This window comes from Copadichromis virginalis, linkage group LG9 (genome assembly GCF_057382275.1).
Source record: "Copadichromis virginalis isolate Kocher_CV1m ecotype Utaka linkage group LG9, C_Virginalis_male_GT1.1, whole genome shotgun sequence".
NCBI lineage: Eukaryota > Metazoa > Chordata > Actinopteri > Cichliformes > Cichlidae > Copadichromis > Copadichromis virginalis.
This window is the reverse complement of record NC_140626.1, coordinates 12,588,420-12,660,359: the sequence shown is the minus strand read 5'-3', so window position 1 is coordinate 12,660,359 and position 71,940 is coordinate 12,588,420. Positions and strand designations below refer to the sequence as shown.

General features: G+C 40.7%; 4 protein-coding genes and 2 pseudogenes across 5 annotated transcripts in view; 2 read left to right on the top strand and 4 right to left on the bottom strand.

Annotated features, from left to right (window-relative positions):
- Positions 1-19,933: 19,933 nt before the first annotated feature.
- LOC146701464 (myelin-associated glycoprotein-like) lies at positions 19,934-25,056 on the top strand. Its single transcript, XM_085467806.1, has 8 exons — positions 19,934-20,049; positions 20,485-20,868; positions 21,203-21,508; positions 21,619-21,879; positions 21,980-22,067; positions 22,220-22,259; positions 22,417-22,644; positions 23,247-25,056. The coding sequence occupies exons 1-8, from the start codon at positions 19,968-19,970 to the stop codon at positions 23,298-23,300; spliced, it is 1,443 nt and encodes a 480-aa protein (XP_085323932.1). The 5' UTR covers positions 19,934-19,967; the 3' UTR covers positions 23,301-25,056.
- A 24,399-nt stretch (positions 25,057-49,455) lies between these two features.
- LOC146701463 (myelin-associated glycoprotein-like) lies at positions 49,456-53,074 on the top strand. The gene is made up of 5 exons (XM_085467803.1): positions 49,456-49,528; positions 49,686-50,069; positions 51,861-52,166; positions 52,249-52,509; positions 52,598-53,074. The coding sequence occupies exons 1-5, from the start codon at positions 49,456-49,458 to the stop codon at positions 52,672-52,674; spliced, it is 1,101 nt and encodes a 366-aa protein (XP_085323929.1). The 3' UTR covers positions 52,675-53,074.
- Positions 53,075-53,773: 699 nt separating this feature from the next.
- LOC146701462 (uncharacterized) lies at positions 53,774-56,432 on the bottom strand (annotated as a pseudogene).
- On the bottom strand, positions 56,432-59,582 carry LOC146701461 (myelin-associated glycoprotein-like; annotated as a pseudogene). Its single transcript, XR_014922408.1, has 4 exons — positions 59,528-59,582; positions 59,087-59,158; positions 58,474-58,857; positions 56,432-56,770 (listed from the first exon to the last, which is right to left on the bottom strand). The product of XR_014922408.1 is annotated as a myelin-associated glycoprotein-like (transcript).
- Positions 59,583-64,167: 4,585 nt separating this feature from the next.
- Positions 64,168-65,313, bottom strand: LOC146701460 (uncharacterized). Its single transcript, XM_085469257.1, has one exon. It carries the CDS (start codon positions 65,296-65,298, stop codon positions 64,168-64,170), a length of 1,131 nt encoding a protein of 376 aa, XP_085325383.1. The 5' UTR covers positions 65,299-65,313.
- Positions 65,314-69,441: 4,128 nt separating this feature from the next.
- The window catches only part of LOC146701459 (myelin-associated glycoprotein-like), a 4,819-nt gene continuing 2,320 nt past the window's right edge, over positions 69,442-71,940 (bottom strand). The window contains exons 3-6 of the mRNA XM_085467802.1: positions 71,538-71,846; positions 71,196-71,456; positions 70,281-70,371; positions 69,442-70,124 (exon numbers count right to left, since the gene is read on the bottom strand). Coding sequence (XP_085323928.1) covers positions 70,055-70,124; positions 70,281-70,371; positions 71,196-71,456; positions 71,538-71,846 — 731 coding nt within the window. The 3' untranslated portion in view covers positions 69,442-70,054. The remainder of the gene's footprint in view (positions 70,125-70,280; positions 70,372-71,195; positions 71,457-71,537; positions 71,847-71,940) is intronic.

Below are 71,940 nucleotides of genomic sequence, written 5' to 3'. Positions count from 1 at the left end.
TACCAGTATTGTGGGTGTTTTTAATTACAGCCTCAACATGACATTTAATCTATCATTAGACTCAATTGACTTCTCTAAAATATTAAAGACCCCACCCACAATTTCAATTACAGTGGTTCTTATGGTATAGAAATTTCAAAGTGTTCCCTAAAATGGTGTTCCCTTAAATTTGTCTTATTGTTTCTTATAAATATTTAAATGAGATGTATTTCAGAAAATTATGTAATTAAATTTAAGGATATAATACTTCCACTATTACTTTTTTCAGTACTATGTGCAAAAACAGTACACACACAAAGATTAGTTATCTCATTAATAGTGTTGCATCCTCACTGTATATGACTCTGGGTACTTGGCTCCCAGGTATAACTGTCAAACACTCTCCTTAAAACAATTACCTTCAACACTGCTGATATTTGGAATCACCCTCTCTGATTGATGCTTCTGAGCTTACTTCAGTAATTACTGCCTCTAAATGATCAGTGTCTATTAGATCATATTCCTTTAAGACTGCTAAAAGAAGTCATACCATTTTTAATGCTTCAATCTTAAATAAGATCAAGCTATCTCTATTATTGGGGTATGTACCACAGTTAAACTGCAGGAATGTCTTAAAGAAATAAAGACCTGGATGACCTCTAAATGCATGCTTCTAAATTCAGATAAAATTGATGTTATTGTACTTGCCCCTAAAAAAATAGTCACTATCCAGATGTTTACTCTGGATGACATTAACTTGGCCTCCTGTAAAATTGTGAGGACGTTCTTCTGTGGAATCAGCTCCCAGTTTAGACACGGGAGGCAGACACTATCTCTACTTTTAACATTGGGCTTAAAACTTTCCTTTTCACTAAAACATATAGCCTATCTATCTATCTATCTATCTATCTATCTATCTATCTATCTATCTATCTATCTATCTATCTATCTATCTATCTATCTATCTATCTATCTATCTATCTATCTGATTGGCTGTCTGTCTGTCAAAAGTAATAAAACAAGTTTTTAAAATATACTTTTTCATTTGATTCAATTTTATATGATGGATTATGCAGAAAAAGTAGAATTGGGCTAAAAGGTCTACTGATTTATTATGTACTCAGTTGTGTATCATGTTTTTAAAAAGTAACTAAGTAATAAAGTAACTAATTACTTTTGAAAATATTCAGTGACGTAACAGGATTACTTTCTTGGAGAAGTAATTAGTCAATAATTACTATTTTCAAGTAACTAGACCAGCACTGTTCCTCAGTTAAGTTGCAATAGCCTAGGTTGCTAAATGTTTCTTCTCACATTTTTCACTCACTATGTGTTTATACACCACTCTGCCTTTAATTATGAGTCATTAAGTTCTGGCTCTCTTCCACAGTGTCTTTATCCTTTCATCCTTCCATCACCCCAAATGGTCACAGCAGATGGCTGCCTCTCCCTGAGCTGGAGGTTTCTTCCTGTTAAAAGAGAGTTTTTCCTTCCCACTGTCAAAGTTGTTGTTTGGGCTTTCGTTCTATTATTATAAGGTCTTTTCCTCACAGAATAAAGCATCTTGAAGCGAGTGTTATTGTGATTTGGCACTATATAAATTGAACTTAACGGGAATTGAAAAAGGAGTGGACAAGACGTGCTCAGTGGCTCCTGCCAAGTCCATCAGCCACCTAAGTCTCCTACCATTCATCCACCCAGATGCTCTCTGAGGTCTGGGTGGATGAATGTGATGAGGACTAACTCTAAGCTTTATCAAAACAGAGGCCTAATCTTACAACACACTGCTTAGTTAAAGCACATCAGCTCCTTGGTGGCAAATTGCGATATAACAGCAGACTAGTGGATCAGAAGGTTCAAATTAGTTAATAATCTCTAGTGATTTAAGATACATTAGCTAACGCTTTTAACACTATTTGGAGAACAAATAAAAATAAGCAGATTTTAGATATCAACCTGGGTCAACACACCTGAATCAAATGATTAGTTCAGGCCTCTGGAGAACTTCAAGACAGGTTGAGGAGGTCATTGGCCATTTAAATCAGCTGTGTTGGATCAAGGACACATCTTAAACCTGCAGTACACTGGCCCTTGAGGCCTGGAGTTGGACACCCCTGTATTGGGCGCTTGATGACCCCCCTGTGTGAGAGCACTGTAACATCATGATATCAACAACACTGGACGTTCTATCCTGTACTGACGTCAGTAGACAACTTAGGAAAATATAACATTTGATGACAATGTTAGTAAATAATACTAAGATGCTCTGTGATTACTACTATAAATATAATTATTTTTAAGGGTCCTCAAATTAAATTTCCTCTAGCACAACCAAAATGGTTTAAATTCACTTATAGTTGTGATTAAAACTTTCAAGTTTAAGGAAATCATAATTTTCCTCAATTACTTGTGTTTTCATAGCTCCACAAGACCTGTGCAGCTACTTGCCTGCTGTATGATACTCTGAGTTATAAAATCTGTAAAAGTCTACAAGCTTGGAATAACTCAAGTTACAGTTTTTTTAATTGGTTTGGCGCAGTTTTCACAAGCAATTGGTACATTTTCAAAACTTTTAGTACTTATATCACAACAGATCATCAAAAGTGCACGTTTTTCAAACATTTCAGCATATTTTCAATTGTGTCAGTACAATACACATTATGACAAAATATCCTTTTCACTACACAAAATAAGTGTTTCATCTAAATAAATGTTTTGTTCACAGTTACTGCCTTTCATAATGTTATCACTATCAAATTTTTGATTTGCATCTCTTATTATTCAGTTTAATACATTTGTCTATCATTTAATTCAACTGATCTTAATGTTTAATCAATGAATCCTTCATTATGTCCATGGATTTTCAACTTGACTGATTGTTGTCTGGTCATTTGTAAGTTACACATTGCTGCAAGAGCTTTCAATCTAGAAATACTAATTGCTAATTGTTTCCCCCTGATGATCACAATTAGTTACCATATAAGTAGAACTGTGTTTGAGACTTTGCACTGTTCAAATATGGAGCAGGATAGACTCGTAGGGAGAGGAAACCTTCATCGAAGAGGTGGTGGTGCTCCTCGACAGAGAGGTGGGCACAGACAAAGAGAAAGAGGTGGTGGTGCTCCTCAACAGAGAGGTGGTCTTCAGAGAAATGTAGGCAGAAGACAACGCACCATCATCTCTAATGAAGTCTGGGCCATCATTGTTGACCATGTGGTTAACAGAGGCTTTACCATGGCTGAGGCTGCCAGGTTGGTACAGCCTAATTTACAAAGGTCAACTGTCAGCTCTATCATCAGAACTTTTCGCCAAGAAAACCGGTATGTCTGCTATAGCAACTTCACTTCTAAAATATAGTACTCTATTGTATAGATGAACAACATGTAATTGTCAGTTTACAGTAATGTAATTTGTAATACTTCAATATTGACAGTATATGATTGTCCTCAGAATTAACAGGAGACAACCTGGTGGTGGTCTCCCACGTGTTTTGACTGACCAGCAGGTGTTGGCTGTGGTGGAAATGGTCAGGGCAAGGAATGATGTAACCACTGACTCATTTTAAATAGTTTAGGACAGCCAAACTACGGACCAGTTGCTAGGTTCGGCAGGGCTACAATAGAAAGCGAGGCGAATGCAGAATGAAATGGCTGGAGACAGGAATTTGAGCAGCAACAGTTATTATTTTGCACAAAAATGAAATAAACAAGACACAAATTCCACATTGACAGTAGTAGTGATAATAACCATAACAATAATAAGAAGAAGCCGGCAAAACAAAAATAACTCCAAAAATAGTCGTTTGAGCTCAATATTCAATTGTCTTTTTGTCTTTGGTCATTTGTCAAGTCAAAAATTCTTAGTCTAGTTCTTGTTCTCTTTCGTTTGTGGTTTGTGTGTTACCACTTGGGAGTCTCCATCGAGGAAGAAGAGTAAGTTCCTCTGCAAAGTTCAGTCTGGGCTCAGGCTCGCCATCTCCATCCGGAGAGAATCCATTGGAATCCAAAATCTTAGTTCCTTCCACACGGACAAGGGAAAAAAACCTAGCCTGCACAACAATATTAACATTATTGTACACAGCCAGCGCCGTTTCTTCTCTTGTATCACAGCTATAGCTTTAGTTCTTTATCTCTTTTCACATTTCTTTCACATTACCACAGTAATACATTACATGCATGCTTTGAATATATCTCTCGTTATACATGAAATTATTTTAACCATGTAAACAACAAATGAATTTCTTGTTCTCTTTTTAACCATGAAATTATGATTAATAGGTATAACCAGCAAGATAATACATTTTTCCAATCATCCTTCGAGTATGCTAAACAAATCCTACCACAACAGCATTTCAACCGTTTTTAAACAGCAAATTACCACTCGCGAATCGGTATGAACAGAAGAAACAACTTTTAGCAACAGACTAACACATTATTAACTTTTCAAACCCATGGGCTAAACTCACCAAAATGTTAGAAAATTCCGCACGAGCTATCCGTGACCTGTCTCATCTATTTCCACGTGCGAAAAGATCTAGCTCATGTGAAATGATGGTCTGGTGTTTCAGAAGACGGGGCTAAAACCACCTTCAACCAATGAAAAAGGCATTTATCCCTTGTGATCCAGCAACAGAAAATAAGGTTTGCTAGAGGATCACACTTCCTTTTTTCAAATTAAATGTTTCTTTTCAAAATAAAATAATGAAAATACATTTATACAATCAAAACGAAAACAAGAAAAAAATAACAAAAGGTAGTTTTCTCTACTGGGTTACACTCTCCCCAGCTAAATGTCATGCACGTCTCGTTGCATGTGTAGCCAGTACTGTCCCTCTGTACTGTTTAGGGACTCAGAAAAGGCTATGCTCAAACCCTGGAAAAGTGATTTCACAACAGTAACTAGAGGGTTTCCTAAATCAGGATAATCAAGTCTTTTAGGTGGATGTCTGATTCTTGTTGACTGTCTTACTGGTTGAGTTGTAATGGGATCACAACTGTCCATCTCATCAGGTGAGTTAATAGGCTGGTTTCCTGGTTCTTTAACCAAATCCTCAGGTGATTCATCCAATACGGTTCCCGTTCCATTGTCCACAGGATCGTCAATTCCAATCTCATCTCCATCTGGTAAGTTTTCAACAAGCACATGATTGGTAAGTTCGTCTTTGCTTGCATCTTTATCCATATTCAGCTCTATGTTGCTAGCAATTTCAGAAAGGTCACAATCAGGTAAGTTTGTAATGTCTGGTTCATGAGAAGGTTTTGGATATTCATGTACAGTAGTAAATCTGGTTATTTCTTCACATGGGGAATCATCAACCCATTGAATGAAAAGTTCATTGTCAAGTTCCATTGATTCTTCATCCTCATTGCTTTCTGTGACAACAGTTTGACGCGTTTTAGGACGGTGAACCTGCTGTGGCTCAGATGTGTCTGCGGTGGCAACCGGGAGGAAACTGCAGGGAAGCAACAGGTCTCTGTGTAAAGTTCGGGAGGGACCTTGCTTGGACTCGGGTTTAACAGTATAAACGGGTAGGTCGCCTGCACGTTTGACTACCACATGGATGTCTGCCTCCCATTTATCAGCAAGTTTATGCTTGCCACGCAGCCGCACGTTTCTAACTAAAACCCGGTCCCCAGGTTCAAGTTCTGAAACAGTTATTTTGCGATCAAATCTGGCCTTATTCTTGTCTGCCACTTTTTGTGCGGTTTGAGAAGCTAACCTATAGCTTTCCTCTAGCTGTTTCTTGAGACTTTCAGCATATTGCGAATGTGTCACTTTTTGATCTTTGCTGAGAGGAAGTCCATATGCAAGATCAACAGCTAATCTGGGTTTTCTGCCAAACATCAACTCGTAGGGTGTAAACCCTGTTGCATCACTACGGGTGCAATTGTACGCATGTACTAATGGCATAACATAGTCTTTCCAGTGAGACTTTTGTTTGGATTCCAGTGTTCCTAACATACTAAGTAGTGTTCTATTAAATCGTTCAGTAGGGTTACCACGTGGGTGGTACGGGGTAGTTCTTATTTTCTTTATCCCAGAGATCTCACACAGATCTTTTATCAGTTTTGCCTCGAAATCAGGACCCTGATCGCTGTGCAGGCGCTCAGGTATGCTGTAGTGGACAATGAACTGGTCCCACAGGCACCTGGCGACCGTTCGTGACTTTTGATTAGAGGTGGGCAACGCGAGGGCAAACTTAGTGAAATGATCGGTTATCACAAGGATATCCCATGTGTTGCTACTGTCTGGTTCTAGACTGAGAAAATCCATACAGACGAGTTCTAAAGGTCTGGTTGTTGTTATGTTGACCAGTCTAGCTGCTTTTTCAGGGGGACTCTTTCTCCGTATACAACGATCACATGTTTTCACTTTCTGCTCAACCTGTGTCGCCATGCGTGGCCAATAGAATCGGGTTCTGACCAGATCAAGGGTTCTGTCGATACCTAAGTGGCCCATGTCATCATGCAAACTTTGGAGCACTGAAGCTCTGAGCTCCTCAGGAAGAACAAGCTGGTGGGTCACCTGGTCTCCATCTTGTCTTTTTCTGTATAACACCTCATTGTGCATTTCCAACCGATTGAGTTCCCTAAGCAAAAGAGGGAGATCTGGGAGTTCTTTTCTAACAGTCGGTGGAGGTGTCTGACCATGTTCGATTTGTTTGATAACTTGGCTGATTGTCGAGTCTGCTCTCTGCTTATCCTTAATTTCTGATTGGGACAAGGCAGGGATGGTTGGTAAGCCATGATGTTCTTCTGAAACATAGATGTCTGGAATCGCGTCAGCTGAGAGGGTAAGCGATTCTACAAGTGTAACACCACTATCCTGACAATCATCACTGACTTTTACAAGGTGATTTTGACAGATTGCTTGGACAACATCACTATCTACAAGCTTTATGGTGTCAGTGGTGTCAGTGTCAGCTAGGTGACGCTCTACAAATTGGCTTACACGCTCCTGCTCTTTCCTGGACTGGACATCATTTACGAGTTCTCCATGAGGACGTCTAGACAACCCATCTGCGTCTAGGTTGTGCTTGCCCGCTCTATACTGTAACTTAAAGTTGTAGTTAGATAAAGCGGCAAGCCACCTATAGCCAGTGGCATCTAACTTAGCAGAGGTCAATATGTATGTGAGTGGGTTACTATCTGTAACCACAGTGAACTGACCACCATACAAATAATCGTGAAACTTTTCAGTCACTGCCCATTTGAGTGCTAAAAATTCCAACTTGTGGGCTGGATATCGTGCTTCACTTCTTGATAACCCACGACTGGCAAAAGCTATGGCTCTGAGCTGACCCTCCTGCTCCTGGTAGAGTGCTGCACCTAAGCCAGTAGTACTGGCATCGGTATGGAGCACATAAGGCAGCTTCGAGTCTGCAAAGCCTAAGACGGGGGCTGACGTTAGCTTTTCAATGATGGAGTCAAAAGCTTTTTGACACTCTGCGGTCCATCGGTCCTCAAATGGCAGTTTGGGATCAAAGTAGGTCTGGTTGGGTTCTTTGGACTTTGATTTCTTACGTAGTGGTGGGTAACCACGAGTGAGGTCATTGAGTGGGCGTACTATGGACGAGTACCCTTTTACAAAACGTCTGTAGTACCCCGAGAACCCCAGGAAAGATCTTAGTTCTTTGAGATTCTTGGGCTGTGGCCAGGTCTTTAGGGCCTGAATCTTTTCGGGATCCGTCTCAACTCCGCTTTCAGAGATTACATGCCCAAGATACCGAACTGTGGTTTGGAAAAATTTACATTTTTCCAGCGATAACTTCAGGCCATACTCTTTAAGGCGATGGAGTACCCGCATAAGTCGGCGTTCGTGTTCTTCCAAACTATCTGAGAAGATGATGAGATCATCTAAAAAGACGAGCACTTCATGTAAGTTCATATCACCAACACAGTGCTCCATCGGCCGCTGGAAGGTGCTTGGGGCGTTGGTTATGCCCTGCGGCATGCGGTTAAACTCCCAGAACCCAAGCGGTGTCACAAACGCGGTCTTTTCTTTGTCTGCCTCCTCAACTTCTATCTGGTAATACCCAGATTTCAGATCGAGGACCGTGAACCACCTGGATCCTGAAAGGGCAGAGAATGTCTCTTCCAGATTTGGAAGTGCGTAAGAGTCTTTTATTGTTTGCAAGTTCAGCTTGCAAAAGTCTATACATAGACGCACATCATTGTTCCGCTTTCTCACCACAACAATGGGAGACGAGAAAGGTGATTGAGACTCTCTTATCACACCTGCAGCAAGCAGCTCCTGCAGGTGTTTCCGGACAGCCTCAAGATCTTGAGGGTGTATAGGGCGTGCACGGTGCTTGAAGGGAGTCGGATCATTAAGCTTGATGGAATGTTTCACCTTGTTCGTACACCCAAAGTCAAGATCATGAAAAGCGAATACTTCCGGAATGTCATTGAGTTGCTTGGTTATCCTCTCTTTCCATTCATGTGGAATCGGAGAGTCACCAAAATTGAAATTCAGCGGTGTCTTACTTGTGGCTGACTCATTAACACTGGTGACATTATGCTGGGACATGATACAATGGAAAGCTCCCAGCTCTGCAATGACACAAGTAGACGGGATAGTAACATCTTGTTCTGTTTCATTTGTAATCATAACAGGCACTTTGTGTGGAGCTCGGGAAGGAAGTGTTATCAAGCAAGTTTTAACACAAAGGCCACCAGGCAAGGAAGACTGAGAGGGGTGTTCAACTATGGCACACGTGTCTGCTGCAGTACAATGAACGTTAGCAGATCCCTCTAAAACTACTGTTTGGCCTGCTGGAACTACAACTGTAGCCTTGCCTGACAGGGTAACTAACCCAATGCTCCCATCTTTGTTCTGTGTATGTCTTAGTTCTAGAGTTTTCAACAGGGCTCTAAACCCGCAAGGACTAGGTAAGTAGTCAGAAGTCTTAAGGTCCAAAAATTTTTCATAAAGGACATCAAGCGTGTTTGTTCCCACCAACACTGGGGTCTGACTGTTTGGATGAGTGTCTGGAACAACAAGAGCTAAGGTTGGTATGTCCATCTCTGCATCTAAGAAGTCTTTTGGAAAAGTAATGCATGTCTTTATATAACCCAAATAGGGGACGGGCTGACCTGCAGCACCCTCCACTTCCAAAAGATCATAGAGTGGGTTAAGATTTTGATCTGGAAAGTTCTGTTTGTAGAACGACTCAGCGACTGTGGTCACTTGTGACCCTGAGTCCAGGAGACAATTTACATTAACGCCAGAAATGCTAACTACTGCTGTGCATTTAGAGCCAACCAACCCTTTTGGCAGACTATACTTCTGTGGCTTAGTGACAGATTGCTTACAGTTAGCATGTTGCATGTACTTAGTGGGACATGATCGCCTGGCTGCAGTCTCCATTTGCCCCGCAACAGAGACTGTTTTCAGTTTAACTGTTCCTTAGTGGCTGGAGGGTTCTCAACCTCCCATTTCCTCTGTTTCTCTTTAAACAGTTTGCGCTTTTCAGCAACTAGGGCTGGGTTTGGTTCATTTTCGCAGTTTGGCTTGATGTGGCCATCTTCTCCACATTGGAAACAGTACCACGGTTTGGGTGGGATACTTTGAGTTTTAACTGTTCGTTCTGAGGGCTCCTTGCTCACTTTGTCTGGCTTTCGGTTTTCTTTAGACTTGGTATGGGAGGCATATCTGGAATTCTGCGCTTTTGATTTCGCGGTCAGCTGCACCAGTTGGGCCTGGAGCTCTGCAACTTGCTTTGAGAGTTCTTTAATTGAGCTTAAGGTGGTTGTGTCTTCATTTTCGTCTAAGCAGCCTTTGACTGTTTGGAGGTGGTATGTCGCTTTTTGTTTCGTGATGTTCAAATGTTGCTTCATTCGCATTGTTTTGGTAGCATTTTGGTCTTCTTCTGTGCGTAATAAGAGAAGCAACTCAGGAAAAGATGGGGGGTTTATCTGTTTTTGTTTTAGTTGAAGTGCGTTTAAAAGGGAATCATCCCAGCAACCACGACAGAACTGCGTGACAAGGAGTCTGTCAACATCATTGCTTAAAGCACCACCCCGTTTTACAGTGTGAGTTAAAGCTACCTGAAGGCGTTGTACGTATGACGACGGTTTCTCACCTGGATTTTGGAAGGTGTCAAGAAATTTGGCGTAAAGCTCTCCACCATCTTGAACTGTCCCATAGGCAGAATCCAACATTTGAAGGTAGTCTGCAGGTGAGCTGTCTGGGTTCAAGTGCTTAACTACGTCAGCTGCCGGGGGTAAGAGAGACTCAAGAATCTTTCGCGATTGTTGCAGTTGCGACATGGAAGTGTCACTCAAGATTAGTTCAGCACTGGAACGCCAAGTATCATAATCTGGCTCATAGGTTGGCCGGGGGTCCTTGCCAGAAAAAGCTCTGAGTTTTTGTGAAAAATGTTGCACTGAATGATCATCTCTTCTCACAATGTGCTCAACTACTACACGCTGCACCTCAGGAGGGTTTAAATCAGGTGCAGGTATGGTGGGTACACTATGAGCTGGGTTTCTTGCAGTGTGATTTGACTGGTTCGATTGCTGTGCACCATCAACACTGGGTTCAACAGCTGAAGGCTGAAACTCAGCCAAGGGAGATTCAGGTAAGTCAATTTGCTCTGATTGATCATGTTCAGGCTCTTTGATTGATTCAGCTATCTGTGACATCATGTCTTTCAGAACATCTGCAAACCCTCGGCCGCTCATTTTGGCTAGGTTTTTTAACTCAGTGAGATATGACTTGGTTGTATCATTCCCCACACATCGCGTGTATACGCTTGCAAGAGACTGTATTCTATACTTAACCCCGCTATCGGATATGTGGTTGTAAGGTAACGGCTCAAGAGCATAAACAGCAGTACCTGAATTGTACTCAACAACAACACTCGAGATAAACTCAGATTTACCATCATCTACCTTTAAGACTCTTGAGATTGACCCATACTGTTTTAGGAATTCAGTCACCTCATCAATTTGCTCATCTCCAGCTATTTCGCTCACGATCACCGAATTTGGGACTTTAACAGATTCACGTTCAACAAGACGGTCCATTTGGGGTGCGTTATATACTTGTAATCACATGAGAAAAAGCCTCCTGGCTGGCTCGCCAAGACTTACTGTAACCACTGACTCATTTTAAATAGTTTAGGACAGCCAAACTACGGACCAGTTGCTAGGTTCGGCAGGGCTACAATAGAAAGCGAGGCGAATGCAGAATGAAATGGCTGGAGACAGGAATTTGAGCAGCAACTGTTATTATTTTGCACAAAAATGAAATAAACAAGACACAAATTCCACATTGACAGTAGTAGTGATAATAACCATAACAATAATAAGAAGAAGCCGGCAAAACAAAAATAACTCCAAAAATAGTCGTTTGAGCTCAATATTCAATTGTCTTTTTGTCTTTGGTCATTTGTCAAGTCAAAAATTCTTAGTCTAGTTCTTGTTCTCTTTCGTTTGTGGTTTGTGTGTTACCACTTGGGAGTCTCCGTCGAGGAAGAAGAGTAAGTTCCTCTGCAAAGTTCAGTCTGGGCTCAGGCTCGCCATCTCCATCCGGAGAGAATCCATTGGAATCCAAAATCTTAGTTCCTTCCACACGGACAAGGGAAAAAAACCTAGCCTGCACAACAATATTAACATTATTGTACACAGCCAGCTCCGTTTCTTCTCTTGTATCACAGCTATAGCTTTAGTTCTTTATCTCTTTTCACATTTCTTTCACATTACCACAGTAATACATTACATGCATGCTTTGAATATATCTCTCGTTATACATGAAATTATTTTAACCATGTAAACAACAAATGAATTTCTTGTTCTCTTTTTAACCATGAAATTATGATTAATAGGTATAACCAGCAAGATAATACATTTTTCCAATCATCCTTCGAGTATGCTAAACAAATCCTACCACAACAGCATTTCAACCGTTTTTAAACAGCAAATTACCACTCGCGAATCGGTATGAACAGAAGAAACAACTTTTAGCAACAGACTAACACATTATTAACTTTTCAAACCCATGGGCTAAACTCACCAAAATGTTAGAAAATTCCGCACGAGCTATCCGTGACCTGTCTCATCTATTTCCACGTGCAAAAAGATCTAGCTCATGTGAAATGATGGTCTGGTGTTTCGGAAGACGGGGCTAAAACCACCTTCAACCAATGAAAAAGGCATTTATCCCTTGTGATCCAGCAACAGAAAATAAGGTTTGCTAGAGGATCACACTTCCTTTTTTCAAAATAAATGTTTCTTTTCAAAATAAAATAATGAAAATACATTTATACAATCAAAACGAAAACAAGAAAAAAATAACAAAAGGTAGTTTTCTCTACTGGGTTACAATGACATACGGCTGTCTGAAATCAAACAGGCTATTGAGAACAGCAATGACACCTTCGCCAATGTGCCATCAATTAGCCTTCCAATGATTGCCCGGCTTTTGAAGAAGCACCAGGTTTCCATGAAACAAATTTACTTGGTTCCTTTTGAGAGGAACAATGTCCGGGTGAAACAACTGCGTTCAGAATATATTCAGGTACAACACTAAACTGGCATGCAATTACTGTAACAGTACTGACAACTATTAGTTGTAAAAAAACAAAAACTAGACGCAGAGGACATAACCTTATTGGACAAAGGGCTACCGTCCAAGTCCCTGGACAACGTGGGGGAAACATCTCAATGTGTGCAGCTATATCTGAAGATGGTGTGGTAGGCTGTAGACCAGTTCTACAACACTGAACACCTGATAGTTTTTTTTTTTTTTTTAATGAACTGGAGCAGGCCTGTCAGGGAGAAGACATCGTCTATGTTGTTGTGTCAGGGAGAAGACATTGTCTATGTTGTTGTGTGGGACAATGTCAGCTTCCACCATGCACAGCTGGTTCAGGAATGGTTTCAAACACATCCTTGCTTCATGACCTTCCATGATCTTCCACCATATTCCCCTTTCCTCAACCCAATTGAGGAATTCTTCTCTACATGGAAGTGGAAGGTGTATGATCGCCATCCCCATGAGCATGTCTCCCTTCTTCAAGCCATGTGTGAAGCTTGTGGTGATATAACTGCTGGGCAATGTCAAGCCTGGATTCGTCATGCCAGGGGATTTCTCCCACGGTGCCTGAACAACAAAGACATCAACTGTGATGTTGATGAAAATTTATGGCCCAATGTTAATGACCGGCTTGATTAATTGTGTAAAAGTGATAAAAATAAAATAAAAATATATTGTGCATATGTAAATGACTTGCTGTTTTTTCTTACTTTTTCGTGTGTGTGTGTGTGTGTGTGTATATATGTATATATGTATATATATATATATATATATATATATATATATATATATATATATATATATATATATATATATATATATATATATATATGTGTATGTATATATATGTGTATGTATATACAGTGGGGCAAAAAAGTATTTAGTCAGCCACCGATTGTGCAAGTTCCCCCACCTAAAATGATGACAGAGGTCAGTAATTTGCACCAGAGGTACACTTCAACTGTGAGAGACAGAATGTGAAAAAAAAATCCATGAATCCACATGGTAGGATTTGTAAAGAATTTATTCGTAAATCAGGGTGGAAAATAAGTATTTGGTCAATAACAAAAATACAACTCAATACTTTGTAACATAACCTTTGTTGGCAATAACAGAGGTCAAACGTTTACTATAGGTCTTTACCAGGTTTGCACACACAGTAGCTGGTATTTTGGCCCATTCCTCCATGCAGATCTTCTCGAGAGCAGTGATGTTTTGGGGCTGTCGCCGAGGAACACGGACTTTCAACTCCCGCCACAGATTTTCTATGGGGTTGAGGTCTGGAGACTGGCTAGGCCACTCCAGGACTTTCAAATGCTTCTTACGGAGCCACTCCTTTGTTGCCCGGGCGGTGTGTTTTGGATAATTGTCATGTTGGAAGACCCAGCCTCGTTTCATCTTCAAAGTTCTCACTGATGGAAGGAGGTTTTGGCTCAAAATCTCACGATACATGGCCCCATTCATTCTGTCCTTAACACGGATCAGTCGTCCTGTCCCCTTGGCAGAAAAACAGCCCCATAGCATGATGTTTCCACCCCCATGCTTCACAGTAGGTATGGTGTTCTTGGGATGCAACTCAGTATTCTTCTTCCTCCAAACACGACGAGTTGAGTTTATACCAAAAGTTCTACTTTGGTTTCATCTGACCACATGACATTCTCCCAATCCTCTGCTGTATCATCCATGTGCTCTCTGGCAAACTTCAGACGGGCCTGGACATGCACTGGCTTCAGCAGCGGAACACGTCTGGCACTGCGGGATTTGATTCCCTGCCGTTGTAGTGTGTTACTGATGGTGACCTTTGTTACTTTGGTCCCAGCTCTCTGCAGGTCATTCACCAGGTCCCCCCATGTGGTTCTGGGATCTTTGCTCACCGTTGTCATGATCATTTTGACCCCACGGGATGAGATCTTGCGTGGAGCCCCAGATCGAGGGAGATTATCAGTGGTCTTGTATGTCTTCCATTTGCTGATGATTGCTCCCACAGTTGATTTTTTCACACCAAGCTGCTTGCCTATTGTAGATTCACTCTTCCCAGTCTGGTGCAGGTCTACAATACTTTTCCTGGTGTCCTTCGAAAGCTCTTTGGTCTTGGCCATGGCGGAGTTTGGAGTCTGACTGTTTGAGGCTGTGGACAGGTGTCTTTTATACAGATGATGAGTTCAAACAGGTGCCATTCATACAGGTAACAAGTGGGGGACAGAAAAGCTTCTTACAGAAGACGTTACAGGTCTGTGAGAGCCAGAGATTTTCCTTGTTTGAGGTGACCAAATACTTATTTTCCACCCTGATTTACGAATAAATTCTTTACAAATCCTAACATGTGAATTCATGGATTTTTTTTCACATTCTGTCTCTCACAGTTGAAGTGTACCTCTGGTACAAATTACTGACCTCTGTCATCATTTTAAGTGGGGGAACTTGCACAATCGGTGGCTGACTAAATACTTTTTTGCCCCACTGTATATATATATGTGTATGTATATATATGTGTATGTATGTATATATATATATATATATATATATATATATATATATATATATATATATATATATATATATATATATATATATATATATATATATTCCAACAGTGTTCCAACATTCGAAAGAAGGGACTGCTATCACAGCTAGAGATTGACGAGGTACAACATAAATGCTACGGCAAGGAGGAGTCCGGACGCCAGGTCAGGGGGGAGATATCATCACCCCTACCCGAGATTGGGTACATAGCCCCAAGTGCGATAGGAGAAGGATCGTTGAGTGCGAGAGGAACTGACCTGAAAAATAGGATCATGGCCAAGCTTGAAACCTGGATCCCCCGTAGCCGGTTACAAAGATTACGTGAAGTACCCTCAGAAGGTCTGCTAGATGATGTTAATGCAGCACTACGGACGATACCTACAACCACGATTACCGACACTAACAAGCTGATGTACAATACGGCAGCAGTGATCAGTGAGCCTTGAACAGCCACAAGGGGCAGTACCCTCCATGGAGAAGGAGGCTAGAGGGCAAGATCAAAGTAGGAGGTTAGCCAACTAACGGAGTTGCAGAAAGGTGCGGCAAAGAAGGTGCATAAGAAATACAGCAAACTGTCCATACCTGAGGCCTTGAAAACTGCCAAGCAAAGACTCACAGCCTTGGCCAGCTGCTTGAGAAGGTACACCAGAGAGATAGAAGGCAGGAGAATAAACCAGCTGTTCTCCACAGAACCAGCAAAGGTGTACTGTCAGTGGCAAGGGAACAATAAGAGAACAGCACCACCAAGGCTGGAGACGGAGCAATACTGGAAGAGCATATGGGAGAAGGATGCAACCCATAACGGCAATGCTCAGTGGCTAGTGGATCTGAGGGCAGACCATAGCGACCTCCCTGAACAGGGTCCAGTAACCATCACAATGGCAGATATCCAATAAAGGGTCTCCAGTATGAAGAGTTGGACAGCACCAGGGCAAGGTTATTATCGTTAACGAAAACTAACGAAATAACGAAAACTAGAAGTGAAAAAACATTTTCGTTAACGGAAATAAAAATAAAAACAAAAAAAGGAAAACTAACTAAAACTGTAATGAGTGTTCACAAAACTAACTAAAATTAACTGAATTTATATCAAAAATGCTTTTAGTTTTCATTGATGTGTGCGTGTCATACAATAGTCAAAGGTGAAAATGAAGTTTAGTTTCCAGATTTTTTTCTTGCTGTCTCATTATGCCAGCAGGTGGCCAGTACGTTAGTCGAGTCGTCTGTGTTGCTGCTCCGTCCAAGCGCAGAATCATGTCAGGAAAAGTCGGGAGAAAGCGCCAGAGTCCAATTTGGGATTACTTTGAATATGACTGTGTTTTGGATAAAGCAAGTGTCTTGTAGTGGAAAGAGACAAATTATGAGGGACATTTCTAAAGGGCAAAAAATCCCACAAACCTTAAAGTGCGCTTGAAAAGCTCGCACAAGAAGGCTAACTTAGCTTACCTTGAGAAGGTAAGGGAGCACACTCAACCCTCATCCCCAAAAACAGACGCTAACCCCAGGCAAGGCAGCGTGATGCATCCCGAGACAACAGGACTGGGATATCTACATAACTGTGTGAGTCAATTGTCTTCAAAAAGTTTATCAATTCACTTGAACCAAAATTATGAACATCCGGTGCTGCAAGAGTTAATAGTCTCATTGGAGCCAAGATATACATTTTATAGTTGCCTGGTATCAATGGTTGTTCATCTGCCTTTATTTATTTATTTATTTAAAGAACCCATAGGTGGGAATGTGAGTTGTCTGTCTCTGCGTGTTAGCCCTGCGACAGACAGGCGACCTGTACAGGGTGCAGGGTATGGTAGCTGGAATAGCAACATACCCAAGGATAAGCAGAAGAGAATGACTGATATGATGAAACTGGGATTTTGTTACAGTTAATTATTGCAAACACAACTAAAACTATAACTGAAACTAATCAAAACTAAACTGAAACTAAGGATTTTCAAAAAAATAAAAACTAAACTAAACTAGCAAACAATTGGTAAAAACTAATTAAAACTGATATAAAATTGAAAATCTGAAGTCAAAACTAAATAAAAATAAAAACTAATGAAAATTGCAAAACTATTAAAACCCTGCACCAGGGCCCGACATGGTTCACGCCTACTGGCTGAAGAAGCTGACTGCACTCCACGAGCGTCTGGCAGCACAAATGAACCAGCTGCTAGTTAACGAGAGACACCCGGAATGGCTAACCGAAGGTCGAACGGTCCTGATCCCCAAGGACCCCAAGAAGGGACCGGTCCCATCCAACTACCGACCAATAACCTGCCTCAGTACTACATGGAAGCTCCTGTCAGGCATCATATCGGCTAAGATGAACAGGCACATGGGTCAATACATGAGCGGGGCACAGAAAGGGATTGGCAAGAATACCAGAGGCGCAAAACACCAGCTACTGGTAGACAGAACAGTCAGCCGAGACTGCAAGACCAGACTGACCAACCTGTGAAGGCCTATGACTCAATGCCCCACAGCTGGATACTGGAATGCTTAGAATTGTACAAGATCAATGGGACCCTAAGAGCCTTCATCAGGAACTCAATGGGGATGTGGCGTACAACACTAGAGGCCAACTCCAAGCCCATAGCACAAGTCACCATTAAGTGCGGGATCTACCAAGGAGATGCTCTGTCCCCACTGCTGTTCTGCATAGGCCTGAACCCTCTCAGTGAGATCATTAACAAGACTGGCTACAGATACCGACTGCGGAACGGAGCAGTTGTCAGCCACCTCCTGTACATGGATGACATCAAGCTGTATGCCAAGAGTGAACGAGACATCGATTCACTGATCCACACTACCAGGCTATACAGCAATGACACTGGAATGTCATTCGGACTGGAGAAGTGTAGTCGAATGCTAACAAAGAGAGGGAAGGTAGTCAGAACTGAGGGGATTGAACTACCAGAAGGCAACATTGCAGACATAGAGGACAGTTACAAGTACCTGGGGATCCTGCAGGCAAATGGGAACCATGAAGAGGCCGATAGAAAGGCTGCAACCACCAAGTACCTGCAGAGGGTCAGGCAAGTCCTGAGGAGTCAGCTGAACGGTAAGAACAAGATCCGGGCCATCAACACGTACGCCCTGCCCGTGATCAGGTACCCTGCTGGGGTAATAGGCTGGCCAAAGGAGGAGATAGAAGCCACTGACATAAAGACAAGAAAGCTCCTTACCATGCATGGAGGGTTTCACCCCAAGTCCAGCACCCTGAGGCTGTACACTAAGCGGAAGGAAGGGGGCCTGGGACTGGTGAGTGTCAGCACCACAGTCCAGGATGAGACAACGAAAATCCAAGAATACATTTGGAAGACGGCCCCAATTGACTGAGTGCTCAGTGAATACCTCAGGCAGCAGAAACCCAAGAAAGAGGAGGGAGACGAGGAACCATCATGGAAGGACAGGCCCCTGCACGGTATGTACCACCGGCAGATAGAGGAGGTGGCTGATATCCAGAAATCCTACCAGTGGCTGGACAAAGCTGGACTGAAAGACAGCACAGAGGCACTAATCATGGCAGCACAAGAACAAGCTCTGAGTACAAGATCCATAGAGGCTGGGGTCTATCACACCAGGCAAGACCCCAGATGCAGGCTGTGTAAAGATGCCCCAGAGACAATCCAGCACATAACAGCAGGGTGCAAGATGCTAGCAGGCAAGGCATACATGGAACGCCATAACCAAGTGGCCGGCATAGTGTACAGGAACATCTGTGCCGAGTATAACCTGGAAGTCCCGAGGTCAAAATGGGAGATGCCCCCAAGGGTGGTGGAGAATGACCGAGCTAAGATCCTGTGGGACTTCCAGACACAGACGGACAAAATGGTGGTGGCTAACCAACCAAACATAGTGGTAGTAGACAAACAGAAGAAGACGGCCGTAGTGATCGATGTAGCGGTTCCGAATGACAGCAATATCAGGAAGAAGGAACACGAGAAGCTGGAGAAATACCAAGGTCTCAGAGAAGAGCTCGAGAGGATGTGGAGGGTGAAGGTAACAGTGGTCCCCGTGGTAATCGGAACACTAGGTGCGGTGACTCCCAAGCTAGGCGAGTGGCTCCAGCAGATCCCGGGAACAACATCGGAGATCTCTGTCCAGAAGAGCGCAGTCCTGGGAACAGCTAAGATACTGCGCAGGACCCTCAAGCTCCCAGGCCTCTGGTAGAGGACCCGAGCTTGAAGGATAAACCGCCCGCAGGGGCGTGCTGGGTGTTTATATATATATATATATATATATATATATTTTTTTTTTTTTTTTTTTTTTTTTTTTGTTATGCCTGAACATAAGTGTAATATTTGCTGTGTAAAGTTTTACAGTTCAGTTACACTCATTCATCACCAAGGACAATTTGAAACGCTTACCTTGTATTATTTGCTCCTGACTGAAATGATTGGTATAAGTACTAAGTTGAAAAAAGATCTCACTGTTTTGTTTGGGTGATTAAAGCAAATGTTCTCAGAATATATCACAATGATCATATGTTCTGCAACAATGATTAAGTGGAATGAAAATATGTGCAAATACAATGAACTCATGACATCAGATTTGAAAGAATGACTAGTGGTGTTACAAATGTGATCAAATGTGAGTTTTGTACTGAGAGATTTGAAAATGCACACTTTAGTTATGAAAATAGTACCAAACCAATTAAAAAAAACTGTAGTGAAAAGTATTTGCGTGTGTGGGTTATTTTGACAGGTAATTTTAAACTTTAAAAATCTATCGCCTGACTTCCTCTATCACAGGATATTAGCAAACTGATTGTACTTCCGCAGAATATTTCTCAACACCTATAGCAAATACGATCAAGCAAACTGACATTGCACTTTCTTAAACAGTATGTCCTCTTCTGTGCTTCCTTATTCTAAAAACAGTTAGGCGATGTGTTCCCCTGTAATTCTGGTTAAGAAATTATGTTCACTGTAAAAACCTCTCCTGAGCTGTGTGTGAACATGGTGATAGTCGGCATGTTACTGATGGTCCTCTTTGTTTCAGGTGAGCTGTTTGTTCACTATAAAGGCATTATTGGATTCATTTAAATCATTATCAGCTTTAAGGAACAAAATTAAAAGGCTGATGGAGATAAAGCTTTGTTTTTTCATACTGTTCATAGTCTGACAGGTAATTGAAATACTTTTTGTTACCAACAGAATCAAAGACATGTTGTTCATGTTACAATAGATTATATTTCAAGCAACAACTATGTAATTTAGCATCATTAATCAAAAAGGGCAAATGGTGAAAATGTGACTGTCACTTCTGGATGATCTATTATAAATTTAATTTTACATAAACAATTATTTAATTTTAGGAGTACTTTGATTAAAGTTTACATCTTAAGTCCTATGGAGGACAAATTAAAATAAGACAAGTTAATGTTTGTAATAAAATTAATTAATTAATAGGTTAGTTGTGACACTGTGTTTACAGGTGCTTTGGCACAATGTCCTGATGAAGCAGCAGTCTTCATAAATGCATCAAAGAAGCTGGAAGCACTGAGTGGATCTTGTTTGCAAATCCCATGTAGCTTCAGACCCAAAGAAGAACAGAAATTTATCAGCACAAGAAAAATTATTGGAGTGTGGATTAAAAATCAATCCCAATTTGGCGGTAATCCAAACAATGTGATCTTCAACAGTAGTGCAGCAGTTAACATCTATCCAATGAGTATTACTGGGAACCTGAGTCAGAGAGACTGCACCACTCTGTTTTGTAATTTAATCACCACATACACAGACACATACTTCTTCAGAGTAGAGAGAGAACCATTCAAAGCAACAGCTTCTTGTGATCCTCTTCAAATAACAGTCAGAGGTGAGTGATTTTGAGTTTTTTATTAGAATTATATTTTTACTTTATTGGGTTTATTTGACTTGCCTTCAGTTAAGTTTCATCAGCATTTGTTGAAGAAATATTACATTTCAGTCATAATGATTGTCCCAGAATACAGTTTAATATTGGTCGAATGTTTTATTATTAAGCTAAAAAAAATACTTTAATAAATAAATACTCAATAAATCATGACTTTATGAAATTAATAAAGTTATATGTAAATTTAAGATAAGATGAGTGGTTTAGAGATTTTAAACACTGGTATAAACTGCAGTGTGCTCTGTAGTGTTAATATGTCTGTGATGTGAAACCACAGATTCTCCTTGGAGGCCCAATATTACAATCCCAGGTGATCTGAAGGAGAAGGAGTCTGTCACTATAACCTGCTCAGCTCTCACTCCCTGTCCACACTCCCCTCCTCAACTCACCTGGAATCTCCAACAAGACTCTCACAACAAAACAGAGGAAAACACAGATGGAAGCTTTACAACTAAAATCCAGCAGAACATCACTCTGTCAGACACACATGATGGAAAGAAGATCAACTGCTCTGCCAGATATCCTGTGAACCAAGGAAACGACACCAAGAGAGCAGAGACAGAAGAGACTCTCAGTGTTTCATGTAAGAAAATCAGAATTTGTAGTTGGATCCTGTCAACATAGCATTTGATTCATTGGGAGGTCCACTGTTTAGAATGAATAATGGTGATTTCTGTCAATCTTTTTCTCCAGATGCTCCTAAAGACACCTCAGCATCCATCAGTCCATCAGGTTTGGTGTCAGCAGGCAGCTGGGTGAACCTGACCTGCTCCAGCAGAGCCAAACCTCCAGTCAGCAACTTCACCTGGTTCAAGAAGAGCAGAGATGGAGCTGTGAAAGTATCTGAAGGAGAGATTTACAGCTTCAATGTAACAGATGGAGGAGTTTATTACTGTGTGGCCACTAATGATCTGGGTAATCAGACATCAGCAGAGATTAAAGTGACTGTTGGAGGTAAAAGCCACTCATGTGTTACATGCTCCTGTTTCTTTTTATCCATTCAAACTCCAAACTTTAAAAATAACTTCAGGTAGTAACCTTTGTTTTTCTTTAGGAGACACACTGTGGCTACTTCCTGGAGTAATCATTGGGATCATTGTACTCTTACTTATAATTCTCCTCTGCTTGATCATCTTTGTTTGGTAAGTATCACACATCAAAGCAGAAAAACACAATTAGCTACTCTCACAGATATTTTAGCTACACATTAAAAATTTCTGTTTCAAGCTTAACTTTGTTCACATATATTTAACATACACAGAGATAATTATTTACTGCCTCTTGTGTCTTCCAGGTCGTTAAAGTCAAAGCAACAAACTCAACAACAGATTCTGGTAAGGAAATTACAAAGAAAAAAAAATTCTGGCTGCAGGGTTACTTGAATGTTTTGGCGATTACAGCAGTAACTTCATCAGAGCAGTCTATTTATTTAATAAAACATGAATAAGAATGAATCTAATTCACCGAGCTTTCTGTTTTTTAACTCTATAGATTCAAATAGATGAAGAGCAGAAGGTTGATGAACCAGCAAGTAAAAAGGAAGAAGAGGAAGAAAACATCCATTATGGAGAGATCAGCTTCTCCACACTGGCATATGATGCATCGTCTAACTCAGTGCGGGACAGTGGACAGCAGCAGCATACGGTGTACGCACAGATCAAAAAGCGAGAAAAAAGCTTAAAACAAAGGGCTCACGGCCAAGAGGAACTCTACGCTGAGGTGAAGAAAAAATGAGAACTGTTGTGAAATAATTTTACATTAACATAGAAATACACACATGGTGCCTGTAAATGTGTCATTTTCACTGCCTACAGTTCAGTGAAGTAAAACAACTAAAATCCCATTCCATGGCTTTTTTATGTCCTATTTTCCATGCTAACTTTACACAGCTGTTTTCAGATGATTAACTGTGTTCATGGCAAATGTGACTAAATGAGTAAGTGAGAAATTGCAGCACTCCAACAAGGAACTAGTTTTACACAACAGCAGATGCTGTTCTGCAAAACTAAAACTTAAAACCTCAACATACTGTCGCTTTTTTTAAAAGTATATTTTAAGTTATTATGTTCCTAAAGTATTTGCATGCTGCTACGCTGTGTGAGCTTTTGTTTGATTTTGTCAGTTGCATTTTTGAAGTTCTGCTTCCAAATTGTTTTTGTGGCACACCCCTTGAACTAACAGGTCAAGATGGCAGCACTGAATCTAAACAGAATTAAAACTGTAAACTTTGAATCTGAACTACCATTGTTCTGTATTTTGTCTCACTAAATAAGCCATACGCAGAGCATTGATCAGGCTCTATCCGTTAACGTGTTTTTTAGAAGTGTTATGCTGCATCACTCCAGATACACATCAGTCCAAGTTCCAACATCTGAGTTCCCAGATGTCTAAAATGCAGCACTGGAACCACAAACCAGTATTCCCATTCATGCTGGTGGGCATTTTCTTTTGGCTTCTCCAGGGTAAGTTTAACACTGCCGATCTGCATCGGGTAATCTAAATGTTCTCCTGGAGAGTTGGAAAGGCAAAGAGGAAATGGAAATGCACGCAATAGGAGTGTCTTTCTCTGGCCTTTCCATGTATAGTTATCAGTTTTCACTGCCAGGGTAGTTACAGCATAATGCAAAAATGTTCAGTGCAAAACCTTTTGTTCCCCACTACCTGAACATGGCATTCAAATTAAAATTCCACTAAGCTGCTGTGAATTAAAGAGGCATTTAGCAGCCTCACCCTCTTAGAGAGCAAAATCAAAAACCTTTTTAAACTCTACAATGAACTGGTTTTGGTAATCATTGGATTTGTGCTCAGGCAATGCTTGGGTCAGTTTCAGTGCAGAAGTGCATTTCTGTCTTTGCGTAGCACTGTTCAGCTGGTCTGGACATCAGTGCTCAACTAACAACCTGTGACTCTGCTAGTACTTCAGAACACTAATGTGTAACAGCTGTGTGTACAGCTAATGTTTGGGCAGATCACTCTGTCATAATCCCAGTAAATATGAACCCAAATGCACGACTCAGACACCAGAAACAATTTAACAGTTTATTTTTGGAAAACTAAGAACTTACAGAGTCTGGGCTTCTGAACTGTCGAGAAAACAGGAAACCAGAAACAGAAAAATTCAATGTGAATCTATGTGAAAAATAGTTAAAGGTTAGACTATTTTTATCTGTTCGCCACCGGTCCATTCATCCATTCCAAAAAGGGTTTTGTTTGGGGGTTTTTGCATATTGCAATGTTTTGGTTTAATCAATAAAAAATGACTATCCATTATGTTCAATTGTTGGTGAATTCATCTTATTTAAGTATTTAACATATTTTATCATATGGTCCAGTGTTGTCTTTGTTACTATAACATAAATATAATGTAATTTACATGGCATGTACAGACTTTGGCTCTGACTGCTGAAAACGGGAAGTGCTCAGTAATGTTATCTTTAATACTTTCTTAAAAATGTATTTTTAGCCATTAAAACTGGATAAGTGAAAAAAAAATGTAAATCCTTTCAGCGTTGGGTTACTAGAAAGGGGGAAAAACTCAAGAAAAGCATTCATTCTTTATTATTGTCTTATCTGTTGTTTCATTTCTTCTTTTGTTTTGTTTTAATGTTGAGTTAAATCAATGTGACAATGTGTTGTTTGTTTTGAAGAGTTAAAAAGCTCTTCATATCCATCTTTGATGTCACTTTTTGGATTTCAGTGCCATCTGCTTCAGTTCTTCATTCAGTGTGTAAAGAGGAAGCATGAAGACACAGAGCTTTCTACATGATGTTGACTGATTTAGGTAGATTTATTTTCTATCAGAGCCAAATGATATAGGTTTGAGTGTTGGGAAAACGGCCATTAAGCTGCACTCTGGGACTGCAGGAAATTTTCCTTCTCAAAAACTGTACTTATGCATCCTAATGAATTACTAAACAGATGTTGTATATTTTTGTATTTGTTTTTGCAGCAAATGTCTTTAAGAAAGCAAAGGATTACACAATATCAGGCACCATGTAACATTTCAACAAATACTGTGATGTAATGCAGTGCGACTGAATTTGAGTGCTCTGAATTTGATTAGAGTGTTCATGTATGTTTATGAAAGGCTGACTAAATCACTCAGAGATCATAGTATGGCTTAAATGGGACCCCCCAAAAAATGCTCATTTAAAAAATGAGCATTACTTTCTTTTTTTCTTCACTTCTTTAGGCAGGATGGTTTCATGAGAGTTGTTCCCTGCCTGAAGGGTTTTGGTGAAAAGTCATTAAACAGCCAGCAGATGGAGCAGTGTGCTTTTCTCTGTGTGGTAGATGTTGCAAAAATACTTGTACAGCAGTTGAAGAGCGATGAGAGCGAACAGGACTTTTCCATCACATGTTATGCTGCTCCACATGACTGACCTGTGTGGCATGTTTGCCAAAGTGAATGATTCTCTATGCTATTCTATGCTATCCTCCTTTCAAAAATAAGATAACTTAATTTGAGCTGTAGCATTCAGGTTAGCTCCTTAAATATTGTTATTGGATTTATTGAGTTAAGTACTGCATTTCATCCATCCCTCTCTTTGTATGTGTGCGCAATGATGTAGTTGTGGTTGTGTGGGACGTTTCTGCACCTCTTTGTGTGACGCATCAAGCTGATTTGTATTTGTGTTCATTTTAATTTTACAGTTAATGATACAGAAGTAATGTTTATGGAGAAGGCACACTACTCCTGTAGTGAAAATAAAATAGGAAACAGGAAAAATTTAGAAGAATGAAATTGTTAAAATTAGGAAAATGTACTTAAAGTATTAAAAGAAAGAATTACAATAATACTGCTGTCGTTGATGAAACAATGAGACTTTTCTCTGTTTAGATCTTTTAATGTTAAAGCAAACAGACCTGTGATGCTTTTGGTTTTCTGTCTTTCTTTATTCAGTCAGTCTGCTTTTTATATTCCCATCATGCACTCTGCTGTCATTTTAGTTGCTGCCACTCCCACCTACCTTTCTCTAGATTCACCTCACCTGTCCCTCCACTTACATAGTAACCTGTTTATTATTGTAGGGTCTACCTTACAATGTAAGGTGCCTTGAGGTGACCATAGTTGTTATTTTTCACTTTATAAATAAAATTGATTTTTTTTCCACTTTCCTCATTCTCTCATTAGGTATATAGTATTTTAAGCAGCTTATGTCATCATTTCCTGTCTTCTGCATTATTGTTGTGCCTCAGCTTTCCAGTATTTTGCTTTATGAGTTAATGTTGCCATGCTCATGAACTTCTTCTTTGTTTGTCTGTATCAAATTTTTGTTTTGTTATATTTTCCCTAATTAAAAACTCTTTGCTTTTTTTATCCCTCTCCTGAGTCGTGCTCTCCTATCACAAACCCGCTATGAGAACACTGAAACGTTGAAAAGTTTTAGCTCAGTCTCATCAGGGTGCAAATTGATTATTTTTAAGTAGTGCTGTCAGCGTTAATCTCGTTAAATTGATGTTAACGCTATAACTGCATTAATGCAAGTTAATCAGTTAATCAGTCATTTAAACCAAATAAACACAACCACAAATGTGACTGCTGCAGCTATTGCAAGAGGTGATAATACACAGAATGGCAGACCACATGACTGGGTAATTTTATTACAGGAATTTGTTTGTCTGAGAAGCTTCCTGTTGACGAGCTTCCTCAATGTGTTTAAATGTTTCCGCTTTTATTTAATGAGTCCCTTATCATAAATCCATTTAAATGTCAGCCAAAATCTGACACTTGGTGTAAATGTACTCCTTTGCGAGCCAAACTAGGGCTTAGAAAGAATCAGTCTTGACATGTTGCACATCTATGTTTTAATTCTTAAGTAGTAATCATCGAGGTGAACTTCACTAGAGCTGGACAAAAAACCCGAAAAAAAAAAAATTGGCACCCCAGGAAATGTTATCTCATATATGAAAACACAGACATGTATGTTAACTTATCATATTATTATTTTTAAATAAACTCAGAGTTCTCTGGTGTGAACCGAAGCAGTAATGATGATAATTCAAGCTCTCTTATGGCTCAGCCCACTGAAAAGAGCTCACTCTTTAGCTTCCCAAACAACGCTTCACATTGATTTTTTCAATTCATTTAAAAAAAATAAGTAGTGACAAAATATATATTATATCAAAGATTTATTATTTACATGGCTTACTATACTGAACATCTAACAAAAAAAAGAACATCCCAACGTTCCAAAGTTTTCCAAAAACTCCAGTGTCTATGAAGAATTTTTTTTTACCACTTAACTCAACTTAAATATTCTCTTTCTTAGCCCTTTATTCTGAAAAGAAATAATCATGGTACAAGGACATATATATACAGTCTCAATACGATGCACAATGCAGAGTACATGAATGAGAAATCACGGTCGGAATTCCTCCTCTCTATACTTACACTCAATGAGCTCCTCCCTAACGAATGCCAAGTTATCTTCTCCATACTGTTTATATCCATCCATCTTCATCCGCTTTATCCTAGGCCAGGTTGCGGGGGCAGCAGCCTAAGCAGAGAGGCCCAGACCACCCCCAGCCACCTCCTCCAGCTTATCCGGGGGAACACCAAGGCGTTCCCAGGCCAGCCGAGAGATATAATCTCTCCAGCGTCTCCTGGGTCTGCCCCGGGGCCTCCTCCCGGTGGGACATGCCCAGAATACCTCACCCAGGAGGCGCCCAGGAGGCATCCTTGTCAGATGCCCGAACCACCTCAGCTGGCTCCTTTCGATGTGGAGCAGCAGCTGCTCTAACTCTGAGCCCCTCCTGGATGGCCGAACTTCTCACCCTATCTCTAAGGGAGAGGCCAGCCACCCTTCGGAGGAAGCTCATTTCTGCCGCTTGTATCCGCGATCTCGTTCTTTCGGTCACTACCCACAGCTCGTGGCCATAGGTGAGGGTAGGGACGTAGATCGACCGGTAAATTGAGAGCTTCGCTTTTACACTCAGCTCCCTCTTCACCACGACGGACCGGTGCAGCGTCTGCATTACTGCAGCCGCAGCCCCAATCCGTCTGTCGATCTCCGGCTCCCTTCTCCCATAACTCGCGAACAAGACCCAGAGATACTTGACCTCCTCCACTTGGGGCAGGAACTCATCCCCAACCCGGAGTGGGCACTCCACCCTTTTCCGGCTGAGAACCATGGCCTCAGATTTGGAGGTGCTGATCCTCATTCCCGCTGCTTCACACTCGGCTGCGAACCGCTCCAGTGCGAGCTGGAGGCCCTCACCCGATGAAGCCAACAGAACCACATCATCCGTAAAAAGCAGAGATGAGATTCTGAGGCCACCAAAGTGAAAGCCCTCCGCCACTTGGCTGCGCCTAGAAATCCTGTCCATAAAAATTATGAACAGAACCGGTGACAAAGGGCAGCCCTGGCAGAGCCCATCACCCACCGGGAACGAGTCCGTTGTTTATATGTGCGTGTAATTTCATTGCAAAAATCCAACATCGGTGTACTCAAGTGCATAAGATGGAACACAATTAATTCTGAAAAAATACAAACCAAGAGTTGTTTGTTGACAGTATAGTATTTTTTTTACCTCTTACCACCCACCGGGTCCCTGGTGACAGGCTAGCCATGTCCGATGCCGGTCATTTAAACAACCAATAATTTTTTGGAATTTAAATTGTGCTGACTCACTTTGTTCAGCACAGCCCAGAGTAAAATGAAACATAAAACATAGTAGAACTTTTTTTTTTTAGACACAAGAACAACTCGAGCATCTTTTTTGGGAGCCGGACTAAGGGTTACAAGTTTTGCCGTACCCCAGGGACCAGCGCGAAGTTGTGTGGCAGATTCTGGCATGGAAGCTGAGGGTCCAGCCAGCCAGAGAAAAGACTATGGGCTCAAATTGTGGTCATAAATATTTTGTACTTGTAAATCAGTTTTTGTACTTTTAAATCAGGATTTGTATGTGTAAAAAAGATTGTATGTGGACTTAGCCAAAAAATACATGTGAAACTCTGCACTCAACTACAAATTTTGAGCCTATTTTTTTCCTTTCATCTGATTGGTCAATGTCATGTCAATCACAAAATTAACTATTCAATCGGAGAACAGATGGGTTTGGCTGTCGGAGGGGCGCTTTATGGAGCTTCAGGTCCTTGAAGGGTGATACAGTTTGAAGCTGGAGGATCTCTATATAAATATCCGATAGAAGCTAGGTCCCCTAACTTTCATTAGCTGTTGAAAGGATAAAGTTGTGGTATATCAGTGATTAGAAATAACATTATTACTTTAGGATTAGTTTAACACAAAGTCAGGGCTGACCCGGGACCATTGCTGTGAGTCACAGTGCGCAGCATAAAGGTCCTTTCACACGGTAAGCATGTCTGTTATAGCCTGCGCTTCATAAATGTCTGTTTGATTATTCAAACCTGGTTTAAAACGTGACTCATTTGTTGTCCAAAAACCTTTCCTCTTGATAAGGAAAGTTACTGGTTTAAAAATACATGTATATTTTCAAGTTTTTAGCTGTATGTCAAACAGATAGATAGACTCTTGAGCATATTTATATAGCAAAATCCATAATGTTATAACCACGCTAAATAAAAGGTGCCCAAGTGCGCACACTAATGCAAGTCTTTGAACTGTATGTTAATCAGTACATGAAGTGTACCTCTACCTCTATAGCTGAAAAGAGTCTGTATCCATAATTTGTGAATCTACTGATTTGTTTTTAACCCTTTAAAGCCGGTCGGAGCGGGCACGCTCTGTTTTGCGTAACTATTTTTAAATCCCGGTAGCACTGCAACCACGTAAGCTAGCGCAATAATTTTTTTTTTCATATGAAACCGGAGGAGTTGTACTTACATCTTATGCCATCAGCTTGTCCTCGGTCACAGTTTCCTTCCACATATAGTTCCACATATATGTTCACATTTTGGACAGAGAGGAGAGATGGTTTGAAAGAGGAGTGAAAGAAGCCATCTATGTCCACTGTGAGCGACCATCTTTGAACAGAGGCGGGGGTTTACGACACCAACTGTCTGCCATCTATAATCCAGTTTTGAGATCCCTTCCCAGACGCCTTAATGCCCACTCACATCCTGGGCCATCTGACCTCAGGAATTCGCATGATAAGGTGGGGCCAGGTTTCACAATGAACACACCCGAAACTCTGGCTGATTGGGACCCACGCCCAGTTTCACACCTTGGCTCAGGCGATTAGAGGATCATCAGGGGGTCCTTTTGTCCCTCTGTTACTCCCACTAGGTTTATATCTGGGACTCTCCACCATTTGACCTTAGAACTGAAGAAGCTTCTCGGATGAGAGGTGAAACGTCTTCAAGCAACTTAAAGAAGTCCAGACACTTTTCTTTGCAAGCTCCTTTGACTACGATGACCTGGATGACTGAGAACCTTCACAGACATATTCCACATAAAGCTTTGCAAAAATTGCATAAAATGCACTTGCAGCAACAAAAACATAATGTTCCAGAAACACGCTTTGCCGATCCGATCAGCTGTTTGTAACACTTCCTACATCCATCAGCGTGAACTATCGCATGTCCGCCATGACCTGCCCGAAACCGGAAGTGACGTCATTTTGTGGAAATGTAGTTTTTTACCATCAGGACCTTATGAGCTTATACTGGTGTTTTTAAAAGTTATGTTTGACTCTATGACTTTCTGTGTCGTTTCTTTCCTGTGTGGCATGTTTGCCAAAGTGAATGATTCTCTATGCTATTCTATGCTATCCTCCTTTCAAAAATAAGATAACTTAATTTGAGCTGTAGCATTCAGGTTAGCTCCTTAAATATTGTTATTGGATTTATTGAGTTAAGTACTGCATTTCATCCATCCCTCTCTTTGTATGTGTGCGCAATGATGTAGTTGTGGTTGTGTGGGACGTTTCTGCACCTCTTTGTGTGACGCATCAAGCTGATTTGTATTTGTGTTCATTTTAATTTTACAGTTAATGATACAGAAGTAATGTTTATGGAGAAGGCACACTACTCCTGTAGTGAAAATAAAATAGGAAACAGGAAAAATTTAGAAGAATGAAATTGTTAAAATTAGGAAAATGTACTTAAAGTATTAAAAGAAAGAATTACAATAATACTGCTGTCGTTGATGAAACAATGAGACTTTTCTCTGTTTAGATCTTTTAATGTTAAAGCAAACAGACCTGTGATGCTTTTGGTTTTCTGTCTTTCTTTATTCAGTCAGTCTGCTTTTTATATTCCCATCATGCACTCTGCTGTCATTTTAGTTGCTGCCACTCCCACCTACCTTTCTCTAGATTCACCTCACCTGTCCCTCCACTTACATAGTAACCTGTTTATTATTGTAGGGTCTACCTTACAATGTAAGGTGCCTTGAGGTGACCATAGTTGTTATTTTTCACTTTATAAATAAAATTGATTTTTTTCCACTTTCCTCATTCTCTCATTAGGTATATAGTATTTTAAGCAGCTTATGTCATCATTTCCTGTCTTCTGCATTATTGTTGTGCCTCAGCTTTCCAGTATTTTGCTTTATGAGTTAATGTTGCCATGCTCATGAACTTCTTCTTTGTTTGTCTGTATCAAATTTTTGTTTTGTTATATTTTCCCTAATTAAAAACTCTTTGCTTTTTTTATCCCTCTCCTGAGTCGTGCTCTCCTATCACAAACCCGCTATGAGAACACTGAAACGTTGAAAAGTTTTAGCTCAGTCTCATCAGGGTGCAAATTGATTATTTTTAAGTAGTGCTGTCAGCGTTAATCTCGTTAAATTGATGTTAACGCTATAACTGCATTAATGCAAGTTAATCAGTTAATCAGTCATTTAAACCAAATAAACACAACCACAAATGTGACTGCTGCAGCTATTGCAAGAGGTGATAATACACAGAATGGCAGACCACATGACTGGGTAATTTTATTACAGGAATTTGTTTGTCTGAGAAGCTTCCTGTTGACGAGCTTCCTCAATGTGTTTAAATGTTTCCGCTTTTATTTAATGAGTCCCTTATCATAAATCCATTTAAATGTCAGCCAAAATCTGACACTTGGTGTAAATGTACTCCTTTGCGAGCCAAACTAGGGCTTAGAAAGAATCAGTCTTGACATGTTGCACATCTATGTTTTAATTCTTAAGTAGTAATCATCGAGGTGAACTTCACTAGAGCTGGACAAAAAACCCGAAAAAAAAAAAATTGGCACCCCAGGAAATGTTATCTCATATATGAAAACACAGACATGTATGTTAACTTATCATATTATTATTTTTAAATAAACTCAGAGTTCTCTGGTGTGAACCGAAGCAGTAATGATGATAATTCAAGCTCTCTTATGGCTCAGCCCACTGAAAAGAGCTCACTCTTTAGCTTCCCAAACAACGCTTCACATTGATTTTTTCAATTCATTTAAAAAAAATAAGTAGTGACAAAATATATATTATATCAAAGATTTATTATTTACATGGCTTACTATACTGAACATCTAACAAAAAAAAAGAACATCCCAACGTTCCAAAGTTTTCCAAAAACTCCAGTGTCTATGAAGAATTTTTTTTTACCACTTAACTCAACTTAAATATTCTCTTTCTTAGCCCTTTATTCTGAAAAGAAATAATCATGGTACAAGGACATATATATACAGTCTCAATACGATGCACAATGCAGAGTACATGAATGAGAAATCACGGTCGGAATTCCTCCTCTCTATACTTACACTCAATGAGCTCCTCCCTAACGAATGCCAAGTTATCTTCTCCATACTGTTTATATCCATCCATCTTCATCCGCTTTATCCTAGGCCAGGTTGCGGGGGCAGCAGCCTAAGCAGAGAGGCCCAGACCACCCCCAGCCACCTCCTCCAGCTTATCCGGGGGAACACCAAGGCGTTCCCAGGCCAGCCGAGAGATATAATCTCTCCAGCGTCTCCTGGGTCTGCCCCGGGGCCTCCTCCCGGTGGGACATGCCCAGAATACCTCACCCAGGAGGCGCCCAGGAGGCATCCTTGTCAGATGCCCGAACCACCTCAGCTGGCTCCTTTCGATGTGGAGCAGCAGCTGCTCTAACTCTGAGCCCCTCCTGGATGGCCGAACTTCTCACCCTATCTCTAAGGGAGAGGCCAGCCACCCTTCGGAGGAAGCTCATTTCTGCCGCTTGTATCCGCGATCTCGTTCTTTCGGTCACTACCCACAGCTCGTGGCCATAGGTGAGGGTAGGGACGTAGATCGACCGGTAAATTGAGAGCTTCGCTTTTACACTCAGCTCCCTCTTCACCACGACGGACCGGTGCAGCGTCTGCATTACTGCAGCCGCAGCCCCAATCCGTCTGTCGATCTCCGGCTCCCTTCTCCCATAACTCGCGAACAAGACCCAGAGATACTTGACCTCCTCCACTTGGGGCAGGAACTCATCCCCAACCCGGAGTGGGCACTCCACCCTTTTCCGGCTGAGAACCATGGCCTCAGATTTGGAGGTGCTGATCCTCATTCCCGCTGCTTCACACTCGGCTGCGAACCGCTCCAGTGCGAGCTGGAGGCCCTCACCCGATGAAGCCAACAGAACCACATCATCCGTAAAAAGCAGAGATGAGATTCTGAGGCCACCAAAGTGAAAGCCCTCCGCCACTTGGCTGCGCCTAGAAATCCTGTCCATAAAAATTATGAACAGAACCGGTGACAAAGGGCAGCCCTGGCAGAGCCCATCACCCACCGGGAACGAGTCCGTTGTTTATATGTGCGTGTAATTTCATTGCAAAAATCCAACATCGGTGTACTCAAGTGCATAAGATGGAACACAATTAATTCTGAAAAAATACAAACCAAGAGTTGTTTGTTGACAGTATAGTATTTTTTTTACCTCTTACCACCCACCGGGTCCCTGGTGACAGGCTAGCCATGTCCGATGCCGGTCATTTAAACAACCAATAATTTTTTGGAATTTAAATTGTGCTGACTCACTTTGTTCAGCACAGCCCAGAGTAAAATGAAACATAAAACATAGTAGAACTTTTTTTTTTTAGACACAAGAACAACTCGAGCATCTTTTTTGGGAGCCGGACTAAGGGTTACAAGTTTTGCCGTACCCCAGGGACCAGCGCGAAGTTGTGTGGCAGATTCTGGCATGGAAGCTGAGGGTCCAGCCAGCCAGAGAAAAGACTATGGGCTCAAATTGTGGTCATAAATATTTTGTACTTGTAAATCAGTTTTTGTACTTTTAAATCAGGATTTGTATGTGTAAAAAAGATTGTATGTGGACTTAGCCAAAAAATACATGTGAAACTCTGCACTCAACTACAAATTTTGAGCCTATTTTTTTCCTTTCATCTGATTGGTCAATGTCATGTCAATCACAAAATTAACTATTCAATCGGAGAACAGATGGGTTTGGCTGTCGGAGGGGCGCTTTATGGAGCTTCAGGTCCTTGAAGGGTGATACAGTTTGAAGCTGGAGGATCTCTATATAAATATCCGATAGAAGCTAGGTCCCCTAACTTTCATTAGCTGTTGAAAGGATAAAGTTGTGGTATATCAGTGATTAGAAATAACATTATTACTTTAGGATTAGTTTAACACAAAGTCAGGGCTGACCCGGGACCATTGCTGTGAGTCACAGTGCGCAGCATAAAGGTCCTTTCACACGGTAAGCATGTCTGTTATAGCCTGCGCTTCATAAATGTCTGTTTGATTATTCAAACCTGGTTTAAAACGTGACTCATTTGTTGTCCAAAAACCTTTCCTCTTGATAAGGAAAGTTACTGGTTTAAAAATACATGTATATTTTCAAGTTTTTAGCTGTATGTCAAACAGATAGATAGACTCTTGAGCATATTTATATAGCAAAATCCATAATGTTATAACCACGCTAAATAAAAGGTGCCCAAGTGCGCACACTAATGCAAGTCTTTGAACTGTATGTTAATCAGTACATGAAGTGTACCTCTACCTCTATAGCTGAAAAGAGTCTGTATCCATAATTTGTGAATCTACTGATTTGTTTTTAACCCTTTAAAGCCGGTCGGAGCGGGCACGCTCTGTTTTGCGTAACTATTTTTAAATCCCGGTAGCACTGCAACCACGTAAGCTAGCGCAATAATTTTTTTTTCATATGAAACCGGAGGAGTTGTACTTACATCTTATGCCATCAGCTTGTCCTCGGTCACAGTTTCCTTCCACATATAGTTCCACATATATGTTCACATTTTGGACAGAGAGGAGAGATGGTTTGAAAGAGGAGTGAAAGAAGCCATCTATGTCCACTGTGAGCGACCATCTTTGAACAGAGGCGGGGGTTTACGACACCAACTGTCTGCCATCTATAATCCAGTTTTGAGATCCCTTCCCAGACGCCTTAATGCCCACTCACATCCTGGGCCATCTGACCTCAGGAATTCGCATGATAAGGTGGGGCCAGGTTTCACAATGAACACACCCGAAACTCTGGCTGATTGGGACCCACGCCCAGTTTCACACCTTGGCTCAGGCGATTAGAGGATCATCAGGGGGTCCTTTTGTCCCTCTGTTACTCCCACTAGGTTTATATCTGGGACTCTCCACCATTTGACCTTAGAACTGAAGAAGCTTCTCGGATGAGAGGTGAAACGTCTTCAAGCAACTTAAAGAAGTCCAGACACTTTTCTTTGCAAGCTCCTTTGACTACGATGACCTGGATGACTGAGAACCTTCACAGACATATTCCACATAAAGCTTTGCAAAAATTGCATAAAATGCACTTGCAGCAACAAAAACATAATGTTCCAGAAACACGCTTTGCCGATCCGATCAGCTGTTTGTAACACTTCCTACATCCATCAGCGTGAACTATCGCATGTCCGCCATGACCTGCCCGAAACCGGAAGTGACGTCATTTTGTGGAAATGTAGTTTTTTACCATCAGGACCTTATGAGCTTATACTGGTGTTTTTAAAAGTTATGTTTGACTCTATGACTTTCTGTGTCGTTTCTTTCCTGTGTGGCATGTTTGCCAAAGTGAATGATTCTCTATGCTATTCTATGCTATCCTCCTTTCAAAAATAAGATAACTTAATTTGAGCTGTAGCATTCAGGTTAGCTCCTTAAATATTGTTATTGGATTTATTGAGTTAAGTACTGCATTTCATCCATCCCTCTCTTTGTATGTGTGCGCAATGATGTAGTTGTGGTTGTGTGGGACGTTTCTGCACCTCTTTGTGTGACGCATCAAGCTGATTTGTATTTGTGTTCATTTTAATTTTACAGTTAATGATACAGAAGTAATGTTTATGGAGAAGGCACACTACTCCTGTAGTGAAAATAAAATAGGAAACAGGAAAAATTTAGAAGAATGAAATTGTTAAAATTAGGAAAATGTACTTAAAGTATTAAAAGAAAGAATTACAATAATACTGCTGTCGTTGATGAAACAATAAGACTTTTCTCTGTTTAGATCTTTTAATGTTAAAGCAAACAGACCTGTGATGCTTTTGGTTTTCTGTCTTTCTTTATTCAGTCAGTCTGCTTTTTATATTCCCATCATGCACTCTGCTGTCATTTTAGTTGCTGCCACTCCCACCTACCTTTCTCTAGATTCACCTCACCTGTCCCTCCACTTACATAGTAACCTGTTTATTATTGTAGGGTCTACCTTACAATGTAAGGTGCCTTGAGGTGACCATAGTTGTTATTTTTCACTTTATAAATAAAATTGATTTTTTTTCCACTTTCCTCATTCTCTCATTAGGTATATAGTATTTTAAGCAGCTTATGTCATCATTTCCTGTCTTCTGCATTATTGTTGTGCCTCAGCTTTCCAGTATTTTGCTTTATGAGTTAATGTTGCCATGCTCATGAACTTCTTCTTTGTTTGTCTGTATCAAATTTTTGTTTTGTTATATTTTCCCTAATTAAAAACTCTTTGCTTTTTTTATCCCTCTCCTGAGTCGTGCTCTCCTATCACAAACCCGCTATGAGAACACTGAAACGTTGAAAAGTTTTAGCTCAGTCTCATCAGGGTGCAAATTGATTATTTTTAAGTAGTGCTGTCAGCGTTAATCTCGTTAAATTGATGTTAACGCTATAACTGCATTAATGCAAGTTAATCAGTTAATCAGTCATTTAAACCAAATAAACACAACCACAAATGTGACTGCTGCAGCTATTGCAAGAGGTGATAATACACAGAATGGCAGACCACATGACTGGGTAATTTTATTACAGGAATTTGTTTGTCTGAGAAGCTTCCTGTTGACGAGCTTCCTCAATGTGTTTAAATGTTTCCGCTTTTATTTAATGAGTCCCTTATCATAAATCCATTTAAATGTCAGCCAAAATCTGACACTTGGTGTAAATGTACTCCTTTGCGAGCCAAACTAGGGCTTAGAAAGAATCAGTCTTGACATGTTGCACATCTATGTTTTAATTCTTAAGTAGTAATCATCGAGGTGAACTTCACTAGAGCTGGACAAAAAACCCGAAAAAAAAAAAATTGGCACCCCAGGAAATGTTATCTCATATATGAAAACACAGACATGTATGTTAACTTATCATATTATTATTTTTAAATAAACTCAGAGTTCTCTGGTGTGAACCGAAGCAGTAATGATGATAATTCAAGCTCTCTTATGGCTCAGCCCACTGAAAAGAGCTCACTCTTTAGCTTCCCAAACAACGCTTCACATTGATTTTTTCAATTCATTTAAAAAAAATAAGTAGTGACAAAATATATATTATATCAAAGATTTATTATTTACATGGCTTACTATACTGAACATCTAACAAAAAAAAGAACATCCCAACGTTCCAAAGTTTTCCAAAAACTCCAGTGTCTATGAAGAATTTTTTTTTACCACTTAACTCAACTTAAATATTCTCTTTCTTAGCCCTTTATTCTGAAAAGAAATAATCATGGTACAAGGACATATATATACAGTCTCAATACGATGCACAATGCAGAGTACATGAATGAGAAATCACGGTCGGAATTCCTCCTCTCTATACTTACACTCAATGAGCTCCTCCCTAACGAATGCCAAGTTATCTTCTCCATACTGTTTATATCCATCCATCTTCATCCGCTTTATCCTAGGCCAGGTTGCGGGGGCAGCAGCCTAAGCAGAGAGGCCCAGACCACCCCCAGCCACCTCCTCCAGCTTATCCGGGGGAACACCAAGGCGTTCCCAGGCCAGCCGAGAGATATAATCTCTCCAGCGTCTCCTGGGTCTGCCCCGGGGCCTCCTCCCGGTGGGACATGCCCAGAATACCTCACCCAGGAGGCGCCCAGGAGGCATCCTTGTCAGATGCCCGAACCACCTCAGCTGGCTCCTTTCGATGTGGAGCAGCAGCTGCTCTAACTCTGAGCCCCTCCTGGATGGCCGAACTTCTCACCCTATCTCTAAGGGAGAGGCCAGCCACCCTTCGGAGGAAGCTCATTTCTGCCGCTTGTATCCGCGATCTCGTTCTTTCGGTCACTACCCACAGCTCGTGGCCATAGGTGAGGGTAGGGACGTAGATCGACCGGTAAATTGAGAGCTTCGCTTTTACACTCAGCTCCCTCTTCACCACGACGGACCGGTGCAGCGTCTGCATTACTGCAGCCGCAGCCCCAATCCGTCTGTCGATCTCCGGCTCCCTTCTCCCATAACTCGCGAACAAGACCCAGAGATACTTGACCTCCTCCACTTGGGGCAGGAACTCATCCCCAACCCGGAGTGGGCACTCCACCCTTTTCCGGCTGAGAACCATGGCCTCAGATTTGGAGGTGCTGATCCTCATTCCCGCTGCTTCACACTCGGCTGCGAACCGCTCCAGTGCGAGCTGGAGGCCCTCACCCGATGAAGCCAACAGAACCACATCATCCGTAAAAAGCAGAGATGAGATTCTGAGGCCACCAAAGTGAAAGCCCTCCGCCACTTGGCTGCGCCTAGAAATCCTGTCCATAAAAATTATGAACAGAACCGGTGACAAAGGGCAGCCCTGGCAGAGCCCATCACCCACCGGGAACGAGTCCGTTGTTTATATGTGCGTGTAATTTCATTGCAAAAATCCAACATCGGTGTACTCAAGTGCATAAGATGGAACACAATTAATTCTGAAAAAATACAAACCAAGAGTTGTTTGTTGACAGTATAGTATTTTTTTTACCTCTTACCACCCACCGGGTCCCTGGTGACAGGCTAGCCATGTCCGATGCCGGTCATTTAAACAACCAATAATTTTTTGGAATTTAAATTGTGCTGACTCACTTTGTTCAGCACAGCCCAGAGTAAAATGAAACATAAAACATAGTAGAACTTTTTTTTTTTAGACACAAAAACAACTCGAGCATCTTTTTTGGGAGCCGGACTAAGGGTTACAAGTTTTGCCGTACCCCAGGGACCAGCGCGAAGTTGTGTGGCAGATTCTGGCATGGAAGCTGAGGGTCCAGCCAGCCAGAGAAAAGACTATGGGCTCAAATTGTGGTCATAAATATTTTGTACTTGTAAATCAGTTTTTGTACTTTTAAATCAGGATTTGTATGTGTAAAAAAGATTGTATGTGGACTTAGCCAAAAAATACATGTGAAACTCTGCACTCAACTACAAATTTTGAGCCTATTTTTTTCCTTTCATCTGATTGGTCAATGTCATGTCAATCACAAAATTAACTATTCAATCGGAGAACAGATGGGTTTGGCTGTCGGAGGGGCGCTTTATGGAGCTTCAGGTCCTTGAAGGGTGATACAGTTTGAAGCTGGAGGATCTCTATATAAATATCCGATAGAAGCTAGGTCCCCTAACTTTCATTAGCTGTTGAAAGGATAAAGTTGTGGTATATCAGTGATTAGAAATAACATTATTACTTTAGGATTAGTTTAACACAAAGTCAGGGCTGACCCGGGACCATTGCTGTGAGTCACAGTGCGCAGCATAAAGGTCCTTTCACACGGTAAGCATGTCTGTTATAGCCTGCGCTTCATAAATGTCTGTTTGATTATTCAAACCTGGTTTAAAACGTGACTCATTTGTTGTCCAAAAACCTTTCCTCTTGATAAGGAAAGTTACTGGTTTAAAAATACATGTATATTTTCAAGTTTTTAGCTGTATGTCAAACAGATAGATAGACTCTTGAGCATATTTATATAGCAAAATCCATAATGTTATAACCACGCTAAATAAAAGGTGCCCAAGTGCGCACACTAATGCAAGTCTTTGAACTGTATGTTAATCAGTACATGAAGTGTACCTCTACCTCTATAGCTGAAAAGAGTCTGTATCCATAATTTGTGAATCTACTGATTTGTTTTTAACCCTTTAAAGCCGGTCGGAGCGGGCACGCTCTGTTTTGCGTAACTATTTTTAAATCCCGGTAGCACTGCAACCACGTAAGCTAGCGCAATAATTTTTTTTTCATATGAAACCGGAGGAGTTGTACTTACATCTTATGCCATCAGCTTGTCCTCGGTCACAGTTTCCTTCCACATATAGTTCCACATATATGTTCACATTTTGGACAGAGAGGAGAGATGGTTTGAAAGAGGAGTGAAAGAAGCCATCTATGTCCACTGTGAGCGACCATCTTTGAACAGAGGCGGGGGTTTACGACACCAACTGTCTGCCATCTATAATCCAGTTTTGAGATCCCTTCCCAGACGCCTTAATGCCCACTCACATCCTGGGCCATCTGACCTCAGGAATTCGCATGATAAGGTGGGGCCAGGTTTCACAATGAACACACCCGAAACTCTGGCTGATTGGGACCCACGCCCAGTTTCACACCTTGGCTCAGGCGATTAGAGGATCATCAGGGGGTCCTTTTGTCCCTCTGTTACTCCCACTAGGTTTATATCTGGGACTCTCCACCATTTGACCTTAGAACTGAAGAAGCTTCTCGGATGAGAGGTGAAACGTCTTCAAGCAACTTAAAGAAGTCCAGACACTTTTCTTTGCAAGCTCCTTTGACTACGATGACCTGGATGACTGAGAACCTTCACAGACATATTCCACATAAAGCTTTGCAAAAACTGCATAAAATGCACTTGCAGCAACAAAAACATAATGTTCCAGAAACACGCTTTGCCGATCCGATCAGCTGTTTGTAACACTTCCTACATCCATCAGCGTGAACTATCGCATGTCCGCCATGACCTGCCCGAAACCGGAAGTGACGTCATTTTGTGGAAATGTAGTTTTTTACCATCCGGACCTTATGAGCTTATACTGGTGTTTTTAAAAGTTATGTTTGACTCTATGACTTTCTGTGTCGTTTCTTTATTATTATTATTTATTATTTATTTATTATTTAATTATTTTCATTTTTCCTGCAGTATATAAAAATTGGTGTATTTCAAAAATAAAACTATGAAGACACTTAAAGTAAATTTCCTGTGGTAGGAAACTATTTTGTGCAACTTTTTTGTATTTAGAATTTTGAGGGATAAGCCTCTTAAATTTCTTTAACTAGAAATATATGTTAAAAAAACAAAAACGATTTTAAATTTCTTTGTAGTTTATTGCACTTTTTTGCAATTTATGTAATTACTATGCACTTAATGCATACATATCATTAAAATTTGGGCTATAATGGTTGTATTGATGTATAGCAACTTGAAATGCTCCCAAAAATGGCTCCACAGCATGTAAAAATATAATATAAGCTGTGGCGGATTTGGTTCTATGGTAGGTCTTAAAGGGTTAATGTGACACCTTTTTTTCCCCCACAAACTGCAGATGATGAATCCTTTTTATTTTAGAAAATGTCCTTAAACTATGGTTGTTTGTACTTACTGAGTTCTTCTTTATAGTGAAGTGTGAATTGTGAACGAATTGTTCAATACTCGAGAATCACTTTACTGACTCGTGAATCATGATTCACAAGCCCAACTGACTCACTGACTCATCCCTGTTGCTGTTAGCAAACTATTTTCATCAGTAGAAATATATCTAGCTTTAAATTAAAATTGTGGGGAAAATAAACAACAGCCAGTTTCTTAAGAAAAACATTTCTGCTCTGAATTGGAAGAAAAAAACCCTGAGTAGAAACTCACATCAAGATAATAGCTCCTCGGTTCACAGTAGCATCGCTCAGCTAACATGCTAACAGCATATTTGAGTTACTCACCCCCTCCCTTGCTGTGCTGAATCGTAGCATAAACGAATCCCTCTCTCACTCACCCCCTCCCTCCTGGCTCATAGCTTCTTCTTCTTCTTGGTTGGCAACCAATGTTAAAGTGCATTACCGCCCCATGGCTCACAGCTCAGTGGACATTTAAATATACATAAAAATATATATTTGACACGTTTGAGGAAAATTAAAATAAAATAAAAATAAATAAAATAAATTTCCCTTTTTAGAAATCTTTTTTTTCTCCTTTTTGCTTTATAGAAACAGCTGTTTTTCTTTTTCAATCACTCATCTTAGTAGTAGGATATACATGAAAAGAGAAACAAATCTGTGTGTGTGTGTGTGTGTGTGTGTGTGTGTGTGTGTGTGTGTGTGTGTGTGTGTGTGTGTGTGTGTGTGTGTTTGTGTGTTTGTGCATGCTTGCAGATGAGAGGTCACGACAGGAGCTTCCTGAGTTGACATTTATAAACTATAAAGTCAGTTTGGACCGAGGACTTCGCGAGCTGTTGGTAAACATAAAAGTACATTCACTCTTAATAAAATTACTTTTTTACTTCATGCACAACGTGCAACAAGAATCTAAATCTCTGTATCATAATAATTTCTATAAAAACATGGTGTTTTATAGGGACAATATGACAAATCTTTATTAATTACCATAGATCATTAATAGGGAACAAAAAAAAAGAGGAAAGGAGGATAAAGTGTCACTTCAGCAAAGCTGCTGGGAGACAGAAGTGTTCACACGTTTTTAACAAAAGGCTTAAAACACAAAACTCTAATATCAGTTACAACTGGTAAGATGATGAGTTTTACTTCTCACTGTTCACATTATGGTATTCTACTTTTGCTCTGTGGGACTGCAAAAATGTCTTTGTATTGATGGTATAAACCAGACTTTCACAGTCTACATCTTTACTGTTTTTTCTTCTTTTGTTCACTCCTAGGCTGATAAAAAATTCAAAGACATCCACTAACCACAAACACAGAACCCACTAGCTAAATAACTATTAGCTGATTTTTTCCCTAGACAGTTGGTCAGCTGACTGAGAGAAACACCTGATGTCATCCACTTGGGTCATCATGAACGCTGAAGGAGATGTGCTCCATAGTCACACTTATATTTGTATTTCCTTAACTTACATCCCATGTTCTTTTTAAATCCAGCTTCCCTTTATGATTTAATGAGAAATTGGTAAAAACCATTGCTCAACTTATGTCTGGATGAAGGCAAATAATTCTGATGAAAAGGAAACTGACCCCGTAACTAATTGTAAGCATTTTGCCACTGAGTCGAGGGCTAATAAAAATAAGACCATGCGGTGTCCAGTGTAACTACGTGTGCAGCTGGTTATTCCATTGTGGACATCTGAAAGACTCATTGTGTAACTCAGGGTGTAAGCAGCAAGTCCTATATAGTAGACTGACTGTAAACATGAGGAATACATCTAAAATCCAAGCAGAAGGTAAGGCTAATAGTTATTTAGTTAGTGGGTTCTGTGTTTGTGGTTAGCGAATGTCTTTGGATTTTTTATCAGCCTAGGAGTGAACAAAAGAAGAAAAAACAGTAAAAAGTACAAAGTCTGGTTTATACCATCAATACAAAGACATTTTTGCAGTCCCACAGAGCAAAAGTAGCATACCATAATGTGGACAGTGAGAAGTAAAACTCATCATCTTACCAGTTGTAACTGATATTAGAGTTTTGTGTTTTAAGCCTTTTGTTAAAAACGTGTGAACACTTCTGTCTCCCAGCAGCTTTGCTGAAGTGACACTTTATCCTCCTTTACTCTTTTTTTTTTTGTTCCCTATAAATGATCTATGGTAAAGATTTTGCCATAACCATTATGGATTTTGCAATATAAATATGCTCAAGAGTTTATCATATGTTTCACATCCAGCTAAAAACTTGAAAATATACATATATTTTTAAATCAGTAACTTTCCATATCAAGAGGAAAGGTTTTTGGACAACAAATGAGTCACGTTTTAAACCAGGTTTGAATAATCAAACAGACATTTATGAAGCGCAGGCTATAACAGACATGCTTACTGTGTGAAAGGTTGCAGGCGTCTTGAAGTAGAGAAACACGCTGTATTGTTGCAATTCTCTTTTGCATAAGCAACACCTGAAACGCTCTGTGCAGGTAGCAAAGTCTGCGCTGTGGGGGTAGTGCGGCTCCAATGCACATCCAGGCATCAACCGGTCTTTTCTCCGGCTGGCTGGACCCTCAGCTTCCATGCCAGGACCTGCCACACAACTTCGCGCTGGTCCCAGGGGTACGGCAAAACTTTTAAGCCTGGGCTTGGCTCCCAAAAAAGATGCTCGAATTGTTCTTGTGTCTAACAAAATAAGTTCTAATATGTTTTATGTTTCATTTTACTCTGGGTTGTGCTGAACAAAGTGAGTCAGCACAATTTAAATTCCAAAAAATTATTGGTCGCTTAAATGACCGGCATCTGACATGGCTAGCCTGTCACCAGGGACCCAGTGGGTGGTAAGAGGTTAAAAAAAATACTATACTGTCAACAAACAACTCTTGGTTTGTATTTTTTCAGAATTAATTGTCTTCCATCTTATGCACTTGAGTACACCGATGTTGGATTTTTGCGATGAAATTACACGCACATATAAACAGTATGGAGAAAATAACTTGGCATTTGTTAGGGAGGAGCTCATTGAGTGTAAGTATAGAGAGGAGGAATTCCTACAGTTTTTACACTACAGTAAAAACTGTAGTGTCTCTAAAGGCCACTTAAGGCTGGTTCTAAAAGCAAGTCAGTACCTAAAGCCTTTTTTTTCTCACAGAAGCTAATTCGGTGACAACCCCAGTCTATGGGAATGTGAAAGGGATGTTTTGGGTTTAGAAAAAACTGACTTTGTTGTTACATTGCAGTAATATTGAGTAAACATTTAACAGTTGGAGGTTGATCATGGAGCAAGAAGAAAGTTTTCCTTTGTTAAATCAAGCCGCTTTCTTATCATGACTGCTGCTGAATACTTTGTATTCAATAAGCTTAGAAAGTTAATAATGTGTCTGATAATGTGCATAATATGTGTAGCAATGTGTACTTCATCAGTCAGTTAAACCTTTGACGTATGTACAATATTACAAGATAACAGAATAGGATAGTATGAGTAGAAGCAACAGGATCACTGCAGTAGGAACTAAGCAGAGCAATGCCAGTCATGTCAGGTCCCAGTTTAAAGTTGCCTCCTCCAAGCTCCAACTAATGGCCAGCTGCCACCTACACTTACTTAACAGAAAACATAGGAAAAATTGACAGAAGCAGGCTAACTACCATGATCAATCTGTGTCTATAAGCAGCCATATGTGCTTTGACCAAAGATTCTGATGCATCCCTGATCTGGTGTATTACCCAGAACAGTGATGCAACAAAACTTCAAGTCAGGTGACAGGTGGGAAAGTCCCAAGGTCAAAGGCATCAATCAAACTCAAAGTGACACATGCTATATACCTATATCTATCCAGCCAAATCTCTCCAGAGTACCTGGGTTCTACCCCACCCAAAAGGTCCACTGCAGGCATGCTAGTCACATGCCTGAACCGCCTCAACTGGCTTCTTTTGATATGGTGAAAAAGTGGCTCTACACTGAGCCCCTCTTGAATGGACCCGCTCTTTGCCCTATCTCTAAAGACGAAGCCAGCTACCAGAGCTATCAGAGACAGCTAATTTATAGGAATCTGTCACTACCCAAAGGGCACAAGTTGTTTTCCCAAGTGGAGATTAAAAACCAGACTTCGGAAAAGTGAGTGTCCTGCAGAAACAGTCAAAATGTGAGATATTGTCTCAAGATGGGAACAAGGAAAAGTCTCCAGTCCCAGATAAAGAAGGAGAAATTCTCTCTGGACTTACAGGTAGTAAAAGCTAAAGCATCAAGCTCAACAGACTTCTCCTTCTCTCTTCAGATCGTTTTTTTTTTACTATAGTACCTGTAATCAGAATCAGAATCAGAATCAGAATACTTTATTGATCCCTGGGGGAAATTATTTTTTGTTACAGTGCTCCATTATAAACCAACATTAAGACAAGACAGACAATATGCTAACTATGAATAGTACAATATATACATATATATACATACATACATACATAAGTCACTTATAAATAAATATTTGGAAAAGAAACATGTGTAGTTGTAGCAGCAAACAGTGTGTTAAGTGGATGCGTTGTACAGGGAGATGGCCACAGGCAGGAATGATTTCCTGTGTCGTTCAGTGGTGCTTTTCGGTAATCTCAGTCTCTCACTGAACGAGCTCCTGTGACTGACCAGCATGTCATGGAGTGGGTGGGAGGTGTTATCCAACATTGTCTTTATCTTGGACAGCATCCGCCTCTCCGACACCACCTTGAGGGAGTCCAGCTCCATCCCCACAACATTGCTGGCCTTACGGATCAGTTTATTAAGTCTGTTGGCATCTGCGACCCTCAGCCTGCTCCCCCAGCATGCAACAGCATAGAGGATCGCACTGGCCACCACAGACTCATAGAAAATCCTCAGCATTTTCTGGCAGATGTTGAAGGACCTCAGTCGCCTCAAAAAATAGAGACGACTCTGGCCCTTCCTGTAAAGTGCTGTGGTGTTTTTAGCCCAGTCCAGTTTATTGTCAATGTGTACTCCAAGGTATTTATAGTCCTCCACAATGTCAACACTGACCCCCTGGATTGAAACAGGGGTCAAGTGTTTCCTGGTCTTCCTGAAGTCCACGATCAGTTCCTTGGTCTTTGCCACGTTGAGCTGCAGATGATTCTGCTCACACCACGTGACAAAGGAGTCGACCACAGCCCGGTACTCTGTCTCATCATCCCTGCTGATGCATCCAACCACCGCAGAGTCATCAGAAAACTTCTGAAGATGGCAGGTCTCTGTGCAGTGGCTGAAGTCTGTGGTGTAGAGGGTGAAGAGGAAGGGGGAGAGGACAGTCCCCTGTGGTGCCCCTGTGTTGCTAATCACCTTGTCAGACACACACTGTGGGAGACGTACATATTGTGGTCTTCCTGTCAGGTAATCAACAATCCAGGACACCAGAGAAGCATCCACCTGCATCGCTGCTAACTTATCACCCAGGAGGGTCGGCCTGATGGTGTTGAAAGCACTGGAAAAGTCAAAAAACATGACCCTCACAGTGCTCGCCGGCTGGTCCAGATGGGTGTAGACACGATTGAGCAGGTAGATGATGGCGTCCTCTGTTCCGAGACGAGGCTGATAAGCGAACTGAAGGGGATCCAGATGTGGTCTTACTATGGGTCGCAGCTGGTCCAGGATGAGCCTTTCCAAGGTCTTCATGATGTGGGAGGTCAGTGCCACGGGCCTGTAATCCTGGGGGCCACTGGGACGAGGCGTCTTTGGTACAGGGACGAGGCATGATGTCTTCCACATCACCGGGACCCTCTGCAGACTCAGACTCAGCATAAACAGTTTATGAAAGACTCCACACAGCTGGGGGGCACAGGCCTTGAGGACAAGGGGACTCACTCCGTCTGGTCCAGCAGACTTGCCTGAGTGAAGTCTCCTCATTTGCATCTCAACCTGGTATTGAGTGAAGGTGATGGGTGGGGGAGGGGTGTCAGGAATCTCACAGGAGGCAACATGTGAAGAGAGAGGCTGGCACAGTGGTGTGGCTCTGGATTCCAGGCTGACTGCAGGTGAGGTTGTGGGGGTGGGAGCAGACACTGTGGTGTTGAATCTATTGAAAAACAGATTCAACTCGTCGGCTCTATTCTCACCTCCCTCAGCTCCCCTGCTGTTGGTTGGCCTGAATCCAGTGATGGTCTTCATGCCCCTCCACACCTCTCTCATGCTGTTCTGCTGGAGTTTCCACTCCAGCTTCCTCCTGTAATTGTCCTTAGCCTCTCTGATCTTGTCCTTTAGTAACACCTGGACCTTCCTCACCTCCTCTTTGTTGCCCCTTCTGAAAGCCCTCTTCTTGTTGTTGAGGAGGGCTTTGATGTCCTTAGTCACCCACGGCTTGTTATTTGGGTAACAATGAACAGTCTGAGCTGGAACAATGGAGTCGGTGCAGAAAGTTATGTAGTCTGTGATACACTCAGTAAGCCCATTGATGTCCTCGGCGTGAGGCTCACAGAGTGTTTCCCAGTCGGTCACCTCGAAACAGCCCTGTAGTTCCGCTATTGCCTCCTCTGACCACCTCCTAACAGTCCTGGTGGTCACCTGAGCAATCTGTTCTTTTACTTTAAAATATCTAACAGGTGGTTACAAAATTAGAAGGTCTATATGATAGATCACATATGATTTATTTTCTTGTATGAAATAAATGAAGAGCAGGTTACTTAAGAACTGTCAATTAAAAAATAAGCAGAGGAAGAAAACTATGAAGAGATCAGCTGCTCTGTGCTGGGATTTGACTGCCACAGGACAGAGGAGGATAGAAGAAGATGGAAATAAATGTCTTAAATAACAAGAAACTTGTCCAAATGACTGCAGGGAGGCTAGCATAAAAAGCACCTCTATAAATATATTAAAAGTGTGATAAAACAGTATGATAAAACAGTTACACAGACATTAACCACTGCCTCACAGCGAGAAGGCCGTGAGTATGAATCCACCATCCAGCCAGGGCCTGTCTGTGAGTTCTTTCTGGGTACTCCAGCTTCATTACACAATACAAAGACATGCAGATAGTGTAGACCAGTAGATTAACTGGTGATTTAGATAGCTGTGAATGTGAGCCTGAATGGTTAACTGCCATGAGATAGACTGGCAGCCTTTGCAGGATGTACTCACATACACATACTGTAATGAACTTGAGTTCGCTCTTTATTATTCACAGAAAAGTGAGACTTTTATTTTATTGTCTTAAGTGATCAGATCTATGGACTAAGAGTACAACTCAGGAGTGGGATATAAAATGAAAAGTCTAAATTTACGTTATTAAACAAGTATGCAAAGGTCAAAGTAGCCAGTGGTCACAGAAAATGAAGCTCAGAATTGGCAGGAAACAAAAAAATTGGAAATCTTTGGACATCTTTGGAAAGCTCAGACAAAGACAAGTAAAAAGACAACTGATGGAAATGAGCAGCTTTATGTATGAGGGACATTTTGAGGGAATGAGGAACACGTTAAAATGTGAGAGGAGGGTCAGGACAGGTGACAGGTGGGAGTGGCAGCATCTGAAGTGTCAGCAGAGTGCATGATGGGAACATAAAAAGACTGACTGAATAAAGAACGACAGAAAGCCCAAAGCATCACAGGCCTGTTTGCTTTGACATTACAACATCTAAACTGAGAAGTGTTTCACTCACTCTGTTTCTGCTAAAATCACACATTGACTTTTACGTTGTCGTCTCTCCTCTGTAGCAGCCTGATCATTTGGTAAGACTTAATTTTTTTTTACATATAGTAATTATATAAAATTGTATAATACTCTAAAAAGTAACTGCCTTAATTTACTCCTTAGGTTTAGAAATTTGTGACATGATTTTCTGTTTTAATCTTTTGTTTGTCTAATTATGTCTTTTTATATTTTTTTTCCAGGTGATGAGTTTTGTGACAGTCCAGTCTGTGAACATCATGACAGACATCATGTTACTGAGTCTCCTTCTTATTCCAAGTGAGCCGTCTCATTACAGTCATTTATAGTCTGAAAGATCAGTGAAGATAGATATACTTTACGAAGTAAATCCATGGCTCTTGGAGTTGATTTTGTCATTATAATTTTTATCTTCATTCAGATTTGCACCTTTTAATTTAGCTCTTACCTTTTCCAGGCACTTTGGCTGCTTGTCCTCAAGATTCACACCTGTTCATCACTGCACCAACAGAGATGGAAGCTCTGAGTGGATCTTGTTTACAAATCCCATGTAACTTTAGTGAAATTGGAACAGAAAAGGTTGACAGCACAAGACCTGTGTTTGGAGTGTGGATTAAAAATCATTCTGATATTTTTGCACATCCAAACAATGAGATCTTCAACAGCAGTGGGACAGTTAACATCTATCCAATGAACATTACAGGAAACCTGAAGGAGAAACACTGCACCACTCTGTTTTCCAATTTAACCACAAATTATACAAACACATACTACTTCAGAATTATGAACTGGCCCTACAGAGCAACAGCTGTTTGTGATCCTCTTAAAATAACAATTAAAGGTGAGAAAGTTTTCTTTCAATTTATTAAGAACATAAATCCTAAACAGCTACAACTTTTGTGTAAACAACACAAAGCAGTTGTGGTCAAATGTGCAAATCAACCTGTTTAATTGATTTGTAATGGAAAATTGTAACTTCATTTCATGAGAAACAAAGACATGGGGGATGAAAAAAAAAACAATTCATAATGTGTTCAAAAGTGCTCTACACCGTAAAAAAAAAAAAATCCTAAAAAAAAGTAATATTCCGGCAGCTGGGGAGCCAAAATAATACCAGAAAATAACAGAAAATAACTTTCTCATAAAAATACGGTTATTTTCAGTAATGACAATACAGTTTGTTGCCTAATTTTACATGGGATTTTGCCTTTTTCAAATGCTTTTAAACATTAAATTAAGAACATTTTAACGTGATTAAACAATGAAATTACCTATAAACAAGGTCAATGAATGCGGCAATATGAATAATAATACTGAAATGTACAAAAATATACAGTTAACAGTTGGTTTAAATAATAATTGATTGCATTCATATAGTGCTTTACAATTCCACTTTATAATTCCCCTCTGGCCATCACCAGTAGGTGGTAGGTGAAGCGTCTTGCCCGAGCACACAACGACCGAGAGTCTCTGAGCTGGGGCTCGAACTGGCAACCTTCTGATTACAAGGCGAACTGCCAACTCTTGAGCCACGATCGCCCTAAGTAACAATAATAATAATTATTATTTGATGTAAAAAAAGTTTATAAGAATCATTTTATATATTTTTCCATAGCATTACATTTGAATTTAACAGTTCAATCTTTCAAATAACGGACAAATATTGGTGAAATGATGATACATTTGTGAATGTATTTTAACAATCTAAGTATGCATATGTACAGACATGCATTTAAAAAACAAGAAAATTATGTTTTATTAGATTTACAGTGATTTTACGTTAATTTACATTTGAAATGTAAAATCACAGTCTATTGATGTAAATTTAATGATGTTCTAGAAGAACAGTGCAAAACTGTAAAATACACAGTAAAATACTTTTATATTACAATTTATTTTACAGTGTATAGTAAACACAGTTTTTAAAACCTAAAATACGAACTATATTTCACACTGTTAACAAACAGATATATTTACCACATATTATCCAAACCTCACAGAGTTCAATAACCATCTTGTTCAGAAGACCTTAAGCTACTTGTGCAAAGCCCTTAAAAATGAACAAGCCTTCAGCAAAACTGCAAGAAAACAGAAAATTAAAAATCGAAAAAAATCATGCAAATGAAGAAAAAACTCTTAGTGGCTCCTTCTAGTAAAACTCAAAGCAACAAATTAAAATATCAGTTAAAGCATGAATGCAATAATGCAAAATACACAATGTGAATGCATATTCATGTTTGTATAACAAGTTGATTTCAAAGGAAAATAACTAATGGTCATCACAAACTAGAATCCTACTGCGATTCTCTCTGTTCTCCACTATTGCCTGTGCTTACAATGAGATACAAAAAGAGCATTGTTCTCTGACAGCGATTGAAAATCATAACATAGTTTGCAATGGTATTTTGTACAATATCTTATTTACTTTTTTACACACATTTTTTTAGTTCTTCAAACATATTTAGAGAACCACGAAAAATTAAAAACATGTTAAAAATGTATGCAAATACTTTTTGTCCACTACATACGGTGTATATTTTTTATTATCCAGTGGTATCACTGATCTGCATCTTTTTCTTGACTCTATTTCCTGCGTTATTGGTGTAACGAAATGTTTCATGTGAAACCACAGATTCTCCTTGGAGGCCCAATATTACAATCCAAGGTGATCTGAAGGAGAAGGAGTCTGTCACTATAACCTGCTCAGCTCTCACTCCCTGTCCACACTCCCCTCCTCAACTCACCTGGAATCTCCAACAAGACTCTCACAACAAAATAGAGAAAAACACAGATGGAAGCTTTACAACTAAAATCCAGCAGAACATCACTCTGTCAGACACACATGATGGAAAGAAGATCAGCTGCTCTGCCAGATACCCTGTGAACCAAGGAAACGACACCAAGACAGCAGAGACAGAAGAGACTCTCAGTGTTTCATGTAAGACACTCGTTGTTTGGTTGTTTTTTTTTTATCCTGTCATTAAAAAAATGTTTAAAGGACTTCATTTTTTTTTCTCCAGATGCTCCTAAAGACACCTCAGCATCCATCAGTCCATCAGGTTTGGTGTCAGCAGGCAGCTGGGTGAACCTGACCTGCTTCAGCAGAGCCAAACCTCCAGTCAGCAACTTCACCTGGTTCAAGAAGAGCAGAGATGGAGCTGTGAAAGCATCTGAAGGAGAGATTTACAGCTTCAATGTAACAGATGGAGGAGTTTATTACTGTGTGGCCACTAATGATCTGGGTAATCAGACATCAGCAGTGATTCGTGTGACTGTTGCAGGTAACAGCTGTAGCCAAGATCTGTTCTCAAATGAGTTTTTCTTTGTGTCCATGCAAAATTAATTGTTGTTACTTGATCTTTTCTTTAGGTCTCATTTCATCTGGAGTCACACTGTGGCCACTTATTGGTGGAATCATTTGGATTGTTGACCTCTTACTTCTGTAATGTTATTCTGCTTAATGGTTTTTGTTTGGTAAGTATCACACTTCAAAGCAGAAAACAGAAAAAAAGTTGCTGACACAAATATGTTACCTGCACATTAAAAATATTTGTTTCAAATCACATTTAATTTTTCTCAAATCTAAATTAAATACTGTACTCAATTTAACTGCTGTTTATTTCTTCCTGGTGATTAAATATAGCTCCTTTGTTTATGATCATGTTTATACAGTTTTTCCATGCTCAGATGCTGTGTGTGCTCTCCTGTGATTTATTTGTATGTTAGATATCTTGGTATAAATGTATCAGAGTTAACAAAAATGTTGTTCAAATGATGTCCAAATGCAACAAAACCATCCTGAAAGCAATTCTGTAAAGATCAAATGCAATACTGTGATACTTCTGATTCATCACACAATAATAAACTAAGTACAATTTTTGACAAAGTGGGATTTTGCCAAAATGTTAGTGAAAATTAAGGGGTTGCCATTAAAGCATGTTTTATTAAAAATATTAAATTAAGAACTCTGCCTTATCAAATAGAATAGAATAACCCTTTATTTTAATTGTATATGTACAATACAATTATGAAATTAAGCAGTTAATAAGTTGTATTTTGTGTTCTTTACATTTGCAAATGTGAAGTGGCAATACATTACAACAACTGGAATTAATGTAATTATTAAATCTTTTATTCAAATTCTTGGATTTTATTTGCTTGATGTTGTGGAAAGCTTTGCTGACTAAAAAATGCCTAAGACACACGTGTTAAATTTATAAGTGTTTAACTGCAAAGTCTGACATTCATCAACATCTTCTTCACTGAACTTTTTTACACTCTGTGAATAAACTCTGTGAAAGAACTTCCTCAGAGTCAAGCTGTCCTAGAAATACAAAGAATTCCAGTAATTCCACATATCATCAGGGTCTTTCAGTCAGAATACAAAATAAAACAGCGACCAATGATTCTGCAGTTGGTTTGGGGTTATTTTATTTATTTATTTTGTTCCAGATTATAAATGGTAGGCATTTTTCCATATTAAAGTAAGACACATATGGACTCACAAGGTGTAACAATATTACATTTTATTTTTCAAATCTCATTCATTCTTATGTACCACAAAGCAAGACATACAAAATAATTATCCTAAACACTCATTCAACACAGTGAGATGCATTTAACATCGAAGGATTAAGGAAAAGTATCAAAAAACTGCAAATGTGTTTTATCCAAACACTTGGATAAAAAGTGTAGCAGAGATGTCAGGTCATCACCACCTGGTGGTGTGAATCTGCAGTATTTATTTTATTAATGCAGCATGCTGACTTTTTTAAAATGCTGAAGAAAAGGGATTAGAATCATTTAATCCTGGAATTCATGGTAATTGTGATGTCTTGCTGTTGTCAGTGTGTATTCCCCACAGGTTGGATGTCAGTAGAAAAAGAAATTCCCATGACCTATTAGGTGAAGTTAAAAAGGGCTATGAAGAGATTTAGGGTAAGTATGGTCTTAAGAAGAGAAGGACAAATAGTGGATTTTATGAACAGGACTGAAATAGCTGTGGTTGACATCTACTTCAGGAAGGAGGAGGAATATAAGATGATGAATAAAAGTGGAGGAAGTTGTACACATGTGGACAGAAGTTGCAATCTGAAAAGAGACAGGAGACAGTGAGGTGGTGTCGGAGGAGAATGTAGGTAGGCAGCATCATTGGGTAGTCTGTAGGAGGACTTTGGAACTCAAGAAGATGGAAGGTGGAGGGGAGGATTAAATGGTGGAAGGTAAAGTAGGGATGGATGTTACCCAGAAATCAGAGTAACAGAGTTTCCTTGCAGTCATTTGGACGAGTTTCTTCTTGTTATTCCACTATAGTTCTCAATTTTTCTTCAGGAAAAAGTTCCTCTTGGCCATGAGCACTCTGTGTTGAGCTGTTTTCTGGCTTGTTGACCTGTGCGTACACCGTATCCTGCTGCTCACCTCTGTCCCGCACTGAGTCAGAGGGCACTTCGTATCCCAGCGTAGAGAAATTGATCTCTCCATAATGGATGTTTTCTTCCTCTCCTTCTGTTTTACTTGCTGGCTCTTCATCAACCTGACGTTCAGTTATTTGAATCTGTTGAAATAAAACAACAGAAGGTTCTATGATTCTGTGAGTTGGGTCTATTCTTATTCATGTTTTTAGACATTTTACATTAACCTTCCTTTTTTCCTTGTTTCAAAAACGGCATTAAAATGTGTTTAACAACAGAAAACCCCTTAGATGTTGGTTTTTCAAATTCAAAGGGTATAACAAAAAATGGCAAGATAACATAATCCACACCATCATATGACAACTAGGGGAGCATGGCACCACTAAATGTCACAGAGATGACTCTACGACCCAAAATATATGCAGTTTCCCCTTTGAGTAAATTGTCCAAACATTTCATCTGGTAATCTCACTAGCTATCAGAAAACAACATGCCATTCTGGAGATGGCAGATATGGATCAGTCCATTTAGGAATAAGGCGTGTGACAAGTGAAGCATTGTAAACACATTCCAGATATACTAATGCCCCGCCGTAAGCGAGGTCTGGGACAACTGAGTGAAGTGGCTGCCATAACTCTACAACCCTAGCACTGAAGTAACACCCAACAGGCAGCTGGTTCCATTCAGACATAAATGTTTGTTATGTGTTGCTGTAGAGAAACACATAATGTGGCAGCTTTCTTAAGATAATAATGAGTGGTTGCAACTGGATGAATGCAGTCATTCTGCACTGTGAAAAAGGAAAACTCTGGTATTCACATACAGGTTTTTTCCATGCAAAATGGTGTTGGCATTTAAAATTAAATGGCTTTATTTTAGATCTTTGGTGATAATGGGACAATTCTGACCCTGAGAGCAACAGCTATGTATAGAATGTGAAGACAACAAAAGTGTTAAATAGTTAGACTGCTCTGATAGAAGTATTACAATAAATACTTTTCTGAAGAGTCAGGTAACACTACAGGTAGTGTTGTATTTCAGTTTTCTTACCTGAGTCTGTTGTTGAGTTTGATGCTTTGACTTCAACCACCTGGAAGACGTCAGAGACAGTTGTATTAACTATATTCTGTTTTAGTTTAAATATATGTTTGAGCAAAGTCAAGTGTGATGGAAAAAACAGTCTTTATTATAAGGTAAAAATAAAATTAACTAACTGACTCATGTGTTTTGCTTAGATAGACGATACTTACCAAACAAAGACAATCAAACAGAGTAAGATTAAGAGTACAATGATTCCAATGATTCCTCCTATACGTGGACACTGGGATGAAACATGACCTACAGAAAACAGCAAGTAAAAAACAAATAAAGCATGATTTAATGTTGACTCATTGATCGAGGCTGTTCTTGTTCACAACCTGAAGTTAGATGAAAGAAAAAGAAAAAAAGGAACATTTTGGAGAATATCTAACACATTTATGACTTTAGCCTTTACCTCCAACAGTCACATGAATCTCTGCTGATGTCTGATTACCCAGATCATTAGTTGCCACACAGTAATAAACTCCTCCATCTGTTACATTGAAGCTGTAAATCTCTCCTTCAGATACTTTCACAGCTCCATCTCTGCTCTTCTTGAACCAGGTGAAGTTGCTGACTGGAGGTTTGGCTCTGCTGGAGCAGGTCAGGTTCACCCAGCTGCCTGCTGACACCAAACCTGATGGACTGATGGATGCTGAGGTGTCTTTAGGAGCATCTGGAGAGAAAAACATAAATCATGTTGTCCGATGGGATTCAGTTCAACAACAAACTCTGATTGTCTTACATGAAACACTGAGAGTCTCTTCTGTCTTTGCTGTCTTGGTGTCGTTTCCTTGGTTCACAGGATATCTGGCAGAGCAGCTGATCTTCTTTCCATCATATGTGTCTGACAGAGTGATGTTCTGCTGGATTTTAGTTGTAAAGCTTCCATCTGTGTTTTCCTCTATTTCGTTAGGAGAGTCTTGTTGGAGATTCCAGGTGAGTTGAGGAGGGGAGTGTGGACAGGGAGTGAGAGCTGAGCAGGTTATAGTGACAGACTCCTTCTCCTTCAGATCACCTGGGATTGTAATATTGGGCCTCCAAGGAGAATCTGTGGTTTCACATTAAACACAGTTTGTACACTGATAATACAGTCAAGAAAAGGATAGAAAAACGTGACAACATTGAATAAAAACAATACAAGATGTGACAATTACTGACTACTCCCAGACTACTCCTCAAACAGCAGCACATTATTCCATGATTTAAAGACCCAGCTGAGAAACAAAGTCATTGACATGTTATAGGCTGTAAGGATTACAAAAGCATTTCTAAGGCTTTGTGATGCCGCATGAACCACAGTGAGAACCATTATCCACAAAATGGAGAAAATCTGGAACAGTGGTGAAGTTTCTTGCCAACCTTCCAAAATTACTCAAGAGTGTATTTATGATTCATCCAGGAGTTCACAAAAGACCCCAGAACATCATCCAAAGAACTGCAGGCCTCCCTTTTCTCAGTTAGGGTCAGAGTTCATGATTCAAAAATAAGAATACGCAACTGGGCAATAAATGGTCTCCATGGGAAAGTTTAAGGAGAAAATAAATAGAGCTAACAGAACACAAAGGCACAACTTACATCTGCCAAAAATACTCTTTCGAGTAACAAGATGAAACTTGAAATTTCCTGTTACAACGGGCATAAAACTAACAAAGCATTTCATCAAGAGAACATTATACCAACAATCAAACATTGTGGTGGTTGTGTGACAGTCTGAGGCTGCTTCAGGATGATTTTCCTTAATTGATGGAACCATGAACTCTGATCTCTACCAGAAAATTCTGAAGAAAAATCTCCAGCCAATTGTTTGTGCCCTGAAGCTCACTTGGGTTATGCAGCAGGACAAAGGTCCAAAACGCACCAGCAAGAAAAAAAAAAAGAACAAACAAACTCAGGCTTACATCCCCCTAAAAATGTAATGCTTTGGTCTTGCTTGGAAAATTTTGGAAAATGTGGTTGTGATGTGTTTTTAAAGAAAGTGCCATTTTTCATACAGGGTCAGATAGGTCTGCCTAAACCCTGGATGTCCCCAAATACATAAAATGACCATTAAAAAGTGAATGTTTAAATTTACTTAGGTTATATTTGTTTAATCGTGAACTTTATTTCATTTCAAACATGCAGAAGTGACAAATATGCAAAAACTGTTTAAGTTTTTAATCACTAACAGAAAGGATTTCTCCTTTTGCGTCCCCTCTAAGTGCAGGGAATGTTGGGAAAGAGATGTAAAGATAGATTTGTGTCAGGAAGTTAGTTTGTGTTGATGCAGCAGTAGCTTGTGAAGGAGTCACTACTTATTCATTTGAATGATTTCTTCTCTTTGATTTTTAATTTTCAGTTTTCTTGCAGTTTTGCTGAAGTTGTGTTCATTTTTAAGGGCTTTGCACAAGCTGATTAAGGTCTTCTGAACAACTGGTATTGACCTCAAGGAGGTTTGAGTAATATGTGGTAAATATATCTGTTGACAGTGTGCAGTACAGATTTTTAAAACCTATATTTACTGCAGAGCACTGTTAAATACTTTTTAAAGGTATTTTTGAATGAATCCTAATTTTACTGTTCACAATAAAGAATACAAAATATAATATTATTATAATATTATTATAATATTCTGCATTCCAGTTCACTTTACAGTTGTGGGCAAATAAACAGAGTGGTATCAGCCTCTTTATTTGACCATAATGCTTTTTGATGTTTAAACTGCTAATGATTGGACTTTATATTCTTAATAAGAATGAAATGAAACTCTCTTACCTTTAATTGTTATTTTAAGAGGATCACAAGAAGCTGTTGCTCGGAACGGCCAGTTCATAATTCTGAAGTAGTATGTGTTTGTATAATTTGTGGTTAAATTGGAAAACAGAGTGGTGCAGCTTTTCTCCTTCAGGTTTCCTGTAATATTCATTGGATAGATGTTAACTGTCCCACTGTTGTTGAAAATCACATTTTCTGGATGTGCAAAAATATCAGAATTATTTTTAATCCACACTCCAAACACAGGTCTTGTGCTGTCAAACTTTACTGGTCCAGCATCACTAAAGTTACATGGGATTTGTAAACAAGATCCACTCAGAGCTTCCATCTCTGTTGGTGCAGTGATGAACAGGTTTGTAGAATCAGGACAAGCAGCCAAAGAGTCTGGGAATCCAGAGAGCAAAATTAAAATGTGCAAATCTAAATGAAGAGAAAATTCATATTTACAAAACTGACTTTAAGTGTCGTGGGTTTGCTTTTTTCTCCTGTTCTGTCCACACCTTCGGTACAAAATGTTTCACTTAACTTACAAATATAAAGTGGGTGACTTTGTAAAGTTTCTCTATCTGCACTGATCTGTCAGACTGTAAATGACTGTAATGAGACGGCTCACTTGGAATAAAGAGGAGACTCAGTAACATGATGCCTGTCATGATGTTCACAGACTGGACACAAAACAAATCACCTGTATAAAGAAAATACATAATTACACAAATAAAATATCAAACTAGAAATTATCTTTCATAAGGTGTTTGGGTTTTTTGTAACATGCACAATTGCTCAAATTTTAAAACAAATGTCTTACCTAATGATCAGACTGCTACAGACGAGAGACGACAAAGTAAAAGTCAATGTGTCATTTCAGCAGAAACAGAGCGAGTGAAACACTTCTCTGTTTAGATGTTGTAATGTCAAAGCAAACTGTTAGTTTTCTGTTTTTCTTTATTCAGTCAATCTGCTTTTTATGTTCCCATCATGCACTCTGCTGACACTTCAGACACTGCCACTCCCACCTGCCTGCCTCCACATTCACCTGTGCTGACCCTTCACTCACACACTAACCTGTTCCTCATTCCTTCATTATGTCCCTTGTACTCAGAGTCGCTCATTTCAGTTGTCTTCTTACTTTGTTTTATCCGATCACTTTTTTCTGTCCTACAATCTGATCTTCATTATTTGTGACTATTGGCTGCTTTGACTTTTTGACCTTGCATTTTTCCCTTAAATAAAGACTTTTAAAATATTATATCTCACTCCTGAGACATGCTGTTGGCTCACAATCATTCTGTAACATAAATTTATTTTTATAATAATTGTTTTTGGAGCCAAACGTGTTATCACACAGTATCACGGCCTGTGTTACCCCAGACAAGCACTGCTTATTTCAAACTACTATAGTCTGCACATTCAAAGCAGTGGTGGGAAATTTTTCATGTGTGTTTCCAACACTCATTGAAATAATAGCTCAGGTTCCAATTTAATCATTTGAGCCCCCAAACCCCCTTTTTGATATGTTTCTTCTCAGTTTGCTGGCTGGATTTACACAGTGCTTTTCTTGTCTTACTGAACATTCTGATCACTTTTAACAACATGTCACACATTTTGTATACATCCATAGCCTACAGAGTTTCACCCAATGGTAGCTGGACATTTATTTCAAGATTTCAAGCTCCCATATGAATAACAAATCCCATAAGAAGATACAAAACATGTTGGCAGGAACATAAAGACTCAAATTTAAAAAGCTGAAGTATGTGGAGAGTACATTTTGCAGAACTATTTCTGTTTTTGTGAAAAAAAAGAGTTCCTCCTTCAACTTCTGCTTCTTGTTATAACCACAAGAAATCACCTGAAAACAGTTATTACAGGTGAAGTTAAGACAAAAACTGAACTTAAAAAGTGGCAGGATGTTGTTTGTGTAATTTCACTAAACTGTAAAAGAGACACATTTATAGGTTTCATATTTCTTGTTAATGTTATGCTACTTCACTACAGTTCTCGTATTTTCTTCACCTCAGTGTAGAGTTCTTCGTAGCCTTCACTCGTGTTTACATATCCTTCTCTCCTCTTGGGTCATAGAAAAAACCACTCCAGATTAATGGAGAAACCCATTTATATGGCAGCTTTTGGCTGACATGTAAATCTATTTATCAACCAATAAATGACTGATTAAATAAAAGCAGAAACATTTAAACACATTGGGGAAGTTTGTTATCAGTCAAAGTTTCTGCCACCTGTGTGAGTACAGGCACACAAATTTCTGTGACAAACCTTTGCAATTTCCTTTCTTCCACACATGATGTCATCTAAATATGATCTCTAGTGATTTAGTCAGCCTTTTATGCCCATATATGAACACACGAATCAAACTCAGAGCTCTCTGACGAGAAGAAAACCACTGAAGTGTAAATTTCATACCATATCAGTCATCAGATACATCATATACTAACCAGTTACATCTTTATTAAAGTCTAAACAACATTAAAGTCTAATGTCCAAACAGGGTTTAAAGCAGTTTTTCTAACTAACATTAACATAGTAATACCTGCAGCAGGAGCAGGGTTTGTTTTCTTTAGAGAAAGGATCACTCCCAAATAGAGACAACTGGAAATATGTGGAGGCAATATAAAATGCCAGGGGTGTGTGATGCTTTGTATTAATAAAGACATTTACTTCATAAATAAAACTAAAAACCTAAAAATTACAGAAGTGCAGGAAAAAGTTTCTCTCACAATTTCCTATATAGGGTTAGACCCCTGTTAAATCTTCAGATACTTCAGATTCACAGCTCCATCTCTGCTCTTCTGTAGTACAAAGTCTGGTCATCTGTTCATGACCTCAAGCTGAAGCACACAGGTTTTGCAGCAGGGCAATTATCAAAAATAAACCATCAAGTCTGCCTCTGAATGTCTTAAAAGAAACGAAATAAAGAGCTTTTTAAGGCCTTGTCTAAGACTAAACTCAATGACGCTGAGATGGTGTGGCATGACCTTAAACAGACAGTTCATGCTCAAAAACCCTCCAATGTGACTGAATTGGAACAATTCTGCAAAGATGAGTGGGCCAAAATTCCTCCAAAGCTTCATAAAAGACAACTGCTAAAAAGACATTGCTAGTTAGCACAAATGCTTGATTGCAGTTGTCGCTGCTAAGGGTGGCCCAACCAGCTAATATATTTAGGAAGATTTTCACACAGGTTTGAAATTCTTTTTTCCCCTTAATAATAAAAACCTTCATTTAGAAACTGCATTTTGTGTTTACTTGTGTTATCTCTGTCTAATATTTACATTTGTTTAGTGATCTGAAACATTTAAGTGCGACAAACATACAAAAAATTGGATATGAGGAAGGAGGGAAACACTTTTTCACAGCGTTTTATACACCGCTCAAAAACATTAAAGGAAGATTGAAAACATATCAGAGGTTAATGGGGGGAAATATCAAACTGATATGGGTTAGTTATGTGCAATACAAAGCAAAATTCAAGGTGGTATCAACGATAGTGATCTGATTCTGATATTTTGTACATACATTTAATGTGTTATTACTGTATTTTAAATTATAGCTCCATAATTATTAGAGGACATCAGACTACTTGTTCTTATTGTTTAATTATGAAGAATTATAATATAGATATAAAGAACCTGAAGCTTTCTGTTAATTGGTATCATTATATCTTGTTATTTAAAATGTATATACTTGCCTGGACATTTAAAAAAAAATCAACATTCACACTTTCCCTCATTCACAGCAGTTCTGTGCCACACTCCAAATTTTGGTAAATTTTGATCCAATACCAAGTAAATACAGGGCCAGTATTTAGGCAGCTAATTGAGGGAGAGTAGTGTGCCATTGCTTAGGAGATGAATTCTCAATTTGCAAATTCTGAACACAGTTTAATCACCACTATATCACAATTGTTATTTTCTACAATAATTAGCTAACACAACAAAACACACCTTTCAGGTTTTAATGTGTTTTGAAACTGGGTTTTTTTCTGTCTCTATAGCACACAAAAAGGTTCCGCATTTTTCATAGTGCATGCTTGAGGTTTATTTTTTGCAAAGAAATAATTAACACAGTTCAGCAGGCTACATACTGACCTTGAAGGATAGAAGCAAAGTATCGATCCAGTGGTGCTAGTATCAATCCAATACCAATACTAGTGTTGGTATCGATAATATTGATATTTGGATCGATCCACTCACCTCTAATATCGGGCAAGTACTGTGTTAGAGACAAAGGAAGCCACATTGTTTGATGGAAGTTAACATTTCCAGCCTACACAGGGATTAATTCAAAGAAGCCCCACAAATCAAAATAGAAAAAATGATGCAGCAGGATATTTTTGCTCAAACTTCATTGCAGCCACTCAAAATGGTACTCAGTAGTTTGTATATCATCCGTATGCTTGTTCTCATGCCTGGCAATTTGGGGTGTGGTCTTAATGAGACAGTGGATGGTGTCCTGGATCCCAGATCTGGACCAGGTCATTACTGAGCTCCTACATAGTCTGGTTATGTCAGATGGACTGATACATAATGTTGCAGAGGTCTTCCCTTGGATTTAGATCAGGTGAGCGTGGGGGCAAGTAATTGCCTACATATCTTTGCCACATGGCATTCTCGTGCACCAGGAGAAACCGATGACCCGCTGCACCAGTGTAGAGTCTGACAATGAGTCCACGGAATTCTTCCCGATACGTAATGGAAGTCAGGTTACTGTTGCCTGGCCTGTTTAATCTGTAGCTCTGTAGCTCAGTTGTCACCAAGTAAATGTAAAGTTTCACTGGCACAGACCTGCAACAGAAACGTTTCAAGAAGCACACGTGTCAATTAAAAGTATGGCAATATTAAGCTCATGCAGACCCCACTTTTTAAACAAAAGGACTGATAACAAAACAGCAGCAGTGATGATGTTGTAATCATTTAATGTGGACCTGAAGTCTGTCGGCCAACACAGCGAGCTCGTGTTAATTGAAAGAAAACATTTTTTAAGTGTACGAAAGAAAACACAGCGCTGTTTATGAAAGTACTGTTAAACCTTTTACTTGGACAAAGCTAGCGAGAGTCCTTCATCAAACCATTTGATCAACAAATGTGAAGAAAAGCAAACTTTGTAGCTGCTCCATCCAGAGCTCTTCAAACTGAAAACTCTGCAGTAAAGCTACAGATGTTACATTAAAATATGAAGATGAACTGTTAATCTTATTATTAACTGTAGTTTACTTTGAAGTCTGAACTTTCAACACAAGCTGAAATAGAGACTCAGCGTGGTTGCAGCTTGTTGCTACGTCAGCTTAATTGCATGTCGGTCATGTGATTTGGAGACGCGGCACACAGAGTGTTAATAACACTCACCTTCATTCCGCTTTCAAAGTGTTAATGCTATCTTATCTTAATAAACAACACTTTCAAATGCAAAACTAGAGTGGCACTAGGAGTGGCAAGAGATCATTTCACCATGCCAGCTCTCTAGATCCGCACCTGTGCCGGTCCAGTGTGTGAGGCCAGCCAGGGAAAAGTCTACCTCTGCACCAGTACCCACCTTGCAGGTGGGAGCGACTGGTGCTCAGCAGGTGCCTGCACCCGTTCCTGCTCCCTGGAGGAAAGCAGCCAAGCAGGAGAGGTCGGGGGGCGCAAGGGAGCTGCTTAGCTGGTGCCGGAGGTCAGGGTCGTATCATATCATTTAGGGTTAGGTTGGCGGCCGATCTGCAGGACGGCAAAACAAGCGGGACCCGCTGCGGGTTAGGCAGTGGTGGCAAAAAAGTTCAGGTGGCCTACCTCTAACCCCGTGATGGAAGCAGAACGCTTCAGGCGGCCTGCCACGGATCCGGTGGCAACGGCGTTGCAGCTCCGGCGGGCGGCCACGGGTCCGGTGGCGGCGGCGTTGCTGCTCCGGCGGGCGGCCACGGGTCCGGTGGCGGCGGGGTTGCAGCTCCCGCCTCAGCACCACCCACGATTCCCGATGTACCGGCCGGGCTGCAGGACGTGGCGGCCCCTCCGGCACGCAGACCTCCAGCTCTGGCTCAGCGGATCCCTCCGGACCTCCGAGCTCCTCCGGTGGCAGCGCGGGCTCACCAAGCTCGCTGAGCTCCTCTGCTGGCAACGCCGGTCCCTCCGGCTCGTTGAGGTCCGCCAGCAGCGGTGCGGGCTTCTCAGTGGGTGGCTCGCTGGGCTGCTCTGGCTCACAGTGCTCCTCCGGCTCGCCGAGCTCCTCCGGCAATAGCTCGCTGAGCTCCTCCAGCATTAGCCCGCTGAGCTCCTCCGGCTCACAGTGCTCCTCCGGCTCGCCGAGCTCCTCCGGCATTAGCTCGCTGAGCTCCTCCGGCTCACAGTGCTCCTCCGGCTCGCCGAGCTCCTCCGGCAATAGCTCGCTGAGCTCCTCCAGCATTAGCTCGCTGAGTTCCTCCGGCTCACAGTGCCCCTCCGGCTCGCCGAGCTCCTCCGGCATTAGCTCGCTGAGCTCCTCCAGCATTAGCTCGCTGAGCACCTCCGGCTCACAGTGCTCCTCCGGCACGCTGAGCTCCTCCGGCTCGCTGAGCTGCTCCGGCTCGCTGAGTTCCACAGCTGGCGATGCGGGCTCCTCCCGCTCGCTGAGCTCCTGCTCGGGCATGCTGAGCTCCCGCTCGCCGAGCCGCTGCCGCTGGACAAAGTCTGGGGTTTCCCGAGCTTGCACTACCCCCCGGGCTTCATGCAGGGTGCGAAGGAAGGCGGAAACTTCCTTAAGCTGGCCGAGGTAGGGACTTCCCTCCAGGATTGCCTCGATGGCATTTAACCCCACCACTCTTGCCCTTGCGTTGGTGGTGTGAGTTACCCAGTCCATCAGGCGTTGGACGCGTGTGAGGTCAGGGCTGCTGGAGTGGGTAGTGGAATGGAGGCTGCCGCTGGTGGAGAAGATGGCTGAGGGGTGACTGCATGCAGATGAGATGACGACGGTGTTACAGCTGCAGATGGTGAAGCAGCGGGTGGTGTAGATGGTGAACGGGATGAAACGGTAGGCGGTGAGGTAGATGTCGCGGGGAATGATTCAGCAGGTGACGGCCGAATTACTAGCTGGGCGATTGGCTGTGGTACGGCGACCAGCTGGGCCGCTGGCTGCGCTTTGGCTACCGGCTGGGCAGCTGGCCGTATAAACATAGCCCCAGAGTAAACGGTAGAGGTGAGTGACGAAGAATTGTCCATATGACTCACCACAGCCGGCTGTTGGAAAGTTTTAGAGTCTGACTGCGGTGAGGCACGCCAGCGGCGCAAGCGTCGCTTCTGTAACGATGCCGGGGCCAGCGTATCAGGCTGAGGTTCCACCAGCCGGCCGGACAGGAGAGCAGCTGTGTGATTTTGAGCTGCCGGTCCTTGGTCTGCTGACTCAGCAGGTGCCGCAGAGGTGAGTGGAGATGTGGTGAGGTGCAGAGGGCGTGTGAAACGTTTCCCCCGCAATGGAGGGTCCAACAAGCGAGCTGCAAGCGACGGCGGGGAGGCTATCAGCCTATGAAAAAAGAAATAGGCAGCAAGGGCTCCCAGGGAGGTTGCCATATCCTCCTCGCCCGGACAGCCCAAACCAAACAGCTCAAAACAGGAACTTTCCCTCAGCGTGGTTATAATCGAAATTAGTCTCTTAATGTCCAAAAAGCTCACAGATGAGGTGATTGATGATAAGAAGGAATCAAAAAATACGACCTGTAAGTGTCTCTGATGTGGATCTGCTGCCTGGATAATGCTCCGACAGTATTTCCAGAGCTGGGCGAGCAATTCCTCCTGTGAGACGGTCCTTGAGTCCGCTGGGCCCATAATGGCAGGATCGTTCTGTCACGGTCTGGGGGGCAGACCGTGGGGGATGTTGGAGAAAGGACCCAAACGCTGGACTTAATGAAATGAACAGTGGGTTTATTTACAGTGAGGTAAATGTACACCACACATTGAATCTCCAAAAGTGCTCCCTCGACTCCCGTGACGTGTCTTCTCCCAAGTGCTGGTATCCCGTGCTCTCTGCCCCTGTGCCTTCACACACCCCGTGTGTCTTGCAGTCCTGTGTTCCACTCTCCTGAGGAAAAATCACAGACACAGCCGTTATGGCACCAACTCCAGCAGGCATACACTGACCAGCACTACAAACACTGACATGGAGTCTAACTCAACGATCCTGCGCCGGAGGAAGCTCCATCGCTCTGTTAAGTAGCTCCCCCGACGATCCTGATCAGAAGCAGGTGTGTGGTAAGCTAGGCGTGACCAGCAGCTGGCAGGGCCACACCCATCAGGCCTGCAGGTGGCTGTCCTTCATCCTCCAGCCTCACACACACACACACACACCAGCATGGAACACAAGAGCACAGTGCAGCAAACATACATCCAATACACTAATAACAATAAAGGTCCACACTGTTCACGAACCCCGAGTCCCCGGAACCGGGTCCGTGACAGTACCCCCCCTCTACAATGCTACAATGTTTAAATTGGTAGCTTGCTGACGGCTGACAGCATCCGTCCCAAATCACAGTCATACCTGGAGCAGGCAGGGTGAATCTAAAGGGGGGCATGGGGTGTACTAGACCATATTTATTTCAAGGCTTTTAGAATATCGTCTGCCTGTCTTGCCTCATATTCCTGGAATTCATGTTGTCTCAAGTCTCGGTTTTTCTCAGGTTCAGGTGTCTCACAGTGGAAATTTATGTTTGTTTTATGGTTTGTATTGTTTTGATCTTAGTGTGTATTGGTGCGTACAGTACTGATTTTGTTTGCATGGTTTTACCCTGATATTTATATTCCATGTTTCAGTGTTTCAGTGTTTCAGTGATGTTAATCCACTGTGGACTGGGCGGACAATAGCAGGCGCCTGTTGAACTGTGGGCGGACCTGTTGCCTGATCTTGGGGTGCGACGGGTCATTTGCAGATGGACCGGCCACCGTAACACAGCAACCCAGTCCATTCCTGCAAGAGGGGTGACAGTGGGAGATGACGCGTGTAATCGACAGCAGGGCAGAGGTGCACCTATGCTTGCATAGGTATGTGAGAATCGCTTTCCCCACTTTTGTGCACCCAGTGCAGCTTTGTCAGGGGAGGGTCGCAGCGGCCATGCCGACTACGTAGCTGGCCAATGTCTGTCTGTTTCAAGGCGGTACTACGAGGGAGGCTCCGTTTACAGTAATCAAGCTCAAATTGTGGAGTGCAGCTGGGCTGGGCTGCAACGCGCCCTTCAGGCAGAGACAGGGCCGAGATACGAGGTTCCTCCGTGGATTTCTGGCTTGCGTGGTCTCTATTTAAGAAGAGGAATTCCTTCCCTGGTTTTAAATAAAAGGAACATTCACCCGAGCGTGGCTGGACAGTGGTATCAGGGGGTTGGGGGGGATTGTTAGTTTATGTGAAACATTGTATTGTATTATTTCTTGAATAGTGCGTATTTATTGCTGTCGGCAGGCGTTTTAGCACGCTGAGAACGTTTTTATTGTATATGCATCTTTTAAAATTGTGTTTGTTAAGTCCATTTTTTCTTCCTTCTCTGGAATAAATGGCCTGTTTAAGACCTGTTTAGTCTCTGTGCCCTGCGCTCTTATTCACTTGCTCCCCTCCTCCTTGCATACGAAAGAACTTTCTGGTGGGAAATTTAGACCTACCAGCTTTTGTGGCTACACATGCCATGTCTAGCTTCAGCTTCACTAGTTCAGGTTATAGTTTATTTGTCGCCATTGCCTTTTTGTTTCTACATTTTTTAAACAGCCAGAATAAAAGGCTCGCTTTTTATTAAACTTCATTACTCTCCGTCTTCTTTTCTGCTTTTGGGTCCGCTCCTCAAACACACCGGCCACCCAGGTCATAACAAATACATTATCTAAACTTAGCAGGTAGCTAGCATCCAACACAAATAACTTGACAAAATGTCTTTTTTATTTTATTGGTCAGAGTTCTGGCCTCAATATAAGAGTGGCTACTTAGCATTGATATGTAAAACAGTTTTGAAACTGGGTTTTTGGAGACCTGTGATGTAAATTTTTCTGTCTCTAAAGCACGCAAAAATGCCCCCCCACCCCCACCCCCAACGACCCATGTGAAAATAATAAGCAATAGCTTTAAATTACAAAAAAGTGTTTAGTAGCCCTGTATTTCGCATTGTTCAAATTTACATTAAGAGAATCTGCGATGAATGTTTCAATAAATCTGTTTCAACAAATAAGTGTTATTTTCTTTTCCTTTCTCCAGTCAACAGATTCAGTGTAAATGTGTTGGTATAACTTTAATGTGGTAATATGCTTTTGTTTGTATGATTTGGCACCCTCTTGTGGCCACAGTTGGCACTTGGGAAGTTGTTATGCCCAGCTAGTTTGCTCCAAGTGCTCAGTGGAGGTGAAACCTTTGCCCACGCATGCCTGTAAGTTTCCATTACATACTATAACCTTAACTATCTGATTTGTGATGCATGTGTAATGTGAGTATACTGAGTTACTATTTCAGCTGTGTGGTCATTACTCATTTGTAAAGCTACTTGTGTGCTAGCGACTGTATATTAGCATGTGCTTGTTAACTTGCTATGATCAATAATGCTAGTTAACTGAAGGTGATGTTTATGTTTAATTTAGGCAACCTTAAGATTTATGTTTTTGCTGGTTGTCATGAAAACTAAGTTTCAGTTAGTACATTATGTATGTTCAGTGAATGAGAAGGTAATTATCTGTTTTGTGTTTATTTAGTTTTACAAAAAGAAAAGAGAAAGGAGAGTAATGAAAATGGATAAAGGATACCATGTATAAGAAGCCTCAGTAACATGGCCTGTAAACTGGAGATGCAGATCGAAGTAAAGAAGAATCTCAGTTCAAAGCATTCTCTTCTTCTCATTCTGTTCACTGTCTGTCAAACAAGCTAAATCACGCCCACATCTAGTGAGGACAGAACAGTAAATGTGTCTTTCTAAAGAATCTCTATCTGCACTGAACTTTCATACTGTAAATGACTGAAATGCCAACTTGGAATAAAGAGGAGAATGAGTAATATATTTATTAGGAAGTTCGCAGATTGTCTGTCACAAAGCTCATCACTTAAATCAATCAAAAGATTTAACCTGTTCCTCATTTGTGTAAATAAAGTTTTTATATTTTATAGGAACACAATCATTTATGACAGTTGATTCAACAGAAACTGTATCAGTTATAACGTACATTTATCTAGAACCACCAATGTGACACAACAAACCACTGAATGGGCACATTCATGTATTCATGGAACAAATAATATCTTAAAAAATGAACGCACACATAAAATCAGTACACAGAATCACTGACCACATGATTAAGAAATGTTGTTGTAAAAGCTGATAGAAACTTTGTTTGTTTTATCAGTTCTTCACCAGTGAAGTAAATCAGCCACAAACAGACACTTTATCATTCATGATATCATATCATATACACAGTAACACCACAATAAGTACAGTGTCGTTGTTGTGCAGCAACACCACGCTATGATGTTAGTTAACTTAAACAGTAGGTTTCACAAATATTAACATTACTTTGAATCCTATACAGATGTTTCAGTCAGCATGCAGATGTTCACATGACTGATGTCCAAGATTTTTGTCCTCCTGTTGCACTAGTTTGGTCTATGATGCAGCTTGATTCATGTAGATGGTTTCTGTCTCTGGTTTGTTGAACTGTCTTGATCTAAACCAGCTGAAGAAAAAAACAAATTGAAATGAAACTAGTTTTTGGTTCATTTCTGTAGTTATGAATAATAAAAATCTACTTAATCCACTCAAAATAGAAGTGAAATTAACCCTGTAGCCTGTAAATAGTTATAAATGTCTATCATAGAAGCAGCTGACTCACCACTCAAATAAGACCAGTGTGCTCACAAGCAGTATGATTCCCACAGTCTTCACTACAATGCAGACACCGAACAGTTTTCCTGACTGTTCATCTGCAAGGCAACGAGATTTTAGAGCAACAAAAAGATGAAATAAAAGAAAATTGAACATTTCACATTAAACACAGCCCCCTGAGGGGACGCGACTATGATGCTTTCTATGTGGCTTTGTCCTGTTTTCTTTTCACTCAGATAAATCGAACTTGGAGCTAACCCCAGTCGTCAGTTTGAGACATATTAGTCTTGAGTCTTAATTCTTCAGCTTATTGTAGAGTAGTGTTACTAGAAAAGTTAATATTATCACCTTCTGTTATTTTGTGATCATTTTTTTTTATTTGTGCATTTCTTCTTTTCATGATGAAAGTGGCTGTGCTGTGTTTTTTCAGCTAATTTAGGATAAAGTTAATATTTTTTATAGGCTTTTTACCGTCCTTATGAATATAAATGTAATATAATAAATAATAAAAAAATTAAAATATGTTTAGAAAATGTCTGTATTTTTCTTGTCTCTTTTTTTAGCACTTTATGTAAGACAATTACTTTCTGACATCAATTTACAGTTTAACGTTGAAATATTGATGCAAAATGCATTTGATTACCACTTGAAGTTATATATGGTGGTGGTCAGAGGGCCCGGTGGCGCCAGTGTTCGGCAGCCTCGCCTCTGTCAGTGCGCCCCAGGGTGGCTGTGGCTGCAATGTAGCTTGCCATCACCAGTGTTTGAATGGGTGGATGACTGGATGTGTAAAGCGCTTTGGGGTCCTTAGGGACTAGTAAAGCGCCATACAAATACAGGCCATTTACCATTAATGTTTGTTTTCGTGGACAAGAAAAAGGAAAATATGTGAATACAACACATCAGTAGCTTCAGCCTTTACCTGTAACAGACACACAAATCTCTGCTGATGTCTGATTACCCAGATCATTAGTGGCCACACAGTAATAAACTCCTCCATCTGTTACACTGAAGCTGTAAATCTCTCCTTCAGATACTTTCACAGCTCCATCTCTGCTCTTCTTGAACCAGGTGAAGCTGCTGACTGGAGGTTTGGCTCTGCTGGAGCAGGTCAGCTTCACCCAGCTGCCTGCTGACACCAAACCTGATGGACTGATGGATGCGGAGGTGTCTTTAGGAGCATCTGAGAAAAAGAAAGAAAATGATATCTCATAAATTATGATTAGTTGGCAGGATTTAAAAAAAAAACCTTTGATTGTCTTACATGAAACACTGAGAGTCTCTTCTGTCTCTGCTGTCTTGGTGTCGTTTCCTTGGTTCACAGGGTATCTGGCAGAGCAGCTGATCTTCGTTCCATCATGTGTGTCTGACAGAGTGATGTTCTGCTGGATTTTAGTTGTAAAGCTTCCATCTGTGTTTTCCTCTATTTTGTTGTGAGAGTCTTGTTGGAGATTCCAGGTGAGTTGAGGAGGGGAGTGTGGACAGGGAGTGAGAGCTGAGCAGGTTATAGTGACAGACTCCTTCTCCTTCCGATGATCACCTGGGGTTGTAATATTGGGCCTCCAAGGAGAATCTGTGGTTTCACATTAAACACAGTTTGTAAACTAATAATACCGTCAAGAAACAGATGAAGATCAGCCACAACAATGGATTAAAAACCAAAGTGA

Bases quoted from the DNA above. Each gene is read 5' to 3' on its own strand.
- LOC146701464 (XM_085467806.1), top strand. From the start codon at position 19,968: ATGTTCACTGTAAAAACCTCTCCTGAGCTGTGTGTGAACATGGTGATA. The intron at 20,050-20,484 runs GTGAGCTGTTTG...CTGTGTTTACAG, and splicing joins GATGGTCCTCTTTGTTTCAG to GTGCTTTGGCACAATGTCCT. The intron at 22,068-22,219 runs GTAAGTATCACA...TGTGTCTTCCAG, and splicing joins TGCTTGATCATCTTTGTTTG to GTCGTTAAAGTCAAAGCAAC.
- LOC146701463 (XM_085467803.1), top strand. From the start codon at position 49,456: ATGAGTTTTGTGACAGTCCAGTCTGTGAACATCATGACAGACATCATG. The intron at 50,070-51,860 runs GTGAGAAAGTTT...GTGAAACCACAG, and splicing joins TCTTAAAATAACAATTAAAG to ATTCTCCTTGGAGGCCCAAT. The intron at 52,167-52,248 runs GTAAGACACTCG...TTTTTTCTCCAG, and splicing joins AGAGACTCTCAGTGTTTCAT to ATGCTCCTAAAGACACCTCA.
- LOC146701460 (XM_085469257.1), bottom strand. From the start codon at position 65,298: ATGGACTGGGTAACTCACACCACCAACGCAAGGGCAAGAGTGGTGGGG.